Source organism: Labrus bergylta, chromosome 3, assembly GCF_963930695.1.
Source record: "Labrus bergylta chromosome 3, fLabBer1.1, whole genome shotgun sequence".
Classification (NCBI taxonomy): domain Eukaryota; kingdom Metazoa; phylum Chordata; class Actinopteri; order Labriformes; family Labridae; genus Labrus; species Labrus bergylta.
This window is the reverse complement of record NC_089197.1, coordinates 28,256,999-28,329,087: the sequence shown is the minus strand read 5'-3', so window position 1 is coordinate 28,329,087 and position 72,089 is coordinate 28,256,999. Positions and strand designations below refer to the sequence as shown.

General features: G+C 40.2%; 1 protein-coding gene across 3 annotated transcripts; it reads left to right on the top strand.

Annotated features, from left to right (window-relative positions):
• Positions 1 to 17,806: 17,806 nt before the first annotated feature.
• spata17 (spermatogenesis associated 17) lies at positions 17,807 to 56,903 on the top strand. 3 transcript variants are annotated; one of them, XM_065952388.1, is made up of 10 exons: positions 17,807 to 17,887; positions 18,277 to 18,366; positions 19,484 to 19,565; positions 21,110 to 21,160; positions 23,535 to 23,638; positions 29,952 to 30,075; positions 36,779 to 37,012; positions 41,089 to 41,189; positions 42,920 to 43,009; positions 56,778 to 56,903. In XM_065952388.1, the coding sequence occupies exons 1-9, from the start codon at positions 17,820 to 17,822 to the stop codon at positions 42,987 to 42,989; spliced, it is 924 nt and encodes a 307-aa protein (XP_065808460.1). In that variant the 5' UTR covers positions 17,807 to 17,819; the 3' UTR covers positions 42,990 to 43,009; positions 56,778 to 56,903. The 3 variants fall into 3 exon arrangements, with proteins under 3 accessions (XP_065808460.1, XP_065808461.1, XP_020511890.3); XM_065952389.1 differs by lacking the exon at positions 41,089 to 41,189 and having other exon boundaries at positions 42,923 to 43,009; XM_020656234.3 differs by lacking the exon at positions 41,089 to 41,189.
• The last annotated feature ends 15,186 nt before the right edge of the window (positions 56,904 to 72,089 follow it).

The following is a 72,089-nucleotide window of genomic DNA, read 5'->3' as shown; positions in this document are numbered from 1 at the left end:
ACATATCCTGTTTCATGAGGTAGAATGGATTCACGTGTTTCAGTTCTTCTTTGAGCATCCTGATCTCCTGGTTGTATTGGAGTCTCTCATCTCGCTCCACCCTCCACCCTCCACCTTTCTTCTACCTCCTGGATCTTTGTTTCGCTGATGTCGTATCTCTCATGCCCTGCCTTGCTCAGGTCTTTCTCCTGTTTCAGAAGAAGCAGATTTGTGACTCAAGTTTGAATGTTACATCTATAATGGATTGTTGGCCTTACAGAGACAAATAAAGCTGGTAAATCATTAGCATGGTTAATGCCTGTTGTTTGCTGTCCACAAGGATTTTTATACCAATATACACCAAAGCCTGCTGATATGTAATTGGTCAATAGAGCTCGGACTACAAATGTTTAGAAACTTGAACCCTTCACATGAAAATAAATCACCACCCCCATTTACAGATTTTACATTTTTATGTCGCAAGAAGAATCAACAAATAAAATAGTCAAGTAAGGACTACTGTTACAGCCACAGTTGCACACCCTCTCCTGTGTGTGCGACTGACCTGTCTTCTGGAATATCAGTGTGTCTTTGTATGTTGGTGAGTGTTTCGTCCAGGCCTGGTATCATCCACCTGTGCTGCAGCTGGTGAAGCCTGATTGGTGCGCAGCTGCACACCTTGCTCACACAGTTTAAAAAGCTAAACCAGCCACCAGTCAGGGCGCAGCTTTGTTGTGTTCAGCTCAACACAGTGCCTCTCATTGTCCTAGTCTGTTAATATTCTGAAGTTAACTCGTTGTCCTGTTGTCTTTAATGTTATGAGGCTCGGGCCTGGTATTAGTTTAGTTTTAGAAGCACACACACACATTTACGTTACCATTGGCTTTTGTTTAGAAGTACCAGGTCTAGAGGCAATGTTCAATTGTTGTTCGATTTTGTTAGTTAGTGTAGCGAGAAAGGATTTATTATGTTTTTTTTCACCCATTAGAAACTAAGTATTTAAAGCACATATTTTAGAATATTTTTTATTTGACTTAGTTATTGATTTGAGCAGCAATCATTGTCCCTTTCAGTTTGCCTCACCTTTTTGTTGTTTTTTTACAATTTAATTTGTTTTGTAATAAATAACTGTAAATGATGAAAAATTTTTGGTTTTTATGTTGCTTCCCATTTCCCCTCACTCACAAACTAAATTAAACAACACCCACTAACAAACTACACACATACTTACTGTGTAAACAAAATGTACAAAATTGTTGAGACTGAAAACATTACTGTAAAATCAGTGAAACTCACAATTTATAATAGGAATATGCTAAACGAATGAGAAAAAAACAACTATAAACCGATCAAGTAAGAAGTCAAATCAAAATATGTCTATGCTGCATCTGTTATGTGAGCTCTGTATGCCTTTTTTATGCCCTCAAAGACACCACCTTACCATAGAAGCTCCGAACACATAACAGATTTATTGGCTTAATTTGCAGACCCCTGCACCCACATCTGTGAGGGAGGGAGACGGAGGCCAAGGTCAGGTTTAACAGGGTCAAGTTCAGTCCGTCTCCCTGATGCACTGCATTATGCAGTCAGCTGACTGAATTAGCATGACAACCCGATTTAGCCAACCTTTCCCCCCAATTCATCTCTTTAAAACATGCACACACACATGCACACACAGATGCACACACGAGAAGGCATAAGCTTCTGCATTGTACAAATGTAATTGCAACCCTTATAATAGACCGATAGATGGATGGACTGATTGATGGGTAGACAGATAGAATGAAAGAAATCACAAAAGTACTTCATGCCCAGAGGTATTTAGTCCAATAAACTTTGTGTGCTTGTTGGCAGCTGCTGAAGTTCATAGAGAGGGGGAACAAGACGTCCTCCTGATTGATCAGGAATTCAATCCAAAATCTATAGACAGATATAAATGAGCTGGGCTGCCAGAAGTGTATATGCCTCAACATAAACATACTTGTGCACACAGCAATACATAGGGCAGTTACAAGAGCAGTAAGGTACAACTAAGGAATAAAACAATAAAACAACACTAACATGTCTACTGTGCTTGAAGATGAGATAGCAAAACCTGAAAGGAAAAGAGCACAAAAAATATCTACTGTATATTTTGACCCACAGTTCTTTTATGATTAACATTGCATTATGAAGGTTGTATGCAATGTGTCTTATTACTTTTTTTTACTATAAGGATACATGGACACTAGTCTTGTTATGGAATAAGTTTTTTTTTCTTTCTTTGTAAATCAGGCAAGAAAAGTAGCAAACAGGTGATTCAAAACATTTCAAATAAACTTTAAATGAGCAAGGAAGTACAATAACACATTTGTTGTCAAAATGACACACACAATGTGATGTGAGGGTGACAATGAATATGGACCAAATGTAATCTACGAGAAAATTTAACATGACATTTTCAAGTTGGACTTCAAAACAATGAAATCTTTCTTAACCCAAGCTGCTCTAGTCATTCAGAGAGCTTACTTTTCTCAAGACATCAATGTCCACCAAAGGGCTGAGTTCCTGTATGAGTTCTGTTCATGTTGTATTAATACACTTCTTTGGAGACAGTCAGAGACTAACTGGAAACCACTTTAAACAGCAAAACAAACAAGTGGTTAGAGCTTTTCGATAACTCATGACATGATCGCTAAAACTGAAGTGTCATTTTGCTCAGCAGGCAAACACCAAGTCAAGTTACAAATATTAGTTTATTAAAAAAATGAATATATGTATATGACCGTATTGTTGACGCATACTATTCCTCCACAATTTGTTGCTCTCATTAAATGTAGGAGCCACTCATAGCTGAAATAAATAAATGAAGTTTAACTGAAAGCTTTCCAGAGGAGGTTTGATTGGCACACAGCATCCTATTGGATCCTTTGTGATAGTATAAGCACTAAAGTTTTAGTAGACTCCCTGCTTAACATCTACTCAGATCATATGTTTGATTTACTGTTTGAAGGTACAGTTACGAACAACATTGGCAGGTAAACATTTGTAAAGCAGGTGAGTTGCTGAATTTAGAATCATCCAAGACACATGTGGCTGTTCTTTTGGTTATGACAGACTAAGTGCAACACTGTCAAGCAAACTTTATGCAAACGTTTTAATTGTCAAAAATAAATAAACAATTGCAATTATTCATCTGCAATCTAAATGAATTGATAGATTTCCAGTAGTCTAAAAAGCAATTATTTAATGAGACTGTAATTAGCAAAAACAAACAACCAGAAGCATTACAGAAGTCCAGAGCTGAGGACATCTGCTGAAACATAGACACAGGAATACACAGTCATCCCACTCGCAGAAAGGGAGAGAGAGAAAAAAAAGGCTAAGTCTAAATTAAGATGTTGGATGCCGGCTTTCCAATAGGACCTTGACACAGTGGTTGACCTACTCATGACAGGATCCCAGTGCCGCGGATTTGGAATTCTATTAGTATTACCAGCTGTAAGGGAGGGGGAAAAATGTCATGCAGTCATCAGGAAGAGGCCAATCCATAGCTTCTATCCATCAGCCAATTACTGGTGCTAAAGTGGAATTAGATAGGTATTGACAATGAGGGGAGGTGGAGGGAGATTAGGGAGAGAGATGGAAAGAGTAGAAGAAGGAGGAGGAGGGAGGAGAGGAGAGGGTGGGGAGAGATGAGAGAGGGGGGGAAAGGGAAATGGAAAGAACAGAAGTGTAAAGCAGAAACATGGAAAGAAAAAAGCAGAGGAAATCTTAGTGAAGTTAGTAAAGAAAGAAAAGTTACTAGAAAGTTACAGGTGTACAACATACTCAAGGCATTTGTAAAGTTAAATGTATTATGGAGAATTATTTTTGAATGTTGTTCAATAAAACTTTAGAAAAAAATCAATTAATTTCTAACCTCAGCAAAAACTCTCCTCTCACATAAGGATTTCTTTGCAAACAACGCAGAAATAACTAAAGGAAAAATAACTTGTGAGACTGAAATAAAAGTGGGCGAACCCAAAAGAACAATACAGATGTAATGCAATAAATCAAAGTTGGTCTGACACATATCAATACAATGGGGCACTCCATATACTACAATAAGATCAAGCACTTATCACTTTGGGTCTCTCCAAGAGTTGGTTGGAGTCCTTTTGGACTTGCTTTTTTGCCACAATGTAATCACATAAGGGATTGCTGGTGGTCGATAAAGATTTCACTTAAAATAGCAGCAAAAATCAGCTCTTGAGTAAACACTAAAACAGAGGAATAAGGGCTGTGACAATGAGGAAAAGAACAGAAAGAGAGAGAGGTAAACGCAGGCGGGAGACGGTGAAAAGAGAAGAGGGAGGAAGAGATTGGAGGGAAAAAGGGAAAGAGGGAAAAAAGGAGAGAGAGGGAGAATATAAACTCGGAGCTATGTAATGAATTTATGCCTGGCTGGCAGATCTTTATAAGTTATTGGAAAAATAGCCGGGCGGCATATTGACACAGCTGGGTCTGGGATCAATACATTGAGAATGGGCAATACATTTTAATTTAAAACTGTTCAAACTTTAGCAGCAAATCCATGCGGCTCAGCGCAGCCTCTTGCCCCATCCAAGCTCACAGATACCTGCACACACTCTCATACATACATACATGTGCATGCACACACACATCCTCAAGGGGTTTGGCGGAGAAAGATAGTGACTCAATCTGCTTGATCATAGCACAAACACACACAGACGCACAGCCACAAATCAAATTGGGTTATAATCATTGCTTCAACTCCTCTGCAGTATGTCTAGATATGAGGTTTGTCAAATGTTCCTACTGCAGTTTGCAAACAAATTTATGTGATGATAATCTGTGAGTGTCCCTATCATCATATGCAAAAAGTGAGTGTTAGAGAATGCTAAATCACAAGCACTGGTCTACAAATAGTTTAAAATCAACAAACAACTCTTTGGTCTCTGCACTGTTACTTTGTGGGGCAACAAAAAAAATTAACAATATGTTACAATTCACTTTTATTCAAAGTGATTTACATCAGAGAGTAAGTACAACACTAATTCATTCATACACCACCACTGAAGCAGTGGGAGCAATGTGGGGTTAAGTGTCTTGCCTAAGGACACATTGAATCCGCTGGGGGTTGAACCCTCGACATTCAGGTTGAGAGGTGATGACTCTACCAATCGAGCCACAGCCGCCCCTGAAATAAGTCATTATGTGAGCTTTTCAATCCTTTAAATAGAGTCATTGTTCGACAGAAAAAGTAGCCAGTGATCGAATTAGATGACAAGAGCCCATCATTATGCACGGCTTCTTGACACTGACAGGGCGTCTTTCAGCTGCATTTCAGTGTCCAATTTGAACATTTGTACAGAAAATAATTTTACATAATTAGAAAGAGTCTGAAAAAATAAAAGAAGGATACAGAAAAAAAACAGGTTTCAAAAATAGAAAGTAAAATCAATAGAAAATCTAAAAATGACATGTCTCGTACTGTGTTTGTGTCCAGTGACTGTCTGTGTCACTAAGACACAAGCATGCATTGCTGCCTGTGTTCATGTGTGTCCTGAGTGTGAGTATATACGTTTTTATTTTTTGTTAAACCAATAGCACGAGTAATTAAAGGACAGTTTCACACAGGAATGATTACGAGGGCAATTTTGACATCTGTTTTCTTCCTGCTCAATTAGCATAATTAATTAACGTTAATCAATCCAAACAAATTATTTTTTAACACCTAGAATAAATCACAGCACATCTCTCCATTCCTCAGCACTGACTCATCCTCAGCGAGGAGCATTCATTGATCACACAGCAAATGAGACAATGCAGGGCGATGAGCCTTATTGTATTGTATTCCTATTGTACTCTACTGTCTGAATCCTAACATCATCTATCATTAACCTGCCACAGACTGATAGATTGTGATTAGAAGTTGTAAAAGATATACAGACAAGAGCAAGGAGGAAACATTTGAACTATTCAGCATGACTTTCAATGAAAGGAAGACTATTATGATTCATCAAGTGCAAAGAATATCAAACTAAAAAGAAATACACACAATATGTGAACATGTAAAAAAAAATCATAGGTTGGTGAAAATGTAACTTCTGTTTGCTTTAAATTATGCAATATTGTGACACAGAACTCAATCAGAGTATTCAGGTCTGGCAGTCAGGACCGATAAAACTAAAAGCAGGTTCACCAGAATTGGATCGATCTCTGGAACAACCAGAAGTATTTACCACAGAGTTCTGGGAAGTGATTTAGCAAACTGACTGACATTCAGTACCAAAACAAACTTCTGAGGCAATTTTAACTTGTCATGGTATTTGAACATAATCCCACTTCACCACCACAACATTGCGAAGGGAAATATTGTACTTTTATTGTCTGATGTATTAAAAAATACACAAAAAGTGAACCAAAAAAATAAAACAAACAGTATTTTTGAAGCAAAAAAAAACAAGAGTCTTGAGTGCGCTAAGTTCAAACAAATTATGATGAATGTGCTCTTTGGTGGCGAACTCAAAAAAAAAAAGATGAAAAAAACAAGTCACTCTTCTGAAAAAAGTAAAAAGCATTTATTACATTTTCTCCACATAGAAATTTGAAAAACAAGGCAAGTCATCAACAAGCTGGGCAACAACCCACATGTAGCAGAACAGACAGCATCCTTCAGTATTTTTTGGTTTTCCTTCTCTAATCTACCTCAAACCCTCTCATTAGGAGTAGTCAGTGACTATTTGGAGAGGGTCAAAGAAATGGACTGCAAGGAGTTTTAGTAAATGTCCAATACAATAATGTATCCGTCAATCTTCTGTAGAACAAATTCTTTGATTATCTTTCCCTCATTTCCACATCATGTTATAGCTCTAACTTTACTCGCCTGTTTGTAAAACTTGCGAAAGTTAGATAATAATCACACACACACACTACAGACCACTGATTAATCACAATGAATTGTCAATCATGCTACATCGGGACATCACCAAAAAGCTGTCCAATACTTGGTGGCTCGTGAACAGTCTGAAGCAACAACTTTGCAAAGACTAAAAGATTTGCCGTACACATTGCATTAGTATGCATTATGTATACCATATGATTTGACTGATTTGTTTTCTTCATAAAATAAAATTGAAAGTTATAAAAGAAGATTCTTTATGGATGATTTTATTTGGACAGTATCCTGTGACACTGTGTGTGCTGAAGACAGACAGGAAATGTGGGGAGAGAGAGTGGTGGACGACATGCACCAAATTACGTCAGGTCAGAAGTTGAACACGTGAACAGTTCAACGAGGACCGTCGACTCTGTTCATAGGGTGCCAGCTGTAACAACTGTGTTAAACCAGCCCCCTGCACACACATTTTAACATGCCTCTAACGTCACTTTTTAAAAATAATTATTTGGGGCTTTTATGCCTCCTTTCAGACAGTGGACAGAGTAGGAAATCAGTAGAGAGAGTGGGGGATGACATCTGGTGAAGCCCCAGGCTGGACTCAAACCTAGGCAGTCTGCTATGAGGACCATAGCCTCTGTACATGGGATGCACCGATCCAGCTTTTTATCTTCCGATACTGATACTGATACTAGGACTGGAGTATCGACCGATACAGAGTACCGGTCCAATATAAGTATTAAATTAATAACCTGTATTCTAGGCTGACAGGATGAGACTGGGAATCAATGATATGTAAGGCACAATCAGTGTTTTGCTGCTCTCTCCCTCCCCCGCTATCTCTCTCTCTGTCTCTCTTGTGCAAGCAGCAATTTTATGAAAAAAAGAAAAAGCGGCCTCCCCAAGTATCGTCTATGTGGGAAATACTGTTTATTTAACAAGCTGAACGCCGCCACCGCCGCCCCCCCTTGTTAAGATGATTTATTAAGTTTGTTGTGTTATACTTTGCAGCGCTTCCACCACCCCTCGAAACTTTATCTTTGTATATATTGCAAGTTGCTGTTGAAGTTTTTGGTGTATCAAGTGTAAAATATCTCCAATCTACCAAGGAAGTAGCCTTCTCCATGCTATGTTAGCTCCGGTTAGCTCTCCGTCTTGCTCAAAGCTGCCGGCGCACTGATGATGACGTAGTAGGGGCGCGTGTAAACACAGAGCAGCACTGAATTGAATTGTCACCGATCCCCGATCCAACTTTTTGGGTCAAGATCGGACCGATAACCGATATCAGGATCGGTGCATCTCTACCCTGTACATGGGGCACGACCTAACCACTAGGCCAACCTGCGCCCCAAGATGTAACTTTTCTGTTGTGTTGCGTTTTGTGTTGTGTTATGACTCAGAATATGTAGCATTCTGGCTCAATGCTGCAAAACGTCTTTAGTGGCAGGCAGCCCTCAAACATACACACACAACCACAGATGGAATAGAAAGGCAGTATGTGCATTGAGAAGGATTTTATGAAAAGAAAAAAGGACTTACAACAGAGTTCAAACTTAGGCCTTCAAACACTTTATCTCTCACGCTCTCTCTCTCTCTCTCTCTCTCTCTCTCTCTCTCTCTCTCTCTCTCTCTCTCCCTCACACACACACACATACACACACACCCCTCTAATATTGTCATACTGCTGTCAGGTTTCCAGTGGTGCGGGTTAATCAGAAAGGCAAGGGGAAGGGTGCTTTCTACTCACTACACTGCCACATTTATCGATTCCATTTACACACAAGCACACACACACATCTACCAAACACACACAAATTGACGCCCATTTTCACCATAAGAACAGGCACCCATAACACCCCTTTAACTATTCTATTGGCCCCGAATAGATTTTCCCATTTTACGCTGCAGAGGCAGGGGAAACAGTGGAGCAGAACTGAAAGTGATATAAATGTATCAAAAAACAGATGAACAAACATTGGGGAAAGATTTATTACTGGGGATTTTAATAAAAATGGAAGCGGATGAATTGATTTTGGTTTAAGGGAGGTGTTATAAGGAACAATTTATCGGGATGGCCCAGGTAAGATGCATTATTTTCCGATTGTTATCCGGCTGCGGTGTTTAAGGGGCTGATTTGTGTTGTATATTGCATTTTATGGGTAAGAAGGAGAGGGGAACTTTCGATGATTTAGGTAGGATGTATTAATCAAAGGCAGCCGGTGTGAACCATAGATCGCCAGGAAAAGGAGGTACAGGTGACAGCTCATTCTGCTAAAGAATGTTTTGGAGCTGCACATCACCGCTTCTCAATTCCCCTTTCTTCTCCACACTTTCTCCACCTCCCTCTCTCTCCGTCTCACTATCTTTCTCGCCCCATCATCCAAGTCTTTTTCTTTTCCCCTTTCTTCCTTGCTTTCTTTCTATATCCATGCCTCTTCTCCACAGCTCAATACACACTGGGTTTTAATTTTATGAGGCTTAAAGTAGCTTTTAACCATCCATGCGGCAAATAAACGGGGGATTAGGAGTATTTAGTGTTTCCTCCTCCTTAAAAGCCTCATACTTCCTCGGTGCTCAGTGACCTTTGCTGCTGCCTCTGACATGCGAAGAGACAAGCTCATCATCATCAGGTTTACACATTCACTGTTATTAGTTAGTATGGTAATGCCTGGTAGTGACGGACTGTTTGCCTTTGTACAAACTGCTTGGTTTCTGCTCTGTCTAGCTCATGGTTAATCCTCTTGCTCTTTTTCTTTTGAGGTGTTTTTGGCTCAGTCAATTTGAGTTTTTAAATCTCAAGAGATTAAAAAAATCAGGTTTTATTTCACACATGAAGAGAAACTTCAAGACATAAATGCACAAACATTTCTTTAACATATATCATTGTTGAAACTCTTTTCATTATTTTTTGCTCATGCATGGTGACTTGTCTGTTGAGAAACATTCTCCACCATTTACAATTTCCCCCTGTTTTTCATAATTTAATTTTTGTTAGGGTTAGCAGTGCTGCTTTCTGGGACGTCCTGAGCACAGAATCAAAATGACCAAAGAACTGTAAAATTGAATTGTCTTGACCACTGTGATTGTAGAGTTTTCTTTTTTAGGGTCTTAAATAATAGAAAAAAGTTTAGGTTTTTAATGCTATAGACAAATTCTAAAAACATCCGACAAATATGTCAAGACATCATATCAGAAAAAGTGTTTGTGAACAGAAAGAAAAAATGTGTTCTTTGTTAAGTGCAATCACAGGACTTTCAGTGGTGGACCCCTGCCCTCTATCTAAATCTTTTAATACACATGAAAAAGCAAGGGCCAACATTACATAAACACACACACAAACAAAAGCACTCACCCACAAAATAGCAGGCTATTTGGTCCGGCCAGTCACCTGTGGCCAGGGCTGATTTCTGTTGATTTGAAAGTTAGATTGGTTCTGTGCTGAATGAGATGTTTGTATGTGAGTGGGCAGAGTGAGAGTGCAATGGTCTATATAACTACTACAGTAATCTGAGAGCATTGTGTTTCATTTGCTTTTGTTAAGAAAATATACTTACTGCTTTTTAATACTTAGGGTACTTGAATTGTATAGCTCATGGAATTTAAAGTCCATGACCCCTTTCCTTGAAAAGCTAATTGAAAAAAAAAAAAGTTTATAAAAAATGACTTCTTTAAATGTATCTTTGTTGAAAGTAATCCGGTTGACAAACTCTACATTAAAACAGCATACTTTACAAAACCCTTTCCAAGTTATAGTCTAACGATGGCAATCAGGTAGCAGTGGAATGAAAAAGCAAACCTATCAGTGGGGATAATGGCCAAAGGCCAACCACAGTCAAAGTTCTTTGGACACACACAGTGAGCCACAAATGCAAGTGTGTTGATGCGTGTTATAGTGTGGTCACTGGCAACCAGAGGGTACTTTACATTCAAAAACAAGGCACGATAGTAAGCATAGACTGTGTAAAAGCCTTCAATATATGAAGAACCAAATTTAGTCTTTTATAAACAAACTGAAAACAACTAAAATAAAATGCCAAAATTATCTAAGGTTGTCTTGAAATTGAAATTTCAAGACACAGATCTCATGTGGCCCATCCCAATGTTCAAAAAATCTTTGTTACATAATTTGCACCAACTTTGCATTTTGTAGATTATTGAAGTGTGTTGAAGGCTGAATGAAGCGATAAAGCCAAACAAACATCTAAAACTCACCCTAACTGAGCATAAAGACACAAAGACAAAAATTAGATACAGCTTCAGGAGCAAACATATTATATATACACCCACATGCTCGAGAAAAAAACCACACACCCACACACTTCAAACAGATAAATGGGATCAGGTGTCCCTGAAGCCAGTGGATCATGCGCAGAGGCCCACTGGGGCCAAAGGTCAAGGTCTTTATGTTGAGCTGAAAGCTCCATACTGTGAAACAGAGACATTTAATGTACTTTTTGCCCCCATATTTGATCTTTCTCCCTCTTACTCTCTATACTCAAATCCAAGCCAAGCCATTACAAGATAATTCAGGAAGAAAAGAACAATACAGGATGACAGGTGTTTCTGGGCTCAGGTTTAGTTTTGGTCTCAGTCTGGCATTTGACTCAGTGAATGTCTTTCTCTTACAATCTCAGCTGCTGTTGCTGGTTGCTGGTATTTAGTGCTCGTGTCCATTAATCTGATAAGCACAGTAGGTCAGTTTTTCCTCTTTACATTCAATCAGCACACCTCCTGGACCCAAATTGTTGTAAACTGAAACTTAAATTGGCCAGCACTGGACAAAGATGCTTCCACAGTATTCTCTTCGGATGAAAAGTAACTTCATCACCAAGTGTTTCAGTCTAAAAAATGATGTCATCATGGCAACTTACAACTTGGAGAAGGTGTGCAGATGGGGGCTGTGGTCCTGAAGTCCCAAAGGCAGGACTCATGGCCACCCCCAAAACAGTGTGTAATTGGGCGGGGAGGAGGGGAGGGATTCAGTGTGTATGGGGAACTGTCTGGCCCAATGGCTCATAAGGCCATCGCCATCATCCCCTGCCTGAGGTCCAGATTTATAAATAATACAAGTTCCGTTACATGGCTGACATGGCATCTTGTTGTTCAGTCTGCTTGTAAAGGAGATGCAGCCTAGTGTACAGAGCAGCAGCAGCGTCATTAATGAAGGTGAGTCCAACATTTGAACGCCTGATAATATACTCTCCAATTCTGTGAACATGTAACACAGTATTGGTTGCCAATTTGTCCCATTAACTCCAAGGAGACAACAACGAAGTTTAATCATTTCACTTAGTGGAAATCAAAAAGACAACCCTTTACTAGAACTTACTGTGAAGAGTTTTAAACCAGTTACTAAACAATCTCAGTTTAGTGCTGCATCATATTAAAACCGTTGCACAGTTAGTACAGTTTAATCAGTATTACATCCACAGGAACATTTTAAAACGGGCTGAGAAAAAGTAAGGCAAGCATGCAAAGAGGAACTTTGCCTATAAAAACATATGCAGGTACAGATGTTCACATACGAAAGGTTTCAATGATTCATCATTCCCTCCACATGTCACTGCCTCAACTAAACAGGATCCAATGTATCCGAGCCAGAACTATCATACTTCCCTGTGTGTGTGTCTGTGTTTGTGGGTGAGTGTGCATGTATGTGATTGTGTATCCTTTTGTGTGTCCCTGTTGTGTGTCAGGGCTGATTGCTCTTGACTTCATTAATCTCAGCAGTGTGGTTATGATTAGCTCTCTAAGGCATGCCAGAGGACATCTGACACACACACACGCGCACACACACACACACACACACACACACACACACACACACACACACACACACACACACACACACACACACACACACACACACACACACAGGTCTGGCCACCTCTCAAGCCTGTCTCTATCACAGTCCAACTAATTACCTGGAGCCAAAGTAAATAGCTACTTTAGACAAAACAGATACACACATATACACACAGGCATATGCTTTGTTATAGGAAGGAAACAGAGTTTGTTTTTATTAACAATGTTGTAAGCTCAGCAACAGCATTTAGGTGCTTTGGAGATTTGTGCAACATTTGTCTCCAGGAATTGCAAAAGAAAAAAGAGATAGGAACAGGTGGTTGATCAGTGTCGTTAATTATTCAAATTTAACACATCCGGAGCGCTTGGTTATCCTATTGTTCCTAATTTATTTTCAAGGTGTATTGAAGGAATTGGATTGTAGAACTTAGAAATCTTTTAGTCACACAGGTTGTTGCCATCAGGTAACATGATGTGTCATTTGTGCTTTAAGTAACAGATTGGTGCAGCATGTCTATTAAAAAAAGAGAAGATGCTGGTGGATGGAGAGAGGATCATGATTGACATTATGTGATTGATGTAAGAACAATAAGAGGAAAAGGGAGGAAGAAAAAGGAGAAAGTCATCTGCGAAAAGTGACTGTGCTTACAGTGATTGAGTTGGTCAGTGTGAACCAGACAGAGGAAACAATAGACAGACACAAATCAAACAAAAGAGAAAGACACGGGCATAATAGCGTATGGGTAGGGGGCAGATAAAAAGAACAAGTGAAGTGTGAGTGGTGAAGTGCTACAGAGAGGAGAGGACGAAGAATCCTCAGATGCATGCCTACACCCCGCCATGATCAGAGTATGCACTGGATGATTTATTTTCCCGCTCCAATATTGAGTTCCTGGGAGAGAAATCTACATTCCATTAAACTACTGAGGGTTTTATTTTGAAAGGAGAGAGTGATTGTGGATGTGTAGGGGGTAAAGGCATGGCCATTAGATTTGGCAATCAGGAAATGAACCCTCCCAAGCTTTTTTCCCCCCCTTCTTTGATTACTGAACTATTCTCTTTTAACCTTTCTATAAGGAATGTAATAATAACACACATGCAATTAATATAAAAAAAATACTACCTAAAAAGAGACACAATCTATCTTTCTAAAATATGTCAACTTAGTCTTTCCAATGTCATATTTTAACATTAAAGTGCACTACTTTGCATGTTTGAAAAATACTGTATCAGAGGCTCAATAGATATTTGGATCATTTTTCACTTCAAGTCTTATTGAAAACCAAACACATGGAAAGGTTGTATTATTTCCACATTGGCTTCACAACATTTTCATTTTTTGGAATTCAACGTAATGTTTGTAACTCTGGCCTTGAACCTCCACACAGTAAACATGATGACATACAGTATGAACCAGTGTGTTTGTGTTTGTGTTTGTGTTTGTGTTTGTGTTTGTGTGTGTGTGTCAAAACAGACAGCAAAATGACAAATTGTTGAAATGAAGAATGAGAGGAGTAATGATGGAACAATAATGCCACATGTGTACTGTAGCCCGTCTGTGCATGTGCGTTACCATGTGTGTGTGTGTGTGTGTGTGTGTGTGTGTGTGTGTGTGTGTGTGTTATGTGTGTGGTGATGAATCTCTCATTGTGACAGTGGGGCCGGCAGCAGCAAATGTCCTTCTGGGTGGGACACACTCACACACACCCACATGCAGAGACACGCATACACAGATGGAAACGACCACACTAATGGATCACCCCTGTCTGCACGCAATCCGCCACAAATAATGATGAACCACCCCGGCATTAAACTATTTTACACAATGCTCAATTCATTACTTCTCTGCCTCTCTTTCCTTCTCTCTCTCCCCCCCTCTCTGCCTCTCTCTAGGTATAGGTGAGCTAATAAAGGTATGATATTTCTCCTCTACTGGTACAATCATAGTTTTTATCCATTAGTAGGATATTAGGATGGGGAATGAGTAAAAGTTGGAAGGGAGGGGGTGGAGAAGGAGATGACTTCAAATTGGTTTAAAAGCATTACCACTGTAAAAAGTAACAGCAGCCCCCGGTAGAAAATATGAAGGGGCAATTTTCATGGTTAGCTAACAAGAACAAGGCCAACGTGGGCCTTTTCAGGCCCTGCAATTGATCTTTGGAGTGATGGTCCAAAAGTACTTTTTCTATAGTTATTTTTATTGGGTCACAAAATTGACATACGATTGACCAAGGCATTGATATTTACAGGACAACCACCATATGTGATATTGGAATTTAAGTGATGCTAATGGAAAATATTTTCTTTATTTTTTTTTTAAATCTGTTTTTAATCACAAATCAGAAACAGGCTCCATTTCCATTTTTATAAACTGAATTTACTTATTCAATTTTAACTATTCATTTTCACTTAAAATCCCTACCAATCAATGACACAACTCAACACATTAACTTTTTTTTAATGTGCTGTCTCAGGAAATATAGTGACCATATAATTGCACAACAACATATTGGATGTTACCTGATAAAGTCTATCAGGCTGTCAGAAAAAAAATGATGATAAAGAATGACCGAGGACAGCTAATAGATTCCCCTTTTTTGTCAAAAAATCTCTTCTCAAGCTTCACTTTGCTCAGTGTGCGAGAGAAAAGAAGAAAGAGTCATTATGGATTTCAATTAAGTGATCCCTGGGCAGAGAGGGATGCGTCAGAGTGGGGAATTAATGTGCTGCAGACAGATGTTTAATAATAATGGCCGAACTGGTCCTGCAGAGAAACACACATTCCATCCACAGCACCCTACTGTGGCTGCAGAAACACACATGCACAGACACACACACACCCACACAGGCCCACATACACAGACACTCACATATAATCACTCATACACCGACACGCACAATAATGATTCATACACACGCACTGTGCAGAGCAATGCCTGACAGTCACACACACACAAACACACACACACACACAAACACACACACACACACACACACACACACACACACACACACACACAAACACACACACACACACACACACACACACACACACACTGATTCACCCATAGACACTGGTATCTCGACTGGCATGCGTGTGTGCGTCTCTTTATGACCAGTGCTGGCCACAGCGCATATGGCCCTCATTTAGGAACAATGGGCATGGAGAATGACTGGTTGGATGAGCTTCCTGACTGTGAGAGGTGACTGGAGGCATGTTAAATGACATGCCCCGTATGGAGAGATGGAGTGAGAGACAGAAAGAAAGAAAGAGAGGGAGAGAGGGGGGGATACATGAGTAATCCCGGATGAGGGATTATTGCGTCACTGAGCAACAAGAATGTTTTGATTGAGAAAAGAAGAGCGACAGAGGTAGAAGATATCCAAAGAGATGCAGGGGTGAAACTTGATGGAAGAGTGTGATATAACAGTAGAGGGACATGGACAAGATGATGCTCCAAAGTGGGTCATTAGACAGTGTGTAAACAACATGTCCTTTTATGAAGTGCTCTCACTCACCTTTTCTTGTTCTTCTCTCACAGATACACTTCTGGTGACACCTAATCAGTGTTTGGCAGGATGAATGGCTTCCAGCCGTCCTTACAGCCTTTTCTGAAACAACAGACACTTTGGTAAAAATCTCTCGGCCTCTCTCACTCACATAGACAGTTCATACCATCTTGTCACAACAACATTTCTCCTGTAATTACTAGGGTGGCCGCCCTCCTGCCGTCCCTCGATGGATGAGCTGAGCCGCCATGGTTCGCCCCTCCAGCCATAACTCTACCTACGACGTCTGTCTTCTGCTCTTCACCACTGCGGAGGCCCTCACGCAGCAAATTGGCCTGAGAGAAAGACAGAGGGACAGAAAAAGACACTTAGACAAGCACAGTGTCCATCTCAGGGAGAGGCAAGTACATAGACATGAAAGAGCCTAGAGACAGATCCACACACACATTAATTCACTTTTTCTGTTTGTCGTTTTCCCGTCTCTGATGAGTTATTTATTATACAGACAGTCTCTTCTTGTGACCATTGGCCAGACAGATATCTTTCCTCACACAGATACACACATGCACACAGACGCTTACACTCCTTGATGAGGTGATCATTTTGACAGGGGCATGTGGTTGAAGAAGAGTGGAGAATTGAAGAGGGGGCTAAATAAGGAAGGTGGAATCAGGAGAAATAAACTGATAACTGGATGATGAGGGGTGATAACGTCAGAAAAGGAGGGAAATGGATGGGAGGATGGAAGGAAAATGGAGGCAGCTGGAAGATCAATAAGCTACTCAGATCCACAATCTGCATCCAGAGAGCAGAGATTTCTTCAAATGTATTTCTCCCATATTTCAACTCTATTTCTGCTTCAAAGAAGGTGGAGGAAAAAGCAGAGGAAATAGGCTACATAAGATGTTAGGCCTCTGATGCATTTCTTTAGGTCAAGCAGAAGTAGTAGGCCTACAGTGTTTTCAATAATAATACAGAAAGCTTTATACGTTTTAATTACATGGATTAAATGGATTTAAACAGTGTAGTAAATCACAAGTGTTTGTTTCTCTAATTCTGTAGCCTAATTAAACCCCTTCAAAAACTATGTCATGCCATTTCAACCTCTGTTTAAAAAGATCGTCTATTAGGCATGGATACAAAAGTAGCCTATACGATAAAATATAGGAGGGACTTTGTGTTATAACAATCAGAAGCCCACCTCAAAAGATAATCCAAACTCATGTATTTTAAAAAACTGGAGAGCTAACAACTGTTTGAGGGATCAACACTTAATATTTAAAGTCTATGGGTGAACAGCAAATGCTAGTGTTAGCTCTGGGTTTAACAGATTAAACTAACAAAAAAGCAAATGAGGTGCAAGTGAGCACTTCATGTGTGCCAAATTACGTAAAATAAGCAGATGCCTTAAATCTCGAAGGAAATCTGGACAAATATAGGCTAATACAAATATACAAATATAATAAATGTATAGGCACTTACACAAGCTGATATTTCTGAAGGATTCTGCTTTGCCACTGCTAAATTATAGTTTGATTTTTTTTTCTCTGGAAATTTCCAATTTTCTCGATGACTTGAACGCATCACCACCACCTGAGAAGACTTGTTGTCAAGACAACAGGTAAACTGTGGCTAAGTAAACATGGCGGAACTGTTAAGAATTGAAAGTGAAGTTGAACAGTTCAAGACGGAACTCTTGTACAGACACAGGTATGGGTCATACTAAATGTTTGACTACGTTTTATACACTACTAAAAGACCGCTGTGTCGTGGTAACTCAAAGCCAGACGGTCACTAATTAAACTGGCTGGCAGCATGATGTTAGCGAAGTTTACGCCAGCAGCAAGCTTTGCTTTAAATTCATTTTTTTAAATTCCAGGGTAGAGCAGTACAGCTGAAAATATGGGGTTTAGTTACCCTTTAACCTAAATAGAGAACTGCCACTGAACGCAAATTGTTTCTGTTTACCATATTCAGTTTTATACAGCTTTATATCTTCACATAGGGCCTACACATAGTTAGTTTGTGACGTCATGGATATTAATAAAATAAAGCTGAAGTTACAGATCCCTGCTCTTTCAAGTGTCTGTGTCCCTTAGGCAAGCAGAGGAGAACAGGCTGAGGGAGAACCAGGCCGCCATCCAGATTCAGAGCTGGGTCAGAGCCTGCAAGGTGCGGGCTTATCTCAGGTATGACGTGTGTATGTCATGTCCTTGATTTTCCTTTGTGAATCTGCAAAGAAGAATATAGTTGTTGGTAACCCTTCACATGTCATAGACAAGACTTCATATTCCATATACAAATAAATGTGAGGTTTGCTTTTTCCTTCAGGGGTTGAAAAACATTCGGACAGGTCTCTGAAGAGTTAATTTCAAGGGAAACCCTGATACTAGCTCACTCTCATAATTATCCCACTTTTAGAGCTTTGCAAATGGCCTTGAGGAATAAATGTCGCTTGCACTCTGTGCTCCTTTCACACACACAGAAATAAATGTCTTTATCTCTGTGCTTTTTCCTGTACTGTGACCCCAGCACCATTCTGCAGGGTCAGCAGACAAACTTCCAGACAGTAGGTTAATTCAGATTACTTTAGTTAATTGATCAATGCGTTAAGTGGATAATTAGCAACAATTTTAGCTGCCTAAGTGCAACTCCGGGGTTGTGCTTTCCCCACTATAAGCATTGATTTTCTGGGCATATGAATGGCCTTTTGGAAATTGATGGCCTCGTTGGAGGCAGAGAATCGCAGTGGACTTGCATTTAGAGTATGTTAGAAGATGAATACAAATGTGTGCCGCCTACTAAAGCAGGTGAAAGGCTCATCAGACATGATCGAAAAGCCAGGAGAAGCAGAAATGTTCTGTGTGTGTGTTTATGAGACTGTGTGTTTGTAATGTTTCCCTGACCATTTAATGGAAGTCCTTTACAAACTTACATTTGTATACAGAAAACAAACCACCTCTTTTATTATTGTTTTTCAAAAACAGATCATAGTTTATTAAAGCTGTTTCGACTTTGAGGTAATTGAGGGATGTGATTATATTGCATTGCAGGCAGAAATTAAATAATGTTTTGTTTTAGTGTTTTTGCAATTGTAGCTTAATAATATTTCATAAAGGTTTTATTTATCTTGCTCTTAAGGATTAGGATATTTTCCTTTTACTAAATTGGATCATTTCTAAGCATAAAAGGACTAAAATCAAACAATGAAATTTGCAAATTATTTACCATTCCATGTGTATCTGAATATCTTTTTCAGTGTTTTATTTTAACAAGTAAGCATTTAACATGCTTATTTTTTTACAGCCATCTGCACAAGAAGGCAATCATTATTCAGAAGATATGGCGGGGCTTCACAGCAAGGGCACATTTCAGACAAATGGTGAAGGTAAGCCAGCGCCTGGAACAGCTATAGATGTATTGATTATGTTATGATAGCATGCATTAGAATTCAATTGCTATATTCCTAAGTCCTGTGTCTGACCTTAAGAGATATAATTCACTCATTACGAATTGGGAAATTAGCACTTAGGAAATATGATGCTATATGATAAGGAATTCCATCTACAGTATATCACAACTCCTGGGATGTATGTTGAAAGAACGAGGGGAGGAATAGAGAGAAGGAAAGACTTGAGGAGTGCATGTGCACTATGTGTGTGTGGTGTGTGTGTTTATATGTATTTGCTTTTGTAAAACAAGGCCCCATTTTCAGCATATTGCCTCCAACTGCTTCTTAATTGAACAGATTGTTGATACCGGATCCAATACCCAGCGCTCTCACGTATAATTTTCCCCTGGATTGAGTTTTGTAAACGTATCACAACAAGCTATTTATCATGCCTGTAAATTGACTGTTTGCTAAAGCATAACTGCCAGCCGCCGTTTGGGAGGCGTTCAAGAAATGGAAAAGGGGGGTGGGTGGTGAGGGTGGGGTTGAGGGGTGTTGAAATAAATGATGAAGGATGTGTCACAACACACATATGGGCTAAAAAGAGGCTGTTTGTCTCATTTGGAAACAGACGAGTGCTAATTTGAATCACTCAAAATTGCCACTGTGAACTATTTTGAATTAGCCCAGAGAGATTTTATTCTTCCCCGATGGCTCTCTCTCTCTCTTTCTCTCTGTCTATCTCTCTCTCTCGCCCTCTCTCTCTCTCTCTCTCTCTGTGCCTGTCTTCTTCTCTCCAACTTTTGCAGGCCTTATCCTGTGTAATGTGACATGCATGAAGCCTCATCTCAAAACATCAAGCTGAATTTACAACCTCCTTTCAAGCCTTTGTCTTCCTTCCCCTTCCTCTGCTCCCTCTCTTCCCTGTCGTTATTAAAAAAGACGTGTTGCGATATGAATCCTTTTTATGACCGACTCTCCAGTTCGCTCCTGAAATGTGCCCCCAGTGGTCACAGGCACGTTACTGTAGGTGTGTGATGGCTCGTCGAGCACGCTGCTGAATATTCTCTGGCCTTTTGTTTGTCACTGCTGGCAGTGCTGTCATTGATTATGAAATCCAGAGGAGAGCGTTTGGCCGTCATACATCTCCATTAGCTCACTGCTTGACTACCATAGATTTTCTTGGCCCTTGTCTGTGTTGGTGTATTAAGAGAGTCCCATCCTCCCCTTGATACAAAGTCCTGCTAACCGCTCTCCCTCTCTCTCTCCCTCTCCCTCTCTCTCTCTCTGTCTTTCTTTCACTCTTTTCCTTTCTCTCTCCCATCTCTCCATCCACTCACTTTTTCTCTTCTTCCCCTCATCTCTCTTGCTTTCCCTATCTCCCTTTCCGACTCCCTCCCTCCCCTCCTCAGTGGCCCTATCTTCGCTGCCTCTGTGCAATGTATTATGTATAAAGAGCTCTTTATCTTTGACGCCTGCTGTGGACAGATCAGAGAGCCGGGAGACAAGATGTAACGCCATCTTTTCCTTTGTGTTCACAGGAGGCATATTTTATCATGAAGATGAATTTCTACGAGGAGATGGCGGTCAGGGTAAATATCACCACAGTGTCTTGTTTTAGCAAATAGAGTGTCGTGGTGGGGGACTCTCTGTTTCTCTGTGTGTGCTTTGAATGGGAGGCCCCAAGAAAAGCAGCCCGCAAGCCCTTAATCAGATTGCCACATTGCAAAAATTGTCCATTGGCCAAGCACTCTTTAAAAAATGTCAAACTAAATTTAGCCTGTTTCTTTTTCAAAGTTGATATTCCGCTTCTTCTTCACACATCACATAATGGGCACAGAAAACATTGTCCTTCTTTCTTACATTCCCTTAAATATCATTCTATATTTGCAAATGATTTGGTAAAAGGTCTGCTCAATAAAGTGACTATTGAAGCAAAATTTGTTTTATTTTTTCAACTTGTCCTCAGTGCTAATGCATTTCAAATGCTCCCTTTATTCTCTCAGCAGCTACTTCTGTTCAACCTATAAATCATACCATTCTTGCTCTGACTGATGTTTTGGCACTTTTACACAAGGATGTCGCACAGAAACCTTATATTTTTATAATTCCATAAAGCCTTTTCTTTTGGCTTACAGTTTCATTCTGTCTAAACCATTAAAAGGGTTTATTGGCCTACAAAAAAATCCACTAGTGTTTATTGAAGTGGCGGTATCGCTGTCCAGGTCGAGTAAGATGGTTAAAATATTTTCATATTAGTCGAAAAGCCTGGATATTGAAGGCTTCAAATTTAACACTTAATAGAAACCAAAACATATAAAGCTGCCCACCCTGTCATTTCAATAAATGTCACATTATGGGAGAGACATAGATCTAGGAGTGGTGTTTGACCCAGCTGTTTTAGGTCATGGGGGGAAAGGTTAGTGGTAAAGTAACCATATGGAAGGGAGAAGTAGCCTCTGAAGTTATAGAAAAGAGGCCTTTTATTACCACCATAAAAACACAGTTTCCTAAAGGAAGCAATAGGAATTTTAATGGAAGAAATATATGTGAAAAGAGTGGCCGAACAGCTCATTGTAAGCATGGTGCTGGATTTAAACCCAAATAGGGTCAAATAGCGCTTTCTGTGAACACTGTGTGTTTGTCTAGGTTTTCTTTGCTCCAATTTTCTCCAAACACAAAACACAGACAAAGTTTTTAAAATCACACATTCCACTACTTTTGAGAAGCTTTGGCTCAGTCAACAGGGTTTGTCTGCTTTGTGTACTCCTCTGATCCAAAACACATAACAAGGGGACACGCGCAGATGCAGTTTGTTAATAAGTGAAACTTTATAAATCAAGGGGTTAAAACTTCAAGGTCATCTGTACTCAGAGGCCATCTTTAACCAAAGAAATATCCAATGCGTAACTAAAGAAACAGAGTGGAAGAGATAAAAGGAGACACAATCATCTCAGAATCCCCTTGTGACACTTCCTTTGAATCAATTTTGATTCCTTCTTTTTTCTCTCCCCTCCTGTTGTCTTCATCACGGCGTGGTAGCTAACAGAGGATAATGTATTAGGGCCGTAATAGAAACCAGTGTTTACATGCCGCACCTCGGATTTGTATTAGATTCAACAGCATCGATTTCACTAGTCAACAAAGGTCAGCAAGAACTCGGGAGGCGGCAATTACTTTATTTAAAATTATCTATTGACTGGCAGATCAATGCTAATTCTCATTTTGCTCTTTGTTGTTTTTCCCCATCCTCCACTTCACCTCTTCTCTCCTCTCCCCTCTTCTCATAGTGTGATTATTCTTTTACCTGCCATCGTTTTAATCTCCTAATTAGTCTGAAGGACATCCGCCCCCTTGCTTTAAAATGGTCCAATGGCATGTGTGGGGTTGTGTGTGTTACATCTGCAGCCTCTATAATAAATGTAGACTGATACAGTTAAATGTATGAGGCTGACACAGCTGGCGTCCCTCTCTGGGATTGTCCCTCCATTACTAATAGGGGTGAAAAATGCATAAATTGTTGTGTATATGTTAAATCTGTTCTCTGCAAGTTTAAGAAATAAGAAGATGCATTTGCAAGACTGTACGTAGATAGCCAATTCAACAGCACATAATAATGTCTTTGTTCCTGTGTTTTACTAAGATGGTTTTGTGTTACTTCAATTCAATTCAATTCAAACAACTTTATTGATCCCTCTTGGTGCAATTGGTGTGGAGCAGCCCGTACACATATCAAAGACAAGTTGACGCACAAACAACAGATCACACAAGGAGTTAAACATAGATAGGACTGATTTATTTATTTCTGTCTGTGAAGGAAAACCTACACATTGTTCTTAGTCATTGAAATAATTTCTTTGTTCAATATTTTCTGTCATTAGAGCAACAAACGTGCCCACTCCCACTTTTCCTCAAGTTGTTGGCAAACTTCTGAAAGCAACCTGTGTTTGCTTTAATCCCTCACAGATCCAGCGCAGATGGAGAGGATTCTTTGCAAGGAAGTTTATTCATAATTTCTATGCACGCAAGCGCTATCTGGAAGGAGTTGCTGCTAACAATGAACTTGTCAGGTAAAAAACAAGTGGTGCTGTTATATTTGCTGTACAAGGGTGCAGGCAGTTTCCCATTAGTGCACTTTAATTATTGTCTGCTTTTTTTAGTTTAATTTGCTAAAACTTTTTTAGCCAGGTCAGTCGTTTTATTTATATTTCTCATCCAAACAGTACACTGTTCTTCAAGTGTTACTCAGATGGTGTGTGTGTGTGTGTGTGTGTGTGTGTGTGTGTGTGTGTGTGTGTGTGTGTGTGTGTGTGTGTGTGTGTGTGTGTGTGTGTGTGTGTGTGTGTGTGTGTGTGTGTGTGTGTGTGTGTGTGTGTGTGTGTGTGTGTGTGTGTGTGTGTGTGTCTGTGTGTGTGTGTGTGTGTCTGTGTGTGTGTGTGTGTCTGTGTGTGTGTGTGTGTGTGTGTCGCTTTGGATAAAAGCGTCCACAGATAGGTTAGGGACAATGAACAAGCGAAGGAATTTAAGAGACTGAAAAAGAGAGAGAGAGAGAGAGAGAGAGAGAAGTCCTCCTAAAGTGCCCAGGGCTAGGAAAGAGAGTAACAGAAGTGAACGATGTGAAGAAATTAAAAATTAGCCTCTGATTTGAACCGCAGCTTTTGCATTAATAAAACATCCTGTGCTCCAGGGCTTACTGCTAGAGATACACCATCTTTTATTTTTGACAAAAAAAAAACCATCACGTTTAGCTAATAGTCACATTTTTAATGTTGCTAATATATTTTACCGGAAAATATCTTTAGGCTTCTGCTAAAATTAAATGTAAATTTGTTAAAGTGCTCCTTGGATCACTGACTCCCCCCCCCCCTCACTTCCCCACCAGCGTTCCACCTTTCCACCACACTCTTTGCCCCTTTTAGAGGTGTGAGACACTAGGCTGTAAAAGTCCATTAAGGAAGTGTTTTCACTTCAGTAAAATAACTAACAAAGGCGACACAGTACACTCACAAAACTCTGTTAAGTAGTCTGATACTATACCTGAGTTAAAATATATCAAACTGCTTTTAACACTTTATTTTCCCATTCGGCCCATCTAAACAGGAAACAGTCAAAGCTTCTATATAAAAATAAAGTTGTGCATATTTCAAAAAATTATAATTTTGACAAAAATGAATGGGATATTAGCATTTGCAGGGGTCAGGCTGAAGATATGGTTTGAATGTGTAGTTAGATTCAAAGTTTAACAGATTATCATGGATTAAAATGTTATTTTGAGTAGGTTGCACTACACCTTACACACTACACAATTTAGCTCATTAATTTAAAAGATTTTGGGTCGAGAAAAATAAATGTTTAATATAGCCCTATTTTCACACATTTTTTCTAATTTACATTCAAATGATACATAATTCATTACAAATAAAATACTCATATTTTCACAACAATTAACAACAAAGAGCAAAGCTTTAACGAATAAGGGAAATGTGGTTGTAAATAATCTTAAAAATAACTATAACTTAAGAAACACTAGATTCTATGTTATATCACCAGTTTGGCTTTGTTGTTTTGGTATCTGCTGTTTCCCCCCCACCCACCCATGCACTCACACACACAACCCAAACACACACACATACACACATCCTCTCTTCCACAGCGGTTTAGGGTGCTGAGGTCACTTTCTCTCCAGTTAATCACATGTTTATTTAGTGCTGCTGGGGTCACAATCAATTAACGCCATGCCGGCATTTATTTAAAATATCCTTTCTGTGTTAGCCGCTGAGCCCTCGGATGGCTCGCTACCTGATCACTCATCCCATAAAGGTCCACTTTTTAATCCGCCTGCTTCCTCTCTCTTGTAGGGCGCCCTTTCTGTCTGTCCAAACCCCTGCATAAATTATTCAAAGTTGGACTAATGGTCCCCATTTAATGCACGCTGATCGGCTGTGCATAGTAATGATATAGCAGTATTACATAGACTGCCGAACCTCTCTCTCTCTTTCTGACTCTGTTTCATTCTCTCTCTCTCTCTTGACAGATCTCCCCTTCACAAAACCATCTGTGTCATTTCATTAGGTACAGCACACCGCTAATACATGCTACGTATACTACCCTCCGCCATCCCCTGCCCTCACTATGCCTTCCTCCTGCTTTTCTTCTTTCCTTTCCTCTCCTCTCTTGTTCTCTTTCTCTATTCCTTTCCTCCAAAGCCTTCCTTCTCTATGTCACCCGTTTGCTGTGCTTCGGCGTCATCCTCATTCATTTTTTCTCTCCTGCATACCCTAATGAAGTCAGGACCCCGTCGCAGTCCCCACTCTGCCACAGTTTTCCTTGATACCCCAACAATTTATCACTTTGTCAGGGAGACACTTTAAGTTCCCGGGCTTTAATAAGGGCATGCAGTGGGACGATAGGGGCAATTAGGAAAGCGGAGCAGCCCGCTTTGCATATATTCTAAATGTGCTTGTGTCATCGCCGCCGCCACCAACACGGCCTGTTGACTGCATGAATAATTCCTCTATCTGCAATAAACAGCTGGGTAATTATTACCACCATAATCAGATAAATAATTCTCCCTGTGATGCTGCAACAACATGGAAAAATCTTTTTGAACTCATCCGCTGGAGAACAAGGGAGAATTTATGTACTTGGTGTTGCTAGGCTGAGCAGCAAAAGTGTTTTGTTTTTTTATTCTTCTCTACTGGTGCTGTGCTGTGTCTCTTTCTCTCTCTACTTTTTTCCTGTCTCTCTTTACTCCAGCCTTCTTCATTCCTCCCCCTTTTGTGTCCCTCTCAAGGACATTCATGAAAGGAGAGCTGCTATAGTGGAGAGAGTGTTGGAATGCCTGCAAGCCTGCCCTGCGATCACTCCCCGCTTCTATGCGTCAGTCTTTCTTTTGCTGTTCTTTCTTTCTGATCCAGTTTGGTGTGAGAAAGGTTCACTCCTTCAGTCTGATTGGATTTCCTTATACTGTTTATACGTGAGTGTGTTTGTGTGTGTGTGCCTGTGTGCACATGCGTGTGTATTGTGCTCTTCACTTCTTTGGGGAAAAAAAACTTTTAAGAGTAAAACAATGGAGAAAAATATGTAAAATGTCGAATGTTTTTCTTTTTTTTTTCTCTTTTTAAATATTTAGAATATTAATAGGAGATAGTTTTCATTTATGAAACATCTGTGCCGAGTCTTTTGGTGGCATGAAATGTACTTCTTCAGTGAATTAGTAAATCTATCATTCAGTCTCTTATGAGGTTGTTGGAAGTTCAATACATTGAGTTGGTCACTGGCTAAATTGATCGGCTGACTACCACCTCCTTGCCAGCTATTGAATCATTTAATTGGAGCAATTAAAACAGCCAATCAGGTCAAGCCTCCATTAAATATTTAGAACCTGGCCAATTAGCTGCTCGGGTACTGGCCTGGACGACCGCAGGTGTGGCCTGCCATCCCACAATGCCTCCCTCTCTGATATCCTATCAGCCTGTTACAGCCCATCGTGATCCAAGGGGTAAATAATTGAGGGAGAACTGAGAAACGTAGCTGTACTATATTAGACATTTAAATAAATTAACACTTCAGGGTTCAGATGTCACTTAGAGTTTCAGTGATTTGAAAGTAGTTCAGGGATGCCTGATTTGCCTTTCCAACAGTTCAACAGACGTCAGAAGTAATCTGCGGTCAGTGATTCCTACTGAATTAAATGTAATACTCAGTGCATCCGATGATTTTTTTTTTTTAAGTGCAAACAGTAAAGAACTAAGTCTTTTTTGATAGAATAAAGATTACTACACCTGTAAGTTGTATAAAATAGAAAACCCAGCATGATTAAACGTTCTGGGTCCATAAGAATATTAAATGTAATGTGCTGACATGATAATGAAATTAAAGCACATTTGTAGTCACACGCTTATTGTGTCTTAAATTGAATGACCTTCCAGTGGAATTATATATAAGCTCTAAATATATTTCCAGTAACCAGAACACATTAAAACATAGGTTTAACAATAATCAGCTGCCCATATATACACTGAAACAGGTTTGCTTGGCATAATTATTCCTTCTGTTCATATGGCCATGAAGAGATCACCTCCTAATACACTTCCCATGTAAAGGATCAGGAGAAAAATCTGCAGTTCTTACACTTTCAAAAATGTGATGTTAATTCATTTCCACTGTTACTATTCTTCCAGTGTAGCTGGAAAAACTATTCATTGAAACACAAAGAAAGTATTGATGATAACTATTTGGTTTGTCTTACACCTGTCTTATACCAATGAACACTCACCCTGCCATGAGATTAAATGAACTGTAAAGGCTACATTAGCATCACATATTCATTTTGTACAATAAGAAAAAAAGTTTTAAATTAAGGGCAGTGTAAGAGTGAAGTGGTAATTTTTAAATAATGTTTCCACTGATAATATACATACAGTCACATTTATAATTTGCTTTCTCACCTTTGTCAACCTTTCCCACCACTTTATCAATTAAAGCAATACAGCCAGCCATCCAGTGAAATTTCTTTCTTCTCATTACATTCATCATTAATAAATATATAAAAGGGTTTTAGCATAAATTGTTTTGCACTTACATTGTATATTTTGAGGACATAATTATGTTTATTTTCAGCATGAAGACTTCTGCCAATGCATTAGCGTTTCGACGTTGTGTGTTACAGAGTTATAAGCCTTTGTTCACCACACTGTTTATTTCTTTTTTTTTGTCTTGCTTCCCTCTTGATTTCTTTTACTTTCACTCAGTCAAACGTGCACGCACACACAGACGCACACGCATGGGGCAAGTGCTGCGTGCAGAACAGGGCTAATGAGGGTTGTATGTTGTGGCGGCTGGTTGGGTCGACACAGATCGAGGTGCCTTCAGCCGTTACAAATCTGTTTGGCTTTTGTCCACTACACAGCAATTAATAACACTGGGGCTGGGGGCAGGGAAGCAAAGGTCACCCATTCAGCCTGACACACACTTCCACACACATACACACATATGGACACACACAGAAATAATTTGTGATCAAGTAGTATGAACATTTATACACACACATTAATAGTCCTTATCTAAGTGCAGACACACATAGAAACATAGACAGAACCGGTCTGGACCCCCTGAAAACATACGCAAACTATTTAAATGCATAAAGGTAAATACACGCATATACTACAAACGCTCATGCACCACTGTGGTCGTGAACCATGACTGTCCCACAATAAACCAAAACTTTATATTTTACATTAATAAGTAATATCCCTGTCAGCCATTTGGACAAATAGGGGCCAAGCAACCTTTATATTAACATATACACACATACACACAGTTCTAAATTACTCTGCTTAATATAACATAAACACAACGCACACCCTGACTGTCAAACACACACACACACACACACACACACACACACACACACAGTGCTCTGCATATTTCATTTATTTTGTAATTTAATCTGGTGCAGAGGGAGAAATGAGAATGCAAAGGCAATGGGAGCGGATGTTGTGATTTCTTTTTAAATGTCAGTAGCTGCAGAATGTGTTAACCTCACATAATAGACACACTATGAATATTCTGATTCCTCTGTGGAGGTTTGTAATTGAAAACAGAAGTTGGGAAGAGAAGGAGACATTAAAGAAGGAGCCAAAGAGAAGGGATTAAAAAAAAGAAAAGCAAAAGATTGTTGCTGGGGTACGGCTTTTACTCTTAGGTGTGAGTGTGTGTGTATGTCTGTGTGTGTGAATTTTCCCATCACCATTGCATGTGTTTTCGTAATTGTATCCAAATTTCCTTTTTAAGTTATTACCCCCTTGTAACAATAAGGCTGTGTGATTGCTGAATGAAATTGCTGTGTATGGGCTTTTAATGCATCCCATTTAGCCGGCTCCGCTTAACAGATGTCACAGACGGACCTGTCCTGACTGCGTTGATGAAATATATCCATCATCCTCCCACTTGGAGCCTTTTGCGCTCTAACTAGGCTTTTTTTTCCCCCCTGCCCAAGCCGTCTCACTCTCTTGTTTTTCTCTCACAGCACCAGTGTCGTTGCTCTCTCTTATTCTGCTTTTTATGCCCAGCCAAAAGACACTTAAGGTCGTTTCAGCTCTTCAACAGTGTTACAAATAAACAATAACATGTGCACATATTTATTTGCATGAAGTTTACATTGTGGTGAGATTTTTTTAATTGAAAGTCATTACATGCAATGTAAGCTGAACCTTCTGATAATGTAAAAACTAGGTGTGATAGCATCAAAACATTGTCTTCATATAACTGTTGTTGCAGCCTGATGTAGAGTGATTTTATTGATATAAAGTAACATAATAAATAAACTAAATAAACTTTACATTTCATTAGTGTTTTTTGTGTGGTGTGTGTGTCCTGTAGGAGAGAGATGGATGAAATCGAAGAACTTCAGAAGAGAGAGAGAGACTGTCTGAAGATGGTGAGAGAGCAGACAGCAAAGGTCTACCAGGCATACCGGTCACACCACCTCCTCAGTACAAAACAGGTCTGTCTACATGAACATACACACACACACAGAATTAAAAACATTTGACAAGGAAGGTGTAACAATTGGAAAAATGTTGATGTTCTAAGTTGGGATTCTCATTTTAAAAGTTAAAAAGACCCAAAAATGGTTTAGAAAGACATATGAGTGTTTTATGTTAGCATTTATATGAGGCTCCATTCAAGGCAAGTTTTTTTTGTTGAATCAGAAAGCAGAAAACAAACTCAAGCTATAACAGCAATCAGCATCATATGACAAGATACCATATAATGTTGGACTGTGTCAAAACAAATAAGGGTGGCAGCATCTCGTGGATGTTTTCAGCTTGCTGTGTTGTCTAGTCATGCTGCAGTGGAAAGCAGTCACAGTTAGTGATTGCAGCAGCAGAAAAGTGGTCTCTGATATGAAGAAGTGGACACTCAGTAGTACTTGGGCGATAAGATGATTCAAGCTTTTGCCTGAACATTGCTTACTTTTTTAATCTTTCTGAAAAATGCTTTTCAATGTCAATTGGAAGTTTAAAAAAAATGTTGATCATACAATCATTATAATGATAATGCTATTATGTGATATTCGTGCAAATGTTGTCTATTTAATATTCAGATTAACCGTGGCAAATACTGCAAAAACAACACTTTTTAAAAAAAGTTAAAAAGAGAACAACTTGTGGTTGAAATGTGTCAACTCACCATAAATATTTGGAAATATTTTTTAGTAATAATTAAGTAATAAATACAGCAAGGTGATATCTATAAAATAATTATTCAATAATAAAGTAACTATAAGGCTCCAGTTAAAAAATCCATAGTTTTTCCATAAACCCAAAGAGGTATAGTGACTTTAACTAAGGCTGACACACCAGACTCATTACAAACTTTGTCCTAATAAAATTAGCACAACTATACCTTTACACATTCAGTCAAGGCATATGTATGGCCAAGATGAAGGACTCCCTTTAGCAAAGAGATAAGAGTCACAGAGCGGTGGTTCCCCACAGAGAGTAGTAAAGAAAAGTCTTCTCTATTTCCTTCTTTTGTTAACTCGGGTGGGCTGTGTGGAGTTAAGGTGTGTATGTGCACACATGAGAAAGTAAGTGTCCTCAAGGCTCTACTGATGTGCTGAGCGGAGTATTTTAGTGCTTCCCCTGGCACAGGTGTTCAAGTGAATGTGTGTTGGAGTGTGTGTGTGTTTGTGGCATCCAAGCATCTCTGTGGCTCCCCACTGGGATCATAATGAAGACAAAGTGCAGTGGTCACTGTTGATTCAGCACCACTAGACCCCCCCCCTCTATTTTTTGTGCCTATGTGTCCAGCTTCGTCATCATCAGACTTAAAACCTATTTTCTGCAGAGTTCCCGTGTTCATCTGAGACATACACGTACACAAAATCATGAAATATATCATCATAACTAAGTGTACTCCTGTTGTCATTTAAAGGGAATGCCATAGTTTTATATTCTCTGACTCTCTAAATCCTCTGAATTAGCCCTATATACTATTTATTTGATTTATACTGTAGGCATATTGGATAATGTGAACAATATGTATATATTATGATTAAGCATACAAAGCAATCTGAAAAGTTTGTGTGCTGTTCTCCCCCCTTCTGTCTATCTCACCCCCTCTATGTCTTCTCTCTCTCTTTCTCTGCATATGGCAGGGGATTCTTTCCCTTCGAAGCTCTGACCTTGTCAGCAGTGAATAGATGGCTCTCCCACACAGTTCATCCTTCCTCACTTCTCGGACCCTAGCCCACACACACATACACACACAGCTTTCCAAAAGGCCCCAAGTCCCTATGACAGAGACAGAGATGGTATGTTCCTGGGGTCAACATCATTGCTCTTCCCGTAGCTAGGTTGGTACTTTTGGGCTTGTGTGTGCCTGTTTGTGTGTGCAAGTACATGGGTTGAGTGTGGGTCTTGTGTGTGTGTGTGTGTGTGTGTGTGTGTGTGTGTGTGTGTGTGTGTGTGTGTGTGTGTGTGTGTGTGTGTGTGTGTGTGTGTGTGTGTGTGTGTGTGTGTGTGTGTCTTTTCGGTAGGATGAGGATGTTGTTTGTGTATGTGTCGTGTGTTCTTAGCCTCCTGTCCCATATTGTTACTTTCAGAGGTAATAAGGAAGCAGGTTGTAAACATTTCTTTGTTTGTGACGTTAGGTCAAGCATTTCTGTTCATCAGCAAACACTTGCAGATTTACTAAAATGAAGCTGCCATCTTCCAAATTGTGTGACAATTAAGAATTTGTGGAAAACAGAAATCATTTGTGCAGTTCGAGGGTGTCATAACAGCTGTTACACTCGTGTATAATGCACACAATATGCTTGGAGGACGTGTGCTACGATTATCTGCCGCATAAGAGAGCTGAATGTAGATGTGAGGCGCCCTACTATCTTCCTCTCTCTCCGAAGGTTAAGCAACCCTTCACCTGTGATTAAAAGCTTTAAACCTGATGAAACCACCAAAGCAGCCATATTTGTCTTCCTTTCCATTTGTTAACTGGAGACCTACTGAAGACCACCTGTTACCAGAGAAGTGGCTGGGCTACGAATCCTCAGTAAAAACACAATGGACGACAGGTATATGAGATCGTCTATCTTAGCTTGCTAATGTTTACTCGTATTAGCAGTATTTCTTGTTTCTTGGATATTTGTAGAAAGACATGAAATATGATACTTTGATTTACAACTACAATAGGTGATGCTCATAAAAAATTTAGATTGGGTTTATGTACTTTTGAGTCATCTGGGTATGTTGAACATGCTAAAATGTTTGTGGTCTTATGTTTGGCAGATGACATAAACTGTGATACAAAGCATGACCAGACTGTTACACTGTCACTGGCACCGCTGCATAAAGATGCTGAAACCCAGTGGGAGCTTCAAGCACTGATTGAACACTGCTCCAGGGGAAAGGAGATCTGCTATCTGAGAGAAAGATTCATCTCATTTTACCAGCGTTCAGTCAGAGAGGAGGACAGTGGTCTTATGAGGATGTTCCTGGCACATAGAGGATTGCAAATGTTGGCTTACATGTGAATCAAGAGGCTCAAGATGTTTAAAAATAATCTCCATCCCCCTGACACACATGATGGACAAATACCTTAGAATCTGTGCAGCTATTTTAAGCATGCAGGATGAAATCATCTGTGAGGATGCTGATTGAGGATTGTAGTATAAATTATGAAGTGATCCTAATTTGAACTCAACATGTACATTTTAAAATATTTATTTATCTATACTGTTTATAAACAGTTATAGTTTATACCTATGATAAGCCTCATGTGAAATTCTATATTTTAGTTTTAACAGTGCTGTCCGGTGAAAAAGCAGTAAACATGATGATCTCAAGTTTTATACTTAACGGCTCTTGTTATTGAGAGATATGCTACTCACACACAAGAACTTTTCACATGCATTAATTGAATATCTGAGTGCGGCTGCTACACAGGGAGTGCGCCAGAGCTGTTCGGGGTTCAGTGCCTTGCTCAATGGCACCTTGGCAGTACTTTGGAAGTGACCTCACACCTCTCCAGCAACCAAACCAACTTCCATACTTTGGTCCGTACCGGGACTTGAACAGGCGACCCTCCAGTTTCCAGCAGAAGTCACTTCAGACTGAGCTTCTGCCACCCCAAAAAAACATAGTTTCTATGTCTATCACCTGGTCTGCAGGTTTTACACAAAAACCTAATTTGCTACATATTTCTCATCATCATGTATCTGATAGCTAGCACACATGCTGACTGAGAAAGCATTCCCTTTTTGCAATATTGCTCATTTTGCCATAACTATAAAATTGCCATGAATTGCACATTCCCAGTAGCATAACCTATGTTAATACGAATGTGCACAATAATGCTGCAATTGCAAATATTAAACAGCAGTGGTCTTGTTTCTTCTATGATTACAGAAACAGAAAACGTACCTGTATTATACATTAATGGCTGGAGGATGATGACTAAGGTCATTTTCTTTTTTAAAGTTAAACTTTAAAAATCAGTAGGAGACATTTTTGGAAAGCTATCACCATTAATCCAAACCAGTTGTGACTCTTGCTTAATCTTATTAACATTGTATTATGATGTATGTTTAGTCTGTCATTGAAATTGCTCTAGTTATAAGTGGTGGTCCACCCTTTCCCATTAGTTAAAAAATCTGCTGTTATCCAATTGTGTCTGCTACCCATGGTTACAGAAATCAGGGTCATTGAAGTTTAATTAATTTTTCTCTACTTGTGCTGAAACACTTGACATTTACATCACAAGTACTCATGGTCTCCTAATGAAACACTTACTAATTAACCAGTCACTTAATATGTTATTTTAAAAGAGTGAAGTTATGGTTGATGTAGTTGGAGCAATTTCCCTCTTATGTCCTTTCTCTCTCTTCTCTCTCCGTTGTCCCAGTCTTTTAGAGTGGCCTAAATAGCAAGGGGTGTTATTAGCATATAGAGTAGATACAGAGTCCTCCAACTCTAAGCTTTGGTCTGGTAATTAACACACAGGAAAAAAGGATCACTGTGATTTGAATAATTATTGCTCCGGCTGTCTGTGGCAAATTTGTTCCCCATTTCTCAACACAAGAGGGTAACTTTTGTATGTGTGAAAACATATGAATATGTGTTGTGAAAAAAAATAGTAGAACATGTAATTTTAGACAGATGCAGCCAGATAATCATCTTCTCTATTGGTATGTAGTGCACTAACTGAACCAAGCCAGCCACATATTTAACCTGGCATAAGCATTTGGTTTGCCCAACAACATGGTGTTATGCATCTGAGGCAGCAATAATCAACAAGGCGATAAAAAGGCAAAACTTTGAGAAAACACTATATGAAATAATAAAACTGATATTTCAAATTACTTACTAAAATACTGCAATTAAACGTATATATGGCCAATTGTTAATTTAATACTAAGCTGTCTATGAGGTTACCTTTCAATTATTTAAAACAGCGTTTTGGAGGAATATGGTTTGGTGCGCTTTGGCTCACTCACTGAAGGTCTCTGAGTGCAACTGCACATTTTAAAAAAACACAATATATTTACGTAGCCAATTTTGCGTTGTAATTGCAGCTCTCACCAATCTGTCCAATATTATTTCTAGTCCTGCTTCTTGCTCACTATCTCGTCTTTTTCTCTCCTTAGCTTCGTCCGTCCTCTTCCGTCTCTAAGACTCAGCCATTGTATCCAACAGTACTGAGTTTGGCTTGCCGACTTCCTTTGAGCTGAAAGCTGGTGTATGAACTAGCGCCATAAAAGTATGCACTTCTCATGATAGCTGCAGCTCGCTGCCAAAGTTACATAGCGCTTAAAGCAGGTGACCTGGGCGCTCTGTGAAAATGGGATGGACCCCATTCTCTCTGTTGAAAGTAATTCTTCTATTAGATGGACTTTTAAACTATTATTATTTTAAAGTGGAGACGATACATATTGTTACTTAAGGATCCCTATGTACAAAAAAACAACCCATCTGGATTTGTCTTTTCATGATTTTGTTTAGTGACTCAAATTGGACCCCCTCAAAAATGAGATGGTTCATCCCAAGGGGCTATCCATCAATAAACAGAATTTCTCACTTAAATAGCAAGGTGGACACCTCAAAATCCATGAAGTTCAACATAGTGTTATTTTAGAGGTATAGCAAGATTGTAAAAATACTAATCAACGCTGACAATCTCAGTTGATCAGCCTTAGGCCTTTCTAAAGTTTTCTTTTCTACAGGTTTTTCTCACTTCTTTTCAAACAATTGGGCCTGATTTATTAAAGGTATGTGTGTGGTAAATCGTATATAAACTTGATATCAGTGGTAAACAAACAGCAAACGCCGTGCTCTGAGGATTGCGTCTTTCAAATGTGCAAGACAACACAAATTTACCATTTAGGACATTTGCATTAATGAATATGCAAAATGGGGCGTTCTTATGGGACCCTAGTGTGCTTAATACTGGGAGGAGAAAATGGAAAGAAGTTAATTTAGTACACGCATTGCGGTTTACCACGCCTGGACAAAATTGCGTTGATCGTGACCGTGTCTGTATTTAACACCTTTCAAAGGTGCTAACCCAGGAACCCGGTGTTACGCACAGATGGCTGCTGTTATTGTAGTTAGGAGGAGACATAGGCACAATAAAAGAAGGCATAGAACGCCTTTTCCATACGCGTAAATATGTTTGGAATGACAGAAAAATGAATAGCATGAATTTATTTGTTATTCCCATTCAATAATCTTTAAAAAAGATTTTTGGTGTGCACAACAATGGAGTGTTGCGTCTGAGCGCCCGAGCCATGGAGGGCACAGCTTGCACCTCCTGCGTAATGTGTGACAATCCTCCTTCAAAAGATGGAAGGCCCTGTCTTATGCCGAGGTTTAATTATAAGCCAAATTTTCTTTTGTTCTTTGCCTCATATCTTCACCTTCTCTCTTCATCCAAACTATCCATGACATACACAAGTAAAACATGCAAAAGCATAATTTCGATACAACTGCCTCCACAAGCTTTGCACGTGATATCATTCACACACACCAACCAAAAGTACAATTAGTTGGAGTGAACATGCAATTTAGTACTCTTTACTTGGGGTCTTAGTCAATCAAGCCCTTGGAGTATTAAATGAGAGTAATATCCTTTCGCCAGTCACAAATGGTCACCTCACCATAAACATTGTGCATACTTACTAACACTCTGTCTGTTTCTCCTTTCAGTGCCCAGGGGTCCTCAACCCTTCATTCGGGTCAGCCCCCCAAGAGAGGGAACAACTGCTGAGGCAGGTCAAGTACCAGCCCCCAACCAGACTGGCCCCCAGGCGCAAGACTTGTGTCTTGAGCATGTCTGACCCAGCAGCCCCCAGTTTTCCTGAGAGTCTTGAATCCCCATGGATCAAAACCAATGGAACTTCCAGTTCTATACTGCCCCCCATTGGCAGCAAGAAACAGCAGGTGAGATGGTAAAAGCTATTCATGACATATATACACAGGAGGAGACAGAGAAACAGCAGTATGAAAGGGATTTACAAAAGACAGAGAATATATTAAAGGGATGAACAAGACAAAAGAAAGTAATAGATCCCATGCAACAGGTGAAAAAGAGTATTAGTTATTACAAAGTGTCATACCAATTATTAGAGCCCCCTATCAACCTCCTTCTTGTCCCAATGGATTTGGTTTTTGATGAAAGCACAGTTTCTTTAAAACTGCTTTTAAAGAAGAATGACATCATTAAAACATGGCAGACAGCTCTCTTGGGGGCTTCTGCGAGGAACAGTTTACTGTCTCTATTTCAGAGTACTTCAGCATGTGTTTGACAGTATTGCTGCTTGTTACAGTCAAATGCTCGAAACAGTCATCATCTTCATCAACTTTTATTCAAACCTGAATATTCCCTCATTTACAATGATTTTGAGATACAAAAGTCACCATTACCAAAACAACCCAATTAGTATTCCCAGTCAGTCCCTCTACGCAACCACAGATCCAGCTTGGTACAACCTAACTCATGCCGACAAAGTGTGTCCGGAACCTGGGTGTCATGATTGATGACCAGCTAACATTTAGGGTTCAAGTGGCCTCGATTCCCCAGTCGTGTCGATTTGCCCTGTACAACATAAGGAAGATCAGACCTTACCTGCCAGAACATGCTACACAGCTATCAATACAGGCTCTTGTGATATCACACATTCATTATTGCAACTCTCTACTGGCAGGTCTTCCTACATGCACTATCAAACCCCTGCAGATGATACAAAATGCAGCTGCACATGTCACTCAGCTGTTCATCTCCTTACACTGGCTCCCAGTTACTGCTCGTATCAAATTTAAAACTTGGCTACTCGCTTACAAAACAGCGACAAAAAGAGCTGCCGTCAATATTGTGCTTTGCTTCTGCGCATTGCCTGTCAGCACCTGTGTGTCCAATTGGACTCAAAGCTGATTGTTTGCTCTTACTGAAATGTTTTCCTTCTTTCTAGATCCTTGCTTGTGTTGTTCTTACTCTCTGATGTAAGTCACTTCGGAGCGTCTGCTAAGTGAACTGTAGAACTGTAGAATTGTAGTACAATAGTCAACAATAGCACACTGAGGTGAAGTGGTTGACAAATGAGAGTGGATCTTATAAAATTGTAGCAAAAAAGCTGAAGGCGAATTTGCCTAGTTCAGAGTGACATGTGGGACTTGAAGCATTAGACAGATGGTAGACGAGTTTGGTTGAGTCCAGTGGCCCAGTTAAGCATTGATTTTAAATAAGATGGTGAACATCCAATAAGGGATAAACAAACACATTTATATGTGCCAGAGGAAACCAAACAACTTTTTTTATACAGAATACAATGATGAGTATTATATGGCTCTCCAGTTATGAATCGAAGAGCAGAGTGATAAACTGAGTCTAGGGATTTGAGAATGTAAGCAGCAGCATGTCTGTAGATTACATCACCTAATCTAGGACTAATCTTTCACAAGTCCTCCCCTCTTCCTGCGTGTTTCACCCTGGCATCAACCTTCCTCTTGAACAAACTTGTGTTTCCAGTAGTAGTCCATCCAGCAGTATGCTACATTGTAGAAGGGCAACTCTTGACAATATCTGGACCTGGTGTGACTGATAATTTCCAGTCATTGTGTGAAAACAGCTTTATAATGAATAGTTTGAAAGTGCTCTTGAGATTGAACAAGAGAGATAAAAACCAAAGTTGTAATTTAAATAATACTGATAAAGATTAAGATTTTGATTTATCATTGGCAAAGCATGTAGTGCTTTCATGGTCTTGGTGTCATGCATGATGGAAGAGATGAGCCATTGTTGATATTATTTGTAAAGTATGACTTGTCAATTTACTGTTTATATTAAAACCATTTATAAATGGAGCTTATGAAGAAATGCAACAGTTGGACAGGGCTGGCTCAAAAGATGTTTCTCTAGCTTCAATAAGACAATTTATCTTATCAAAGTACAATCGATCAATTATCAGAGTTTAGCTTTGCATTTGTGACTTTGTTGTGTATGTGTCCTTGTAAGTTGATGATTCTTTTACATGCATGTGTGTTTGTGTATGTTGATGATATCATGAGTAGCCATTTCACCGTTTGTGGTGTTTATGCTCTGTACCTCTTAATGGCAAAGTGCTTTTCCTATTATTAGTTTCAAGTAATGTAAAACATAAGTGAGAAGAAATGAGGCATGGATATAATTTTATTAGCTGCACTCCACACACAAAGACACACACAGACCTGTCTCCATCTGGGTAAACTTTGATGAGTTTAAAAATGGTGTTAGAAAATCTTTAGATGCTGACATACATTATTTATCTATATTTAACACAGGCCTGTCCAGATCTATCCTGTCTTCTTTTGTATATCTTTTTGTGTGTGTGTGTGTGTGTGTGTGTGTGTGTGTGATTAGTGCAGGAAGTCCCCCCTTTCTTTCGCTTGCTCTCACCCCTCCCCCCACCCCTCCCTCCCTGGTGTGATAACTATCTAGTGGTGATGGATAAGGTTGAGGTGCTGGCTGTGGAAGTGGTCAGGCCAGGCCACTGATCCCGTGGCGATAGGAGCAAGGACAGGGTCCCTCCCTCCATCTCTCCCCTCTTATCCTCCCTCTTTTTTAACACCAAGCAACTGAAGGTCACCTCAAACAAAGCAACAACAAGTTAATCTGCACCAAACATAGTTAACACTCTACAAAGCAGCCAACACTGATACAAGTAACATGGTGGTGAAATTTCAAATTTATTTAACATTTTTAACTGAGAAAATTATTTTTGTCGGACTGTTGGTATTTCAAACGAAATCTAAATACATAGACTGAAAATAGCTATTTTTTAAGCACCCTTTTACCATGTACTGTATTTTGTATATTGTTCAAACATCATTACAGTCTAATGAGTAAAAACATTTTATTTCATTATCAAAAAATCTAAATAAAAAGATACCATTCAGTCTGCTTGTTTTTAAAGAAATTTAAAAAATTGACTAAATTCAGAAAGTTTATATGTTTTTTTGTGAGATATAAATTGCATTTACTTGTTGAGACAATACCCATTGTGTTGAATTCCTTTCCAATTTCTTTAGTGTCACTGTATGACGAGTATGCTAAAATCTTGAGGGGTTTTTAAGGGGGAAGTGAGGTCAGACAGGAAACAGCACAAAAATGTGGCTAAAAGCGACTTCTTTTTGTCTTTGCAACTTTGATATGTCAGTCTACATCAGAACACAGTCACTCCAGGGTAGGAGCCACAATGTCAAGATGGTTTACAAAGACTAGGATTGACAGACAGCTGTTGAAAGTGTAACTGACTTCTAAGTTTTGGTCCCAAAAAAGAGTGACACAGTTGGACATCCGTGGGATCAAAAAAAGTTTAGGGAAAATCCCAATATATACATCATGAAACCAGAGTACTGCTGAGACTCCCTTGAGCAAGGCACTAAACCCCGAAGGGCTTGCAAGCCTGCATGTCCATAGGTTCTGTTTTTGCATGTTTGTAATCCATATGTGTGTGAGAGTAGCATGTCTCTATAACGGAGTGTAAACCCAAATTTCCCCTTGGGGGACTAAAAAAGTATATATATTTAACCATCTTCCCTTTTTGTTGCTCCTCTCCCTTTCTCTGTGTATCTCACTTTAACCCTAATATACTTTGTTTTAATTATCTTCATCCTTCTCTCTCCAGTATAATTTTCTTCTCTCTCTATCTCTCTCAGCCTGTGTGTCACAAGAGGAGAGATGAAGAGGATGGGTTCTGGTTTTAGCAGTAAGCAATCACTACCTGTGGGAGAGAGATCAGAGACAGAGAGAAGCAGGGGTTTGAAACAAAAAGATATAAAAAGATATATTGATCATTATCAACGTGTGTGTGTGTGTGTGTGTGTGTGTGTGTGTGTGTGTGTGTGTGTGTGTGTGTGTGTGTGTGTGTGTGTGTGTGTGTGTGTGTGTGTGTGTGTGTGTGTGTGTGTGTGTGTGTGTGTGTGTGTGTGTGTGTGTGTGTGTGCGTGTGCGTGTGCGCTGGTTGTTGTGGTTTTTCCAGGGTCTGCTCAGGGAGCCAGGGGAAGTGTGGGAGCAGCGTGTGAATTGTCCTGACCTGACATTGCGTCTGCAGACCTCTTACATCAAACTCCACAGAACTTTGTGAGAAGAAATCACAGACACAAACATGCAAAAATCAAACCGAGCATGTTCAATTTCCAAACACTGTCAGACACATTTAAACTATTCTTTACTTGACTTGGTCTTTCTTTTTTTCTTTCCTTTGCACTTTGACATTCACGTTTGGGAACACACCAAGTGTATATATAGTAGGGATGAGCATTTTCAGTAATTTCAATATTTCAGTTCTCTCATTACCTGATGAACTAGTAATCAAAGCAAATTTGAGTTTTTTGATGGTAAAAATAAAACAAAGTCAGTCACCGACCTCCTGGTGGTCTGCTATGTTTTGTACTACTCATCAGTACTGTGTTTCTGTAGAACAGCAGTCTTCAAATTCCAGTACTGAATTAAATGACAAGTAATGGTGATATATGACTCCTTGGTGGGATCTGTCTTCAAATCTGTACTAACAGCCACTTTGCAGACACATTGCAAATCAGCCCTCAACTCTGCTGCACTTTCCTCATTTATCTTTTCCGCTCTCATAGCAGTTGTTTGCAGCGACGGTGGCTTTTACTACATCTTAAAAAAGGCCATCAGGGGGCGCTGGTGGCACAGTGGTTAGTGCGCACGCCCCATGTATGGAGGCTGTAGTCCTCCAAGTGGGTGACCCGGGTTCGGTTCCGGCCTGTGGCTCCTTTCCCGCGTGTCGTTCTCCTCTCTCTCTCCCTGGTTTCTGACTCTATCCACTGTCCTATCTCTACAATAAAGGCACAAAACGCCCAAAAATAAATCTTAAAAAAAAAAAAAGAAAAAAAAGACCATTAGCTTGAGGAAGCCTTCTCCTTCCACAACACTTAATGGGAGCATGTCTTCAACCACCAGTTTTGTTGTTTGCAGGCTAACTGCCTGTTGTCTGTCTCCGCTGGTTTCTCCTTGTGCTTTAGTGTAATTGGTTAAGCATCGAACTAGGATTTCTATGATGTGCAAGTTTAATTCCACATATCTTGCACTGCAAGTTATTGTGGCCTTTTTGTGTCAATGTTCTTCCAGACTTCACTTTTCCTGGTCACAGCTGACACAGAGCTTGTAGCGCTAAGTGAGTTGAACTATTGTGTTGTGCAGGTGCACGAGTAGTGAAACCTTGCTTTTATATTGACGTCAACAACCATACAGATTCCTAGCACATAGTATGCAATTAACAAATTCATATGACATTAAGTAGCAGATGGACACATCCTTATTATAAATGTATGATTGATGATCATTTTACTACTGCTTCATACTTGGTTTATTATAAACAGTCACTCCCTGCTTTATCTCAAGGCTTGTTTAAGTTTTAATTAGGAATCATTGTGCGCATGTGTCTTGGCTAAAACACTTGACTATAACCTCATTACCACTCTGAGGCTAATCTACTCTGTTGAGTGAGTGTGTTTGAAGTACTGTTATTAACCCTCTGTTTGATCTGTCTCGCTCAATAATTTCTCTCACTACAGTATAAAAGACCACCCAGTTTTACTTCCCAGTCCAACCTCCTTTTCCCCTTTGTCTCACTGCAATCAAATGACTAAATAAAGATTTGCTCTATGTCTAACCTGGTGGCTTAACAGTCTATTTTGTGTTAGTTCCTTTTTTCTGTATGCCATTCATACTTAAAATACCGTGTGATATTTTATGAAAAACATAACTGAGCTGAACTGCAACTTTTATGACACTTACCTTTGTTGTCGTTGTTGTGTTGTTTTTCGTTCCATTTTTCATATCAGAAGATCTGGAAGTATGCTCTACCATCAGGATCTCAGCCAGCCTATGCCAAGAAATACATTTCGTAGATGACACACAGGCTCCAGGAGGAGGTATGTCTAAAACGACACACAGAAACATTAGTGTTATCATTTTAATTATAATGACTAGTACTATTTTACACTAGGTTATTGGGTGTATATAATGTGCCTAAATTAAGACGTAAATGAAGATCACCTACCTACCTAGCCATTGTGCTGTGCAGAGATGCATAACTGATGAATGCTTCCTTTACTGCCTGGTCTCCTCATACACAGAATTCATCAAAATGGAAAACCACCACTGTAAACCACTTAGTTTAGTCCTGTGTGTACACAGAATGCTGTAGTAATATACTGAATAATGAAGAAGCGGTAAACTTAAACTTGACCCATTTATTGCAAACTGTTGTCACATACAGTATATGATCAATTATAATCATCAAAGATTTAACAAGAAATGATTATACAAAACTGTAGACATTATCATCCCACCTAAAAGTTGCTTTTAGTTAGATTTTTTCCCCTTTTTATTTAGCAACTTAAACTCAAATTTGTACAAAAACGAAAGAACAAAATCAGACAAAAGAAAGTAAAATAAAAAAATAGGATACTGTATGATTTTCATATATATATTGCATACTAATGGGAGACATACTGGGACTATACTGGGATTCCTTGGGTTTTCGTCTAAACGGAAGAATTTGATTCGGAAAAAAAAGAAGAAAAAAAAAACAGAGAAGCAGTCCAGCCTAACCCTTTAAACTTGAGTTGCACAAATTTGTCAAAAGTGACAGCAATTTAATAAATCGCCGCTCTCCATCACACGCATATGCACACCCACCCACACACTTACACACAATTCCCAGTTATGCCCTCCACTGCCCCCTCTCCATGTATACGTAAATGAGGTGTATGCACTGGTGTGTGTGTGTGTGTGTGTGTGTGTGTGTGTGTGTGTGTGTGTGTGTGTGTGTGTGTGTGTGTGTGTGTGTGTGTGTGTGTGTGTGTGTGTGTGTGTGTGTGTGTGTGTGTGTGTGTAAGTCGGTTAGAGAGAGAGAAAGTGTGTGCGTGGGCCCTGCGGTCTAGTCCAGGCATTAGGTAATTGACTGTGTCTTTGCTCAAGGCCTTTCATGGATCACCGTCCTTTATTAGCTCACTTCCCAGCACACACGCGCACACACACACACACACACACACACACACACACACACACACACACACACACACACACACACACACACACACACACACACACACACACACACACACACACACACACACACACACACACACACACACAAAGTTCCCAGCAGCTCCACCCCAACCTCTTACCCCCCACCACCAGCACCCAGACCCAATTGCCCGGAAACGCGGAGTGAAACAAGAGAGAGAGTGGCAGAAGGGAAGAAGGAGAGAGAAGCGGCAGGGGAATGAACTAACACGGCCCCAGGAAGTGGAGATAAATAAGTATGGCGAGTGTGTGGGCGGGTGAATGGGGTCTCAAGCAGCTGACAATGGGTTTGGGGGAGTAAGATCAGTGTTACTCGTTGCAAATGCTGCATTTTTTATAGACAGTGTTTGTGTTTTATTTTTAAGAGCTGTTCTGAAACCAATATCATGATCAGAAAGTGCCTCTACTCCTAATATAAAAGATCTGGTATCACTTCTTACTCCTTTCTTTTTATCCTGCTATTAATAACTTTGTCTTTGTATTTTTTAAATCTTTGATTGATTTTTGTTCTTTCTTTTTTTTAACTATGACTCACGGGCAAGCTACGTGATGATAAAAGTTTTCTGTGATTATTCTCTGTGCTAAGCAACATAAATAACACAAAAATCCAGCTATTAGAATTGGAATCAGAGAGGAAAATTAATATTAGAATGACTGTATAAATATTTTCAATGTTTTAGGACACTTGCATTTGACTCTCTCAGTGTCTATCATTTTTCGTTGGTAAGGGTCGTAAAAAATTCTACCGTGTTATTACCGGTCATTTTAATTTTTCTAATGATAAAGAAACATGGCCTTAAACTGGGTGCTCGCTTGAGCATTATAAAACATATCAATGGAGATTTCAGCAGAGGTGATAGTCATGGGGTTTTGCATCTTTGACTCAGACAGTTGACTTCTCATAGTCGTTTTTGTTCTAAAGGCTGGACCCCTGCTCTGCTGCCACACTGGAGTCTGGAATTATCAGCGCTACTTCAGACAAAGTTTTATAGTCAGGAAACTTTTTTCCCGTTGAAGGGATCAGAACTACACAAGACTCTGAATGCAAGCACTGGCTTGAGCGGGTGGCAATGCTGCAGCATGTTTGAATGAATGTAGTGTGCATGTGCTTGTTGGTTATGCCTGGGATGAGCCATAAGTTTCTTCTACATTTCACTGATACCAGTTAGTTACTTGAGATCAAGTATAATGCTGCAAAATGAAAGTTTCCTTTTTGTCACTTGCCTGAACATCTAAAACACACTTCAAAATGTTCATGCATGCATTGAGACTAAACTTGACCTCCTTTTCTCTGTGATGATGACGGAGACTGTGCTTGCTCTCAGCCCAATCATGTCATTCTGCTGTCACTCAGAACTCATCAGACCTCACGTTCCCCCCTCTCATCTCCTCTCTCTGTCTGATGCTCTATTTCTCTGTTTCTCTCTCCACTTCTATTTACTCTCTCTCCTCTCTCATTCTGTGGTAATTAGTGCATTAGTCCTATCGTTGGCATCACCCCCAGCTACAGCAGCAGCCAGCAGAGCTTCTTGTCACAGCTCAGAGGGCCAATGGAGTGGACAGCTCAACCCTGGTACTCATCATCTTCATACCGTGCCCAGTCTGCCTCCCCCCAGCCACATTATCTAGCTATGTTATCCAGCCATGTTCCTAATTATTTCCTAACCCCAGCCACAGCCCTCTCACCCAGCCTCTGCCACATTACCTAGCCCTGTTTGTAATCATCTCCCTAAGCCTTGCTTCAGCCCCCTACACAGCCTGGAGCTTCATCATTAACATATCCCAGTTTTTCTTTTCTGAGTTCCAGACCCCAACTCTCTGGCTTGACCATCACAGCTCTTGGCAGAATGCACCAAGCATCGTCTCGTCAAAACCAAGTCCTAGAAATAGAAAATGTCTCCTGGACTTTTATTTACCTAAGCCATCTGTGTCACAGCAAGAAACTCTATCAGTGCAAATGTGACCCAGCCTGTCAGGACACACACATAGTCACATGCATGCCAGTCTTCACCTCTCCATGAACTCAATGGCCTTAGCTTAGGCCAGCGAGGGGCTGTGTGATGGTCGCACTTTCCACGTCAATGTCTACATGGACCCTCAATACACTGATTCAGTTAAGATGTGCATATACATATAAATCAAGCATTTAATCAGAGGAAAGCCATTTAGAAATGCACAGAGTTATCCCACTGGTGTTATCTGCTAGCAAATGCAGGAGAAGCTCTTCCTTCTGCTTGTGTTGTAAACAAATATTGCTGTCGCCTCCAGATACTGCTCCTCCCCTCTCCCCCTCGCTATGTGCCAGGCTTTCATTCTCCCTCTCTCTCGCACCAGAATTAAGGCTTTGTTTAACTTTTCATTAACCGGCTTCTAGCCTTTCGACCAACAAGACGTCCATCAATCCCATCCTGAGTTCTTTTAAAATATCCAGCAAAAAAGTTTTATCGGCTAGAACAGTTTTTTATTTTTGTAACTATTTCAACAATAGCAAAAACAGAAACCTACTCCAACCAGGAAGAAACAATCCGATGAAGTGTTTACATGAATATTGTCCTGAATAACATAATACCCCAGTCATATGAGCACATTGATGCTGGTTTATCTCGCATTTACTAAATCTTTGAACATGAATCATCTGAACTCCTCCAAACCAGGCTGTACTGTAGGCGTCACATTACATAGGTAATGTGTCATTAGCTACTTTTAAAATATTGACATTAGCCCACTAGTCTTAAAAAGTAATTTACTGAGACTTAGAATCAGACATTTTTAAGCAAAAATTACAGAAAAGTATTTAATAAAATGGACAATACCGACCAGAAATAAACCTTTTTTAGCAGTAAAAACAGATATTATGAAGGATGATGAATGCTCAAAATACTGCTTCTTATTAACTGTCTGTGGTTTTGAATTTTGTTAAGCTATTCCTTTAAATGATACTCAAAAGCTTATAGTGAGGTAATCAGGCGTCTTTATCACAGATTTTTATTATTTACCATGAAAAAGACATAAATTGTCTGTTCTTCTCTAAGCTGGAAAATTGAATACAGCTAGCAGGTAATGTCTTCTGTAGAGCAGATTTCTCAATGGTTAGGAGCTTGTGAACCAGCTGAATGCACCAACAACAACTAATTTCATATGCAGTTATGGGAAAGCCCCCTCTGTCCATGCTAAGTTTGGTTATATTATAGGCGTTGTCACCGGCGGTACTGCCTGTAACCATAGAGACAAGCTAATTAGGAGGCTACGTGCTAATCAAGATCACTACAGTGAGTGGTCACGTCTGTGTCTCTCTGCGCTCCAAGCTTTTCCTTCCCCTTGCATTAGACTGACACCCGTCACAACTTTCAAAAGCTAGTGTCTGATCAGATCCAACACACAATGATACACAACAGAACACATGGGTTCTCAGACATGTATGTTTTCCTGAACATGGAGAGAGAGACAGCGATACAATCATTAACACATTCCCATACACGACCGTAGCACAACTGTCTAAATGTTGCCTGAGAATCTTCCTTGTTTATGTCTCTCACCACCACACACTCATCCCTACGTCTTTCTACCTCCATAGAGACACTAGTCTCCAACTTCTTCTATAGTGTGGCTTTGTTATTGTCATTACTGAATTGTGGATGCAAAGCTCCAGGCAACATGGACAAGAAAAGTGTATCAACACACACACACGCTGGCTCATTTTAATAGCCCTAGCCATAATGTATCAACAAGATGTATGCAACGGTTGTATGAAGGATATTTTTAATGGTAAAAGTATTATTAAAAATTAAAATATTCATACTGTGAGCAGTTAATAGCTAAACTGTAAAAGGACACAAGTAGAGACAATGAGTGGGGCAGACACCAAACACATGAAGTCCCCTTTTATGTGTCTGTCTGTATATATGTTTCCATGTTATCATGTCCATCCACCTCTCGAGCTCAGCGGCATTAGTGCATCAGGTTACTGTGGTGTGAAAGAAAGAACGCTAATTTCTCCATAACCATTTTACAGCGTGTGTAAAACTCTGCAGCCCCTTCATTTGCACAGCCGTAAAACATTCTCCCTGCCACACTCCTTCCTACTCAAGACCTCAGCTTTATCAATTAACCCAACACTTTGCTTCCATTATGGTGGCATTTTGCACCGCTAGGCCTGCATACAGAGCAACAGTACGGGCTCAGTGCTCTAAGTACAAAATTAAATGGACAGTCTCAATTATATGATTATAGCAATCACTTTTTGGTGTGTCTTAAAAGAATGAATGACATAACACTTCATTATTTATGTTCAAAGCTGTTTGACGTGACTTGACCAGATTAATTTGGGTCACTTCAGGCCAATTTTTTCTCATAATTGTGTGAATTTGTGTCAAGCTCCTGTTTAAAACTAATAAATAAAAATGCTGTTGGCATTTAATCATGTAAAGTAGTTTATATTGGTCTCATTTGAGCCTGAATTCCACCTTCAGGCCTGTAAATCAAGGCCTTTTCACAAGGCAGATTTTTTTGGTTCTTGAGCTGAAAAAAGCCAACAAATACATGAAAATAAACACAAACCATTAAAGGGTACTTCATAAAAGTACTTGAATTTAACTGGAAATTTAACAGTTTAAATATATCATAATGAAAATTGAAAAGAATAATATGAAAATTAACGTGATTGCCATATTTGGGAAAAGTGTTCAAGTAAGTGTAACACTCCTTCAAGTATTTTGCATTGAATAAGAAGATATTGTCTTAGTAATGTTGCATCTCATTCATATTGTGTCCATGTTGAACAAAAGATCTCTGACTTCAAATCATAAATTGAGTAAAATTTGGATATACATATAAAGAAAGTCCTTTAAAGAAATCTAATGAAATCAGTCACTTCTGATGAGTTAATACTAATGAGTAGTTGTAAGGAGTTTTAGCCAGACAGAAAAAAGACACCTTTAACCATCAAGCCAGGAAAATAAAAGACACCTACTGTATAAAAATGCATTGTCTTTATGGTAATTCTGATGCAAAGTCAAGATTAGATTTTTTCTTTTGGTAGTTTCCTCTCCGTTTATACATGGATGTAAGAGAAAGCAGCCAGACAAGCAAGATAAGGATGTCTATGCTTTTAATGGACCGCCTGTCCCTGTGTAGATATGCTCCAGTGAAGCATACAGTATGTAGTGTGGTATAATCACTGTCCATCTCTCTCTCTATCTCTATCTCCTGCCATCACTCTCTCTTTCCCTTGCTGTCTTGTTTATTCACACACTTGTTCTCTATTTCTCAACTTCTTCATTTGCAGTACCTGGCTACAACTTTTTTATGCGCCCCCACAGCTTTCCTCACGGAGTATGTTTTGTGTATGTGTTTTTACATATCTGTGAGTGTCTTTATGGATGTGTGTGTCCTATCAAATAGCTGAATAAATAGTACACATACACACATGGACATAGTTGAGGAACATGACAGCTCTCTCATAGCTGTGTGTTGATGATAGAAGTCAACGCTGGCAGTGAAATGCAAATTGAATGTGATGAAGCTGCTGTGTGGACAGACACAGGGGATAGAGCAGACAGCATACATAGACTTACGTGTGTGTTTTGTGGTATAGTCGTTTTTTAATTCTCTTGCATTTTTCGTAGTGTTTCTATCTGCAGAATCCTTGCTAAGCTCTTCACTCTTAACTGAATTTACAAATCTTTGGAAAAAGATTCTCTTTTATGCTTTTAGTTACATATCTGTTATGTTGCTTTTCTATCTGTCTGTCTGTCTATGAAGTATTTCTGATTCTGTCTTTCTGTGTATGTCCCTCTGTCTGTCTGTGCATGTGAAGGCCACTTCTTTATATGCTATTAGATGGTTGATATATATGCATGCCTGTGTATCTTATTGCATGCTCATATGCCCAATAGCCAGCATAAGGAGCATGTATGGGGGGTTGGGGCTAGTGGGATCTGGAAGGGGAAGCAATCACAAACACTTAAACCTGCAAATGGCCCTGATGTCCTGTGCTAAGCAGCCTGTGTTGACTGATGAGCCTGTTAACCCTGGCTGAAACAACTCCAGCACGGGGGATTAGACAGCAACGCTGGTCCCGGCTGTTCCTGGCCCGTTTTGCATGGGAATTGTGCATATTTAATCTAAGGTGTGCCGAGGTGCAAAGACAAGCCCCCCTCGTCTTGGTTTCTCATTATAGATATGTAATAGCACCCTGAGGCTGGGGGCCTTAATTCACCAGCCACAGTCTCAGTCTTAATCTTACCCTGAGTCTCAGCCCCCACCTTCCCACAGTGCATACTCTCAACCCAAATCAGTTCAGTTCAAGTCCTTTTCCCTAGCTTTGTCTTTCCTTGTCCTTTTCCTACATTGTATATGTCGGTCAAAACCTACAAGTCCTGTCCAAAGCCTTCTACCACTTAAAGAGGTTGGTCAGAAAGAGAGCAGCAAGTAGTGATGTAATGATACATTGTAGTACAATTTAAAATGTGAAGAAAATATGGACAATTTATATCGATTTGACCAAAAATAAATGGCAATACTCATTTTTTTAACTAACAGATGGCGCCTTACTTTTGGCTCCTCTTTTTCAACATCAGTAGCTACAGACAGACATGGCAGCAGACATGGATTTTACAGTAAAGGACAATCTTGTTGAGGCTGAGTGTTCGGTTTGCGCATCCCATGTACAGAGGATGTAGTCCTGGAAGCAGGCAGCCCGGGTTCATTTCCGTCCTCTGGCTACTTTCCTGACTGTCAATTCCCACTGTCTCTCCCCAAATTCCGACTCTGTCCACTGCCCTGGCTTACCAATGAAGACACAAAAAGCCAAAAACGAAATCTTAAAAAAAAAAATGTGTCTTGTTACAAAGCGAGGGTGTAAAAGCAAGAGGAAACGTATGAATAGCATACACTGAAACCCACCTAAGTCACAGATACTAATATGTGCATTAGCTGTTTAAGGATTTAGGCTGATGAGTAACACGTTCGAGCTAGACATAATGACACAACTTTTCAGAAACATGAATGAATGCTTACATTAGGTGACACAAAATAAATTCTTAAGAAAATTCTGTGTATTTTTGAAAGCTTTCTGTGCTTCAGAAACAGAAGCAGCAACTCTTTATATTTTAGGTTTTCCCTATGTTTTGCTATACATCAATTTATTTGATTTAGGAGTGGTTTGAAAATCCTGTTTATTTAAAACAAAGTATCAAAAAGGTGTTTTTGTCAGACATTTACAGCATCGCCTTTTAAAAAAAAAAGAACTATGCATTTTTTGATTAGTAACTATACAACCTTAACATTACAAATAAATTATAAAGTATATTATTAAAGAAAAGGGGATTTAAAAAATCCTCATAAGAATGTATTGTGAGTCCAATATGGAGATACATATCTTATCATGAGTTGAGAGGATTGTTAGTCAAGTTAGTGTTACTGTAATAAGTAAGTTACTGTATGTGTGATTGATTGATGATGATGCGTTTTTGAAAAAATCTTATCAGGTTTGCTGAACTTCCCTCAGCCAGATCTCAGTTCCAAACACCTACATAAATTCTTTTAATCTGATATTTTGGACAGATCCTCTGGGAGGATGGACATGCGTCTGCTCTTTGTTTTATTCTTTATTTTTTTCATGTTGCATTAGTTGTGCATTCTGCATCTGTTCCATGGTTAAGGTGATTATCAATGACAAGAGTTCTCTCAAGCATCTATCCATCTAATTACATCTATCACTCCATCTCTCTCTCTCTCTCTCTCTGTCTCTCTCTCTCTCTCTCTCTCTCTCTCTCTCTCTCTCTCTCTCTACCTCTCCTCGCATCCCCTCTAATCCAGCCAACTCTTCTTTCTGCAGGACTGAACAACAATGAATGTGTCTTCTCGTTTACTTGTCTCTATCACATTTTATCTTTTCTTTTTTGTCTTGCTTTCCTGATATTCCTCTTCATGCATTTCTCCTGCGTCATATTAGTACCTTATGAGAGAAAAGTATGTGTGTGTGTGTGTGTGTGTGTGTGTGTGTGTGTGTGTGTGTGTGTGTGTGTGTGTACATATTTGAAGAGGAACCCCATGCTGTGAGTGTAATTTCTTGTTTGTACATGGTTCCAAGCATCTTTGGCCACTGCAGAGCTAGGGAAAAGATATTTAGAGAGACACAGAGATTGAACAAGACCAAAAAAGATTGAGAGAAAAAGGAAGGAGAGGGGGGTGAGGGGAAAACAGGATGATAACAAAAGCAGCTCGGATTTCACAGACGCATATTTCATCAATCATCTGAATAAGTCGTGGTGATTATGCATGGCGGTGGCAGGACGGGTGGGGGGGGGGGGGCTGATTACCATACACCATAAAGGCAGCTTTCTTATCTCGCACACACTGATTAGTTTCTGTCTACAGATAGCCTCTCACTCTTCGCACTTTGCCATGCACACTCATCGGGCACCGTACACATGCATGCATGGGCTCACAAAAAACAGGCTCACACACACAAACACAACTTTGCTAAAACTCCAGGTACATGAGATCTACTTAAAGACAGTAAACAAACCTCAAGAGCTGGATGAGAAAAGTTCATGGAGGCTTTTATTGCCAACCGGTTTCACTCAAAACAAGTTTTAGATTTGATGCTTGAGAGATATGGAAATGTACTAAACAGTTGGTCAAAGCTGTAGTCAAACAAGGACCTGGACTACAAAAGGCACAAATTACAGAAAAGTGTTTTCAGGAAAATGCACATAATCTGACTAGAAAGCTCTTACAAATTTATCTTAATTTAATGTTTTAGTGCCATAAATATGTTTTTATATCTTGGCAGCTGACATGACCAAAATATATGTTGTATTCTTGTTTTTGTTTTTTTTATCTTACTCTCAGGCTGATATACTGAAGTCATGTTTTGGTAATGTGTAAGTCATTTTTGTAAAACTGTCACCTTTACATGATACAGAACACGAGAGAAAGTGAGATGAACGAGGAAGAGGAGTTTAGGTTGAGGCAAAATTAGCCACGAAAGAATGGCCTAGCTTTGTGTCTCAACCAGGGAATTAGAAATTACTCCTTTCTCTTGCACTGCCCTCTCTCTCTCTTGCCCTGATATATAATGTAAACTCATTTGGTAACCAGGCTGGAGCTCCGTTTGGTCTGTCTGAGTGCCTGCATGTGAGAAGTGTGCCTGGGACGCATTAGGGCCTCCTGACAGGGGCCTGGGTGAAATAAGTGAAATTAATGGAGCTCCTTTCATGTCGGACAAGGCCGCGGCACCCCTTTCACGCCGCGTACAGTCACAGAAAAGTCAATACTTTTTTATTACTCCTCGCTTGCCCTACATTCCCCGCTACAAGTGCTCTGCTCGCTAATTGGTTTCAGTTTGCAGAGAAAGAGGGAGAGGAAAAAAGGGGGAGAAAGAGAGGGAGAGGACTCCATCCCAAAGAACACTGAAGCAAATAAATCAATCTCATATTTTTTCTCCTCGATGTCTTTTTTCATTGAGTAACATGATGGCAGAGAGGGGGAGAGACGAGAGAAATAGAGGAGAGAGGGTAAATGGTTGGTTAGAGCACGCCTGGTCCCCTGGGAGCATAATGATAACTGGGAGCCTGTTAATGGAGACGAGTGGTTAAAGTGGTCTGGGGCCCTGGCCAGGTCACCCCTGGGGGTTTTTAACCAGCAACCTCCCCTCAGTTGGCTGCTTGTGCTCTGGGCTAAGAGGTACAGTGGAGCACCCCTCCAAAATACAATTTCAGGAGAATGTTTTGATAAATTTGCAGAAAATGACTTCATACTCAACAATGTATGAGTGCAGTCAGTCGGGATTTAGAAGTAAGGCTCCCTATGCTTTAAACCCTGTTTAGTGATTGTTCAGTGTGACGTGTCCCAAGCCCTGATAAACCTGTATGTAAAAATCCCCACATTTACTGTCAGATTGGTGCTGCATAGACACATATTTTTCAACTGAAACGAGAATGTAATTGAGCAGAACTTCCAAATGACAAAGTTACACAGACACTTTGTGAGGGATTTGGAATTTGACAACTGTAGAAATTGTATAACTATGCGTGCCTGCATTCCTGTGTATGTCTGCAAATGAGTGTGTGTGTTAGTGTATGTGTGTGTATTTGGTGTATGTATGTGTCCTGTCTTCAAGTATGCTGTTCAGTGTTGTGCTAAGTGTAAGTGGCAGTGGGGTTAGCCTCTTTCAGAAACACCACAATCAGAAATTAATGTGACACTTTGAACCCGCCCCCCCCTGCAAGCCACCTCCCTCCAACACACAAACACACTCACACACTAATGAGCCTCCAGTAAAAGGAGGCTCCACCAGTCTCGTTTTCCTTCTGCGTCCCAGCTTTCACAGCTCTATAGTGTGGGCCAGGGTAGGTTTGGGGGGTTACAGCATGTGCGTATGTGTGTGCGTGTGAGTGTGTGCATATGTGTGTGAAGGAGCTGTCACACAGGGCTGGCATCACCGTCCAGTTTGCCATCTCTTCCTCAGCTTGACAAGTGCCTGCTCCCTACCCTATGGCTAACACACACACACACACACACACACACACACACACACACACACACACACAAAAAGACTGTCTCTCTCACTCCTCTCTCAAACACGTGATATGTTTACACATCGATCACAAATTTGTATGAACTGTATGCATGCCTACAATGAATAAATATCTGAAAACGCATACACATCTAGTCACTCTGTCAATCACATGGTGCATATTACTCAATGAATGTGTGACAAAACACACAGCATGCTCTCCATGCAGTGGCAATAACACATCAAATCACATCAATGTTCCCAAAAACTGTTGCTGAATTTACACTGGAATTTGCTTCAACTTTTGTGCTGAGAGTTGTGTGTGTGTGTGGCCTCCCCATGTGATGGTTCTGTGTGAGTGTGTGTGTTTGTGTGTGAGATCTTCTCGGCAGTTGCTGGTGTCAGACTGCAGAGGGGTTCTGTTTGTTACAAGGACAGGCTTGTCCCCACCCCCAGGCGTCAGCATTATGATGATTGTCATGGCGATGGAGTGTGAGTGACAGGCGGGATCACATGTGGTAGCCGGGGAGCAGGAAGCCCGAACCGCCCCAGTCTTTGACATTAGTTTGTCCTTCATCAAAACTTTACATTCGTTTGTAACTACTCACTCCCTCTGTTGCAAAAATCTCTCGTTTATTCCTTTTTTAAACCATCTGTCTCTCTCATGTTCTGCTCTCAATTTCTCTCTTTTATTTGTAGTTTTCTGACACTTTCTCTCTAATTTACATTTCATTTAAAACTCTAATATCCCCCAATCTCTTTCTCTCCTCAGCTCTCTCTCTTAATCAGGTTTTTCTTGGTCAGTAGTCCTCCAGCTCAAAGCCGAAGACATGTGTTTTTTTTCTTCTCATATATAGCTTTGTGGTAACTTAGACAATGTATAAAAGTGAATAAATGAACAACAGGATGTATCTTTTTATACCTAAACACATGCAAACAGAGACATAAAGTAACATGCATTATGCTTCCAAGAGCAACCAGACTTGCTCAGATCCACCAATGGAAAAAGTGTCTGTGTATAAGCTATTATGAGCCTGAGCAGTGTTTTTTTGGTCAAGATGTATGTGTTGATGCAAACTTGTACCTGTGTGTGTGTGTGTGTGTGTGTGTGTGTGTGTGTGTGTGTGTCTGCACAAATGTGTTTTTGAATGTTTTGTGCATCGCAGCAGAAAAGGAGGTCAGGGTTTGCATGGGCATTCATCATTAGCCTGCTGCCGCTGCCGTTTATGTTACCTGTTACAACCGTGATTAAATGCCTTGCTTAGTTCCAGCTGCCAGTGCAGACACACAAACACATTTGCACAGGTGTGGTAGCAAACATATTTTTGGTACTCTTTAGATTGACTGAAAACTGTCTTTAAGACAATCATGTGAGTGTGTTGTTTAGGGTAGGGGGCTATGTTGTCCACAGATTCTAACTGGGAGCTTCAGGGCCTGATGAGAAACCTGTCACAGTCGCTCATGAAAAGAGCAATTCACTGCTCCATGCATACACACACACATACAGACAGACAGACAGACAGACAGACACACGCACACATACACACATACACATAAACATACACACATACACACATACATACACACACACACACACACACACACACACACACACACATACACAAATGTATACACACAGCAGGCAGGAAGTGACACTTAGTTCTGGTTAATGCATTTGTGATTCATAAGAGATGTGCATGCAACTTCATCCCCATTTATAAAAGGCAAGGCTAGTTTATTCATCATATTTTGGGGTAAAGACAAGTATTTCAGTCTTTTTTTCATTATCCATTCATTGTTTCCTTCAATACACTTTTCCAGTGAGTGTAAGGGACTGTAGTCATGTGATGACACTGAGATATACAGTTGTGTGTCATCTGCATAAGCATGATAACATATAGTATTGTAATCTAATCTGAGCAAGCAGCAGCATGTAGATATAAATCGGAGGGGTCCCAGAATGGATCCTTTGAGAATGCAACAAAGTATTTTTTCATGCTCAGATTCAAACTAACCAAATGACATGAAATTCTCTTTAATGTGCTTTCACTTTGAGACTCCTTAACCTACTCTCTCCTCCTTTTCAGTGATTCAAGACCAACAACATCTCACACGAGGTCTATACTTGAAGTAAGACAGATGTATGTGACACACTTCCTTCTGGCCTGAGAAAATGAAGAGGAGTTTAAATAAAGTACTCGTTGCAATCCTTATTTTGCTATTTTTTCAAAGCCTGATATGTTTATGTCAACATTTTCTCCCATTCAGTTGATACGTTTAATTTGATTCATAATGTTCCATTAGTAAAGTGATCAATGGGGCAACTTCAATGGTGAGCAGTGTTTGCTGCTATATGTTCCTTCTGTATCCCAAAAGTTTTTGTAAGAGGAACACCATTAGTATATGAATAATCTGAACAGTTGAAGTCTACTCCCAGCAATAAAATGTCAGACTTGAGAAGGCAGCATAAGGTTACATTTGATCATTTGATTTCCTCTAAATCATTACCAACAAAATATATTTTTAAGTCCAATTTCTGAAATCAGATAAGGGCTGCATACTAAAATTTGCCCATCCAATTTATAAGCCCAGAAGACCCCAAGTCCATTCCCACTTTCTCAGGGAAATCTCTGCATTTTAGTCTTTTCAAGTTGTCTCTTTCCTTTGTACACAGAATAATGAAGGAGCAATAGCATGGGACGCTGTTAACTTTACAAACTCAGTATCACATTTATAGTTCAGTGTTAGCTGTTCATTATGTTTTCACCTGGAGCTGAGTCCTACACAAAGTTATTCTTTACCAAAAATATTGACTGATTGATTTTTAAATGTCCGGGAGATTTTCCAGCTTTGGGATGTGCGAGCCAAGCAAAATACTTTTATACTGTTTTCAGGATCTTGTCATTTTAATCCATGACTACGGAGGGTTTCATCTGCAAATATGCTGTAGCAGCCAAAAAGCAGCACCTTTCTTGTGTTGCAGCTGTTTTGTACTTGAGTGTTTTTGAATTTGAGGCCCTTTCTACCTAACGATGATCTATTGGATCATTGCAGCACATTTGCCCTTGTCAGCCAACAAACTTCATTTACAACAAATAGTAGACTATTAACTACATTAATCTACTCAATTTTAACATTACACATGGTTTGATCTTTCAAAAAAATCTGGATTCTCTTTTTAAATTAAATTATTTCTTTTCGTTTTCAAATGTTATTCCAAGAATGTATAATCTGGACACATTATACAAATATTTTATGCAGCTTTTTTTAAGATTAGAGTCTAAATTATGTAGACCAGTCTGAACTTAGCCTGAAGTGAAGACTTCACATGACACTTCTTCATACGAGGCCCTGAGGCAGAATTTCCTCATAGAACTGTCTTTGCATGGTGAAGTATAAAGTGAGTTCAGAGTCTCTGCTCTCCATCACTTTCAGTTTCTGGCACTGTCACAGACACACAGTACAGAAGAAGTATCATTAAATCCATTGTCACTTACACAATTTCTCCCTCCCTCCATCTGTGTCTGTCTTCCTTCTTTCTTTATGTTCAGTGTATCACCTCACTCCTCTCTCATTGTACTCTGTGTTGCTGGCGTTCCCCTGGGCCTGTGCTATAAGGCGTGGAAGAGGAGCAGAGACAGAGCATTTAGTAATGGTTTCTTAATGGGCTTGTCGACAGCCACATTAGAGCGCACAGGCAGCGGGCGAGGCCGTGCTACGATATGCCAAGCCAGATGCTATGCCAGCTGTGGCACTCCGCGCTCTCACTCACACTCTCATTTGTAATCACATTTCTCATCCGGATGGACGCCATGTGCGTAAGAAAGAGAAAGCAGACAGGCTGGCATTTCCCCTAACAACCCCTGTCAGTATGTTCTGTTTGTCTGCTCGGTTGATTGTTTTCTTTGAACTACTTTTCTCTAGCTGTGTCTGCTGCTCCCACTTCTTTAAATTCTTGGTTCGAGGTTGAAACAAACATGTTCTTATTTCAATGTTTGCTTTAGAAATTTAGTGTTATGAAATTGCTTAGATAACCTGTGATTGGTAGTCTGCCTATACAACTTGAAGCACTTCAAGCCTTTCTTAACACTTCATTTGTTGTATAAAAAAGGAAACAACACTAAAAAAATTACAAACCCACATGCTCTTATAATGTAATACTAAGGTTTTCAAAATAGTCAAGTCAGTGTTGTCTATCTAACAAATTTGTATCATCTCTCTGCCTCCAACATATTTGATAACTCATAAACTACTCTTAGAAAACAGTTAATAAAATTATGCGGCCCCACCCTTAGCTATTAAATGGCCGACAGCTTACATGGCCGCTTACATTTAAAGTGTTGTACGATGTAAGAAAATCATTAACAGAAATTAATTTAAAAAATAAAAGCCACCATCAGATAACAGCTAACATTAGCTTTAAACCAGTTTCTTGCTTATAGTTCTGTTGACAGGGAAACAAAAGTATGACATTAGCATCGTTGCTTCTCACCCTGACTGCAACATCAGAGGAGAATGGCTGCATCGGGAATATGGTTAAGCCTTTTGGTAGTACAGACAGCCACTGAGGTGACTCGATAATCACAAGTGCTGTACACCATCCAATCATAAATATTCATGACCAACCAATCACAAGAGACAGCCAATAAAAACTTGAATTCATTCGGTCTTCAAACCAAAGCACTGAGCTCTCTATGCTCCATCAATTGTGTCTAACCAGCCCTGCCAGTTCTATTGGTGAATTCAGATACTGTCTGTGTCAAGTTTGCTAGATATTTAGCAGCATTTCCAAACAGCAAAACTTAAATACACATATTCATCAAACATTTGATAAAACCTTGAAATGATTGTACCCAATATGGAAAAACACATAGCCCAATTTTTTAGGTTTATTTGATAGGGTTAGATTTTCAGTGAAACTTGGCATCTAAAAATCATTTTTTATAAGCCCTGCAAAATAAAGGCCCACCAACATTTCAACTATTATGCCTAAACCAGATAGATGCTTTGATCCTGCGTCATAAAGGTCATACAGGACATGAAAAAAGAAAACTATAAGAGAAGAAAGGAAAAAGAAAATCAAGGCCAGAGGGTTCAAATAGAGGAAACAAAAGAGGATCCTAGGGAACAGGCTCAGACTAGTTTAGGCATCAGGAAGGAAAGAAGGAGTTTGATGGAGTGATAAAATAGAAAGGAAAAGAGAGGGAGGAGTGATTAAATGAAACAATGGATGATTGAATCAATTAATGAATGTTAATGTGCTACAATGTAACTAGGGACTGGATGTCATTGTCAAAGGTCTTACAGGTCTCCAGTAGAGGGAGCCATGTGTCAGTGACTCCAGTCAGTGTCAAGGACCTTCATCGGTTTGACAGGGGCTGTGTGTGAGCGTGCATGAGTGTGTGTATGTGTGTGTGCTGCCAAAGATAGAACAGTCAGAAGGTGGTTCTTTGTTTCCTCATCTGATCTGATCTTGTTGCCACTGGACCAAATTCTCCCGTGTCAGCGATGATCAGGTGTGATGAGGATGCAAAGAGAATAAAGTGTGTGTGTCTGTGTGTGTCTGTATGTGTGTCTGTCTGTGTGTGTGTGTGTTGTGCTTCTGTGCATGTTTAGCTTTGTATGTACTTGTGTATGTGTGTGTTTATCTATTGGCAGCTGATTGCATTTTAGGAGTTGAGGCCTGTGAATGGACTGGCAGACCTCTACACTCTATAGACAGCTGCCAATTGTCACTTCAGTGACTGACAGTTGTGTATTGATGGACAGTACCTGCTGACAGAGTGATGGAGGACAAAACAAAAGGAAACAGAGCACCTTCGGCAGAAAGGGGCAGAGGAGACAGCAAAGAGAAGAAGGAAAAAGGCCTGGGGAGGTCGTTGACTATGACCTATACAACTTTCTGAAGGTCATGGTAAGGACAAGCAGGAAAGGAGAAGGGAAGTAAAGTTTGCAACTTGTTCCCATGCAATTCACATTTGTCTCATTCGTTACATTTACGTAAAGATAGAAGTTGAAGCATCTTAGCCCTTAAAGCCACATTAAGTACGATTTCGGTTTGAAAATAAAGAAAAGATACACCTACACCTGAGCTTTGGCTTTCCCAAAATATATTTCAATTTTATTATCTGTGTGTGTGTGTGTGTGTGTGTGTGTGTGTGTGTGTGTGTGTGTGTGTGTGTGTGTGTGTGTGTGTTTTCATTTTGTTTTTTTTTGTTTGAAATTGGCCAAGGCTGGCTTGTCATACTTATGTGAACTTTGAAAAGGAAGCTCTAATGCCTATAGAGGAAGGTCAGATGAGCACATGAAGAGGAGTGACAGGCTGCAATTAGTCCAGAGGAAGAGTTGTCCAGGAGACAAGGCCTTAACCATGGCTTTAAGGTATGACATCATCATCATCTTGACCCGGATAAAATGATACAAAACCTGTAAATTGTATGTAGAAACACAACACAATTTGATAAATTACAAGTGTTTAAGATCCACTCTTGAGTGAAAGCACAGGCATTTGGAATACCTGGTACATCTAGAAACACAAATGTAGTGAAATGTTTTGGGTCTGGCTCACTATGCGACTCAATGATTGACTGACTTAAGTTTGCTTTTTGGTTGGCTGGCTTTTGTGAAAATCCCAAAACTCAATGCATCATTAAAACTTGCAAGGAGGACACCTTCAATGATGACTTTTTTCAGTTTTTCACAGTTTTGCATGGAAGTGTGTGCCTACTGATTGACCTTCACATCTCATCCCAAATTCTCATAGACATCACAACCCAAATACCTTGTACATACACTCATACTCACTCGTGTGTCTATGTATTTGTGTGTGTGTGTGTGTGTGTGTGTGTGTGTGTGTGTGTGTGTGTGTGTGTGTGTGTGTTTGTGTGTTGCCTCACCTCAGGAAACTTGTGGCTAATTCCATTAGTGGGAGGAGAGAGTATGTAAATGTAGGGAGACAGCTGGAGGGAACCCGAGGGGGCCAGAGACACACACACACACACACACACACACACACCCGTGCATTACTACACATTTGCAGGCATTGTCTTTAATACAATATAAGTGAACTTTCAATGAACTAAGTATTTTTTATTAACTTTGTGTTACTTAGATAGCTTTAATCATTCCTTGTTTGTATTTGGATTTTGTTACTGGAGGAGCAAAGATGGTAACTTATTATTCCTCAGTATCCACTCAACAGACTCTGGTCAAGGAATTAGGTTTGGAAGCTACTAATTTACAGTAATTCAAATCTGAATTCATTTTCTTTATCTTTTTTCATCACTCCATCGAAAAAAAATTGCATATCTGACAAATACCTGTAATTATAAATTTATAACAACTAAAGAAAAATACTTTTTAAAGGATACTTTTGGGGATCAAAATAACTAAAAACTAAAAATAACACACACACACAGACATAGGTGTTGGTCATAATCCTATTGTGTATCAGCAGTGACCACAGTGCAGGACTCTCTCATCACTTGTCACCTCACACACTCAAATCCTGTCAGTAACTGTGATGGAATTTTAGCGGATTTATTTTTCTTTTTTAACAGCCCACTGTGCAAAAAGCAACATCCTACACAAACACACTCTTCTGTGATATGTTCTCATGTGACTATGATTGACTTCAATTGTTTGTTTCTCATGTGCAGAATCAGTTTGCAGTTTGTTAAAAAAAGGCCTTAAAAACAGATGAACGTATTCACTGTATCTATTATTTTCTACAAAATATTTGATTCTTTTTCTCCCCTGTGGCTATTTTGCATACTATTATAGCCAAGTGAAAGTGAAAGCTGTCTGTGAGGGACTGGAAATGGCTGCAGGGAAATGGCTACAGATGGAAGACGTAAAGGCTACTTAATGGTGCTGAATGTTCATAGGTATATACATTAAACTGTCCTGAGAAGCATAAGAGGCAGCATGTAGAAACTGTAATTGGGTGTTTTTTCTCCTTAAAAGGAAGTATTGTTGGCTGAATGTGATTTTCTGTGTTTGATTGACAGGAAATGAGAGAGAACGCCGGGCAGTCTGTCATATCGCTTATGTGATAGGTAAAATACCCTGAGGACACACACACACACACACACACACACACACACACAGTGAGTCCCTCTACCTGACCCTCCATACACTTCCACATATACTTCAGCTTGTCCATCTCTCTCTATCTCAATCTTTTTTTTGCACACACTCTCTTTCTATATATCACTCACACACACCTGTATTATATACACTTGGTGGCTCTGTGGCGTTTGAGTGCAGGTTAATAATGAGAGGAGAGGTGTGTGACCCTGTCAGAAGTGTGAGAAACTGACCCAAAGAAATCAGACAGGGGCCGAGACCCCCCCAACCCTGAGGGCAGAAAGGGTGTGTGTGGGTGTAATAGAAAGGCAGGGTGTGTGTGTGTGTGTGTGTGTGTGTGTGTGTGTGTGTGTGTGTGTGTGTGTGTGTGTGTGTGTGTGTGTGTGTGTGTGTGTGTGTGTGTGTGTGTGTGTGTGTGTGTGTGTGTGTGTGTGTGTGTCCATCCCCATCTTCTCATGGATGGCATATGTGAGGTCATTTACATACTATTACGTTGCTATTGGATATGAAGCACCACACACACATGGATGGGTGGATTGGCCTGGTGTGATGCCCCCTGTCAGATGTCAGGATGCAGATGGGATAGGATGGAGGGGGGTAGGTCACGTCTGTTTCAAACACACACACACACACACACAAACACACCTGTCTGGCCCCCCTAAGGTGCTCAGTTACTAAGAGAGTTGTCAGCACGTCTGTGTGAGGCTTCAACTGTTTGACATCTGCCAGCGACCCCCCCCCCCCCCCCCCCCCCCCCAAACACGCACACACACATATCTCCCCTACCACCTCATTTCAGAACAACAGAGCATCTCCCAGTGATCAACATTTAGACACAGTCATCACTTACTAGTCCCAGCTGCCAACACACACACACACACACACACACACACACACACACACACACACACACACACACACACACACACACACCCACCCTCTTCAGGAGAAACAAGTGTGGGACAGAGAGAGAGAGAGATGAGCCTGAACCACAAGGAGCAGACAAGTTAGGGAAGAAATTAAAGTAAGAAAAAGTAGTATCAGTAGCTATGTTTATGTGTGTGGTTGTGTGTCTGTGTAAAAAAAAAATTTTCAGCTCCCCGTACTTACACGCAAAGTGATAGAGAGACAAGCCTCCATTTGTCCCACTTTCATACAAGATAATGAAGCTGTCACTCTCAGACAACTTCATTGGTTTGGTACAGGAGCACGGACGGCTGCTCAGGGACACACACACACACACACACACACACACACACACACACACACACACACACACACACACACACACACACACACACACACACACACACCTACGTATGCACACTACGCTGCGAGCGATCCCCCAGCCCCCGTTAAGCATATGTCAAATATAACCATGTATAGAAAGGGAGATTGTGTGACATATGTACCGCCAGCTGAATGAATGGCAGAGACACAAAGACGGAGGAACACACACAGTAACACACACCAATGTGTGTGCACACCCAGCTCATATCTTTAACATGCAAACAGACAGACAGCCCTGATAGCGATAAAATGAAATCAACCTTGAATGGCTAAACCCTCTGTGAATACTTGTCTCCTCTTTACACAGTCAATTTCAGATCCTGTAGCTGCAGACAAACCTAAAGAGATTTGGAAACAGTGTAGAAACAGGCAGAAGACAGAGAGGAATGAAAAGGGTTACATTGAGAAAGTGATGAAGAAAGCGTGATAGACAAACGGGGGGAGTGTGTTAAATTGGGGTTAAAGAGTCATAACAGTACCACCAATTCATAACTAATGTACAACTGCACTGACTTGTACCAAAAGATTAAACATGATTGATATTCTTTCAGAAATCTCAGTGGGTTAAGACACATGACATTATTGAATGATGTTTTGGGAATGGGGTCTTTGCCTTTTTGTCAGACTGTCAAAACGAATAACAATTTGCCTTTAAATTCCCTGTGTGTTTCTAACTGAAGCCCTTTTCAGTGCCGAAATGGAAAATGGAGGTGTCATTACGCCCTAAAACATTCGTATTGATCTCGAAATGGCGTAAAATTGGTGAAGCCTATATTTTGTGTATATGTTTGCCTGACAAAGACCTAGCATGACTAATTTTAACCCGTTAAAAAATCATCCTGAATCTCAGTGTGCAGGTGACCTCACCTTTTCCTTAAAATCAACCCTGACCTTTTCTTTTGACTATCAAAACTAGTCTTAACTCACCTCAGTGAAGAAGGAAGTAAGGTGTCATTATGAAACAACAACTTTCTATTAAACATGTTAAAGTAATTAAGCCCAGGTAAGAGGAAGGTTTCTAACATTAAAAGGTTATTTTACAATCCTGACAGAGCTTGTTAGAATTTTTTTTTTTAACATTACTGTTATTGGCTGTCTAATTTCATGATTAAACTTATCCTCTCATAAAGAGTTTAAACTAACCAAGAGAAACTCTGCATCCTATTTTACTAATGTAGATGCTTTTTCTTTCCCTTTTTAAATACCGGTTGAACAAACCACAATGGAAAATTACAAACAAGAGGGAACAAGTCAGAGGCAGAAGAGTCACTGTTGTGTGTGAATGAAGGCAAATGAGACCGGCAGTTAACTGTCTTTTATCCGATCATCCTCATAGCCACTCATCTCTGTCTTTTCAAAGCACCCCATAATTACAGCTTTGAGTATTTAGCCTTATAATTTACTCATTCTGTCACATTATTTACTACTCTCTCTTTCGCTCTCAGCAGGGGTTCACCCCTATAATCTACTCTGTTAGGTCCAATCCATATTCCGAGTTATTATCACTCTCATTTGCTTATTAAGTGCTCCCTTGTTTTCTTCAAATAAAGTTATAATTAGAGATTTAGTGTCGGCAGCTTGAAATACTATCTCCTCTTTATGGAATCTTGGGTGGGATGAGAGAGAATCGTGTTTTATCATACTCGAGGAGTTAATGAGGATGTGCACAGCTTGATATTGTGTTTGTATGTGTGTGAGGCTTTGTGTGTATGTGTGTGTGTTTTCTAATTATGTCTCTGTGACAGCTTTCTGGCCTCCAAAATACCCATATACTGCAAACCCTCTGTTGTTTTGTCTTCCCGCTGATTTATGTTAATGAAGTCAATCACAGAAGAGGGGATATATAAGCTTGTTCTTTATATATTGCTTGAGATAGAAACATTGCAGCCATATTGTCTTTAAGCTTCAACATTGATTCTGGAAAAATATCAAACATTTAGCCCTTAAAATTAGATGTTTTGTTCTACAAAATGCAATCCGTCGTAGCTTAATTTAGCCAAAATTACATTAACAGCTAATTTTGTTCTCGGCCACTGTTTGCAGCTTAGCAATCACCGATGTTTCCCGAGAATGATCCACTGATCCTTTCTTACCTTCGCATGACCCACCCTGTGGGCCTGGGCCTGTCTTTGAGAAACAGCAGAGTGGAGTACATTAAGACACGCCCCAGCAACACACTGATTACATATGCTAGCTACGGTAATGAGCTGAGCTGGACAGTGGAAGACTGCTGCTGTTTATGGCAACTCATTATCTGGCCCATTGACCAGAACTGTTCTACACATCATAGAGCCCCGTGTCCTCTACAGCTACTCCACCATCACTCTCTCTACTTGTCTGGAAGGGGTGTTTGAGTGTGTGATAGGTAAGATTGGGTTGTTAGATGGATGGATAAATGAAGCCATGAGTGGATGGATTGAAGTTAAACTTTCCGTGTGTGTGTATGTGTGTGTTTAGTGCGTGTCTACATAATGAAAAGTAAGATGATTCCCGAGCTAATGATCTCACACCCTCACATGCAGCATCACACGTTCATTTGAGCCATACTTTGTGCTGTTAGTTCCCTTTAAGTGTGTGTTTGTGCATTTCTGTATTCGATTACTTACTCAGGAGCATGTGCGTTTGTGCGTGTGTGTGTGTGTGTGTGTGTGAGTCATTGTGTGGACGCGCTTGCTACCATGATCGCCTGCCAAAGTAGAGTGTTTGCAGCCGAGAGAGACAGGGGCGCTAAGCTCAAGGGCACATTTGTTTCAAGCTAATGATAGAATGTAAATGGAGCAAATTTCCCTCTGCAAGAACAGAAGCTCTCGCGCTCAAACACACACACTATCATACTTTCAGACACACACTCCTCCTCATGCACACACTCACACACATCGCGGCATCGTGTTGATGGAGTGCAGAATCTCATTACACATCTAATAGAATAAGTGTAGTGTTCGTATGGGGAGAGGAGAGGAGCAGCCAACCTGATTAGCCTTATCACTTTATTATGCCGCTCTGCACGCAGCACACAGGACAATTGCATTAGAGAGGAGCAGATGAGCTGAAGGCAAGGAGAACTCAGCAAACACACCCTTAATTGATTCCTCACCAAATTAGCAGGGACAGGTGGGGGGGCTCACTGGCTGCGTGGCTCTGTGACTGACTGGATGTTCGGATGGCTGCTTCGCCGAGTGGCTGACTTGTTGACTTGTTCAGTGGTCGGGGGACTGAGTTATGATAAAGTTGACTGGCTGGCTCTAATAGAGGCCTGTAGTCGAGCTGAAGGTGAGGAGAAATGAGAGAACATGTTAACGACATAATCGGTATCTTATAGATGAACTGAGACAGGTGAGGCAACAACCTCTATAACCTGCAGTCTGACTAACTTCATATGAAATTCAGATGTGCTTTTATGGAGATTATAAGCAGCAACCATTGTTAGAATCAGATTTAATTGGAAGAAGCTTCTCAAAAAGTGGCCCAATATTACGGATCAAAGCCTTTTATGTTTTTTCTTCAGTAATAAATGTCCTTCCTCTTCTTGTGTTGAAAACGGGTTGTTTGGTGGTGTGTATGTGTGGGGGGTGTTAAGGGACTGAGTGGGTGTTATGGGGTGTGAGAGGAGGAGAGAGGGGGACAAACACAGGACACAAGGGGTAGAGAGTTTGTCTTTGTCTCTGTATGTCCCCCTAGGGGAATTGTGGGATAGTGGAGGTTAATGAATCTGATTGGCTGGTTGAAGTTTTTCTGCTGGTGCTGCGGTTTGCACACTCACAGAGCTTCACTTTTTTTTAATATCACCAAGTTTGGCTTCGCCCAGCGCGGCATGAAGGACACAGAGGCAGACAAAAAGTGTGTGTAATTTTACTGAAGATGTGTACGAGGTTGATACTTTGATTCAATGCTGTAAGGAGGCTGAAGTATAAAAGCTAAAACATACTACTTATACGTGTGTGGACACAAATACACAAACGCTGATGTATAATAATGTAAGGTATGAGAAGTAAAAACTTGGTTCCAAATTATTTTTACAAGATCTGGCAATGGATAATAAAAAAATTGAAATATACAAACCACAGCCATTGACATGATAATGGTATATTGGATCATAATTTCCTGGTGAAGCCCTCTTTACTTCACTATTCATTTAGCGCAATCTGACTGTGGAGATGATTAACACTAACACAAATCAAAATACCCTTACATTTGCATAAGCCTTTCTTGTTTTTTCTTTGAGTGTTTGCTCTTTGTACACTTTGAATTAGATTTAAAAAAATAAAACCAGTAAACACAACTGGTTTCATGGAAGTCCTTCACTTTACCTTTGCTCTGATATCGGTCCACTTCGGATAGATTTTTGACAACATCGAAAGTTGGCTGCCCTTCACCTTACTACGCCTTGATGCACACTTTTGCAGAATACAAATATGTCACAGTGAACTGTGATTTAAATAAATGTGACATAGCTTGTTGAGCTGCAGCTTTTAAGCTTTAAACCAAAACATTTTATGAAGCATGTAGTCTAAGGTTATTCCACATAATGTAATGTTGCAAAAAAGTTTGTATATTTTACTACTTTTAGAAAACATTGTCTTGTATGAAGAGGTAGAAATTGAGCGCACTGTGTGTCTGAGTCTTTAATATAGTTAGATCTGTGCATGTCTAATACCTGGCATGTGGATGACTGATGACGGATCAAAGTTAGTGCAGGTGTTTCCACGTAGTTACATATATGTGAAGTAATGTTTGTCTGTACACACAAGTGCACACATACATCCATGTGTGTGTGTCTGTGTATGAAACTGTATGTGTGTGTGCTAATGAGAGTGTGTGTGTGTGTGTGGGGGGGGGGGAGCGGGCCGTCACAGCAGTGCGTCCTCTGCTCTCCCGGCAGGTCACTAGCGACAGATGTTCTCAGCATATGTGGCGAATTAATTAGCCGCTAGTAAACAGAGGGGGCTGCCACCATGAGCTGCCGGTCTGTGCCTCCGCCGAGCCGCAGCGGGCCGCCTTTTGTCCAAATTCCTCTTTTCTCTCCGTCCCTCTCTGGTAGATAGTTACAGGGAGCATCATTCTTTTTGATCAGTGGGCCTATTATGTGTTGGGGGGGCCATGTGTGTGTTTGTGGTTGTACTTCCAGGGGGGCAGTGTGAATGTAACTGTGTATGCGTGCCTCTGTGTGTTCTGTGGATCTCTTGAGTTTGGAACCAGACGAGCATCACGGCTGTATTTGTGTGTGTGTGTGTGTGTGTGTGTGTGTGTGTGTGTGTGTGTGTGTGTGTGTGTGTGTGTGTGTGTGTAAGTCAGCTCCCCATCATTTGGACATGGCAGTGAGCCTGTTTTGTGATGAGAGATCCCCTTGATGACCTAATTGGTTGATTGAGGTGCAACTCTGTTTCTTTGTGTGTATGTATGTGTGTGTTTGTGTGCGTATGTGGGTCTGTGTGTGCCTGGGCCTCAGATTCCCAGAACTGGGAATGTTTTCACAGCCTCAGAACAACTTGGCAGAGACAGAAAACACTTTGAGAGCTGTTTAGATAAACACACACACACACACACACACACACACACACACACACACACACACACACACACACACACACACACACACACACACACACACACACACACACACAAGGCACACCATGCTGATACACTTGTATTTGTAGCATCTTAATTAAAATATGATTGTTTTACAGCATTTTTTAAATCAATAAATGTTTCTTTGTCAATCCATTCACCCCGTATGTAACACAATTGGATACAAAGCAGACCCTGATGACAACGTTGCCACATTCACTGCATGTGAACACCAAATGATTGTCGGGGTGTATTTCTCAAATCCAAAATTTCAATGTCAAAGTTTCGTGATCATTTGAAAACAAAAATGAAATGAACTCAAATTTTCTCACTGTGTGGTCTATTTTAAAAACGTATATCAACTGTAAAAAGTTGATCGTCTATGATCAACAGTGTTTGTGTTTGGGCATGGTTTTGTGTGTGTGTTTGTGTGTGTAGTGGGGTCTGTGTCTGTGTGTGCACGGCTGCAGTAATGAAGTTGTTAGTTAAAGTGGCCCTCACCCCATGGGACTGGCTTAAGCTGTGTGTGATTGCTTAGGGATCGGGCAGATACACACACTTATCATTATCCACACACACACACACATACACTCAGAGTCATTACTCCATTACGCACATAGACTATTGATTTTCTGCCATCTTTCCATCAGGTGAGAGCTTGCCAGGGAATATGGGAATGAACGGTGGGTTACGAAAATCAAACTGTCACTCCTCCTTTCCTCCCTTCCTCCCTTCTCTCCTTCATTACAGACAGATGACAGGTCAAAGCTGCTGCTATTCACTCTGTTGTTTTTCCTCCACCCGTCATCACTCAATCACCTCTTTCCCTCTTACATCTTCATTGAACTTATACATCATGTTTTGATATATCTCTCCATCGCTATCTGTCCGGTTTATTGTTTTGATTCCACTTTTCATTTACTTTACATATCTTTTTTCTGATCTTTTCTTCTTCTCTTTTTTTCCTGCCTTTTCATGCCAAATCCTTCCCCTCTTGTACTCCCTTGAAGTGATGGATTCACTCTTCTGTTTTCTTTTCCCTATCCCCCTCTTCTCATCCCTCTTTCCTCAAGTCTCCAACACTCTGCACAATCAATCAGCTGCCCCTTCCTCCCTCCCTCCATCCATCCCTAAACCCCTTAGTCCCCTCTGTAGTCCCTGTTTCCCCACATTTCCCCCCAATTCCCCTCCCTTGCATTTCTTTACCTTTGCATTCATTCATTTCTTTCTTTTCTAATCTGTAGCTTTGTGATCTTCATCTGTCATTCAACTCTATTTAATCTCTTCTTTTTCTTTGCTTCTTCTTCTTACCGTTTCTGGTTAGTCGTCTTTGTCTGTAACAAGTAAACTCTGCCATACTCTTTCATACCTTTTTTCCTTTTCTTTATTCTTGCCCATCTATCCTTCTCTCCCCTTTTCTTTCCTAGCCTTTCATTCCTTTTTTCTTTTTTTACTTTCTAACTCCTCTCCTCATTTAACCTCCTCATCTCCTCATCATGGCCTCCTCTCCTGCTTCCCCTCTACATCCGTACTCTTATTAGTCTCTCCCCTTCTCCACCCATGCTTTAACCATCCTCACCCATATTTTAACATTTTCTCTCTGTCTCCCTCCTCTTCACCTCCTGTCCTCCTCTCTCCATCTTCCCCCTTCTCTCACCTCCCGTGTCTCCTCCCTCCTCACCTCTCCTCCCTGAGAGGAGGATATGGGATCAGAGAATGTAATTCACTGACAAGGGTATCTATATTTAATATTAATGGGCACATAGGACCCTTCACTCTCTAACGCACGCCGCATATGGACACGCACATGCTTGGTGCCAAATAAAGAGGGATCAGAGGCTGGGTAAGGTGCTGCGTTGTTGCCCCTAGGATAGATGCCTCATGGACACACAAGCAACACACACACACACACATAGACACAGACACACCTTCCCGTGTAAAACCCAGCGCTCCAGGATGGATGTGGCATCATTAGGCAGAGGAGTGTGGCCGTTCTCAGCAGAAACGGCCACGCCGGCGGTACACATCAATCTAGCACCACACGCTCCCTCCGATACTGTCTCCTCCTCACACACTCACAAACAAGAGGAGAAACAGAGGAGAGCAGGGAGGCTTCTGTAAAAGTACAAACACACACACACACACACCATGGGCCGTGCAAGGTTCTGGGCGCTATCTCCTTGATTCAGTTTCTATTTCCCACACACTTACACACACATTTCCTTTGTGTGATACATTAACTGTTGGGAAGTGCCACCAAGGAGAAAAGGGACGCACAAGGAGAAAAAAAAAGTCCATCCTCCTCATCTGCACTGCACTTCTCTTTTTGTTTCTTTTATGGTATAATTGTCTCATCTCTTTTCTTTCTCGTTTCTTCCTCTTATTACAACTTTCTCTACAGAGTGACTGTTGATTACTTTGTTTATAAGCTGTTTTACTATACCAAAAACAATCAG

What these genes read in the sequence shown, in the direction of transcription:
- spata17 (XM_065952388.1), top strand. Translation starts at nt 17,820, where the DNA reads ATGGCGGAACTGTTAAGAATTGAAAGTGAAGTTGAACAGTTCAAGACG. An exon ending in ATTTCAGACAAATGGTGAAG is followed by an intron (nt 19,566 to 21,109) that starts GTAAGCCAGCGC and finishes TTGTGTTCACAG; the next exon opens with GAGGCATATTTTATCATGAA. An exon ending in TTGGCAGCAAGAAACAGCAG is followed by an intron (nt 37,013 to 41,088) that starts GTGAGATGGTAA and finishes TGGTTTTTCCAG; the next exon opens with GGTCTGCTCAGGGAGCCAGG.